At 41.9% G+C, this 72,089-nt stretch overlaps 4 protein-coding genes across 4 annotated transcripts; all 4 read left to right on the top strand.

The window, feature by feature from the left end:
* The first annotated feature begins 14,597 nt into the window (after positions 1–14,597).
* Positions 14,598–15,047, top strand: LOC128780055 (ubiquitin-conjugating enzyme E2 D3-like). Its single transcript, XM_053917709.2, has one exon. It carries the CDS (start codon positions 14,646–14,648, stop codon positions 15,045–15,047), a length of 402 nt encoding a protein of 133 aa, XP_053773684.1. The 5' UTR covers positions 14,598–14,645.
* A 23,270-nt stretch (positions 15,048–38,317) lies between these two features.
* LOC128780056 (ubiquitin-conjugating enzyme E2 D3-like) lies at positions 38,318–38,767 on the top strand. The gene has a single exon (XM_053917710.2). The coding sequence runs from the start codon at positions 38,366–38,368 to the stop codon at positions 38,765–38,767; it is 402 nt and encodes a 133-aa protein (XP_053773685.1). The 5' UTR covers positions 38,318–38,365.
* A 14,838-nt stretch (positions 38,768–53,605) lies between these two features.
* On the top strand, positions 53,606–54,055 carry LOC128780057 (ubiquitin-conjugating enzyme E2 D3-like). Its single transcript, XM_053917711.2, has one exon. The coding sequence runs from the start codon at positions 53,654–53,656 to the stop codon at positions 54,053–54,055; it is 402 nt and encodes a 133-aa protein (XP_053773686.1). The 5' UTR covers positions 53,606–53,653.
* Positions 54,056–68,899: 14,844 nt separating this feature from the next.
* Positions 68,900–69,349, top strand: LOC128780058 (ubiquitin-conjugating enzyme E2 D3-like). Its single transcript, XM_053917712.1, has one exon. The coding sequence runs from the start codon at positions 68,948–68,950 to the stop codon at positions 69,347–69,349; it is 402 nt and encodes a 133-aa protein (XP_053773687.1). The 5' UTR covers positions 68,900–68,947.
* Positions 69,350–72,089: the final 2,740 nt, after the last annotated feature.

The raw sequence follows: 72,089 nt of genomic DNA on the forward strand, positions 1-72,089 counted from the left end.
AGAACAACAGTGTGGTGGGCTTAGCAGGAGTACTTTAGAACTGACAATGGCGGGGACCACTGGATGAAGATTAGGAAGTTCATAAGGTATCTTTTTCATTCTGAGGCACCTGTGTGTTTAGGGGTTTGCTTTGGCAGAAGTGAACGGCAACCCATAGCCTCTACTACCAGGCCTGCATTTAACTGCAGAAACATTAAGTGGATGAGGAGTTGTCACAAAAAGAAAACTGTGTTTTGTTGCAAGAATTCTCCACCCTCAGTCATCAATGCCCACCTTTTTGACATATATGCCTCCCTGCACACTCTGGATTGCACCCCAATTTCCAGCACATGCCCACATGTTGACAATAGCTCACATGTACAAGCTGCCCTAGTGCCTGCCCATCAGTAGATGAGTGGTAAGTGCACACAATGGAATAAATAGTACATGCCAATCTGTCCCCTTGCGACAGTGTGCATGGACCTGAGGAACATTATGCTCAGTGAAATAAGCCAGTCAGAGGAAGACAGATACCAAACAATCTCACTAATTTGGAGAATGAAATGAACAAACTGAACTAACAAGGCTGATTGGGACAGGCACCTAGGAGAGCTGGCCAACAGGTGTCAGAGCAGGGAGGTTGTGCCTGCTGGGTGGGGAAGGGGAAGGGATTAAGAAAAAACATCCCAGATAACAGTAAGGGTTAGACCTGAGGGAAAGGAGGAGGGGCGATGCAAAAGAAGGGTGTGAAGTGGGACAGCTGCTTGTGCTGGACACCGTCTTGACATGGGGTGCTCTACACATAATTCAATATACACTACAGAGGAATCGTAGACTTGTATGCTTAAAACCTGCATAATTCCAATAAGCAGTGTCTCCCCCAGCACAGGCAATTAAAAAAATAACAAAATAAGAAAACTTTCTTTCTTTGTTTCATCCTTTTCTCTACGAAAGCGTGTATTCACACCCGTGTCCTTAGAGCTCTCCTGTGACTGAGCAGCTGTTGAGGTCCTTCTGATTGCCTCATGGGCTATATACTGGAGGCTAAGGTTTTGTGATTAAGGAAAGGAGCTATCCACACCAGGAAGACAGACAAGAGAGACGCAAATGCAAACGACAATGAGATATAACCTCACCAGTCAGAATGGCCATCATCAAGAAGTCAACACAAAACGCATACTGGTGAGATTGTAGAACGAAGGCAACCCTTTGGCCCTGTGGGTCGAAATGCAGACTGAGGCACTCACTGTTGGAAACGATATTGAATTTCTTCATTAATGGGATTGCCTTTTCATCCAGATATTCCACTGCTGGGATCCTACCTGAAGAATCCTCCAACATGCGCCATGCTGTTGGTCAACACTAGAAGTGAGGAAGAACAATTAAGCAATCGGAGCCAGCAAGCGAGAGGGTCGGAAATCAAAATGCAAGAGTGGCTAAACGCAGAGACCATTTGGGCAGGTTCTTTGTTGCTCCACGTGAAACATGAGATAGGGCTAAGGGAAAGGTGAAGATCCAGATGACTGGACCGACAGGAGAGATTTTTCAAATTGTGCTTTCATAACATTAGGGTGCAGGTTCCTGCCATGCTGGTTCCTGGGTGGCCTGAGAAAGAGGCATCTAACATCATTTTCAGGACCTTGGGAGCTTACAGGCAGCCTGCATAGTCTCTGTTTCTAACTGGATGTTTGAGTGAGGCCACATTTTCATCACGTGCTTCAACCGAAAAAAATATCTTATCAATAGCTTACAATTCATACCCCAAAGAGCACCTTCAGAGTTGCAGGATTTTGTCCCTTAACAACAGTGATCAGAAAGAGAAGGTCTGGACAAGGGAGTCTTAGCAAGTCCTCTGAACATGGTTGTTTGGCATGTTAAAGTGTGTACGCATGGGAGCATTCCTTTGGTTTACCATTCATCTCTGCAGAGCACTTCAGGCAGACACCATCAGGTGATCAGAGGTGAAAGGGACTTCCAATTTTCAGTCTACCAGCTTCAGCCAAGGAATTTGGAGTGCAGATATTTTGGCTCTGGTGTTCAATATCTTCCAGTGCCCTCCCTGGTTTCATGGCAGTGTAGCTGGTTTGCAGGTGTTTCCTTTCTAAGCGCCTTCTGCCAGCATGTCACAGAGTCCGATCTGTGCTGTTTGGGGGGTCTCTTGTACTATTAGTGAGTCACGTGTGTTAATGATTTGACTTCCTATGAACAGCAAATGAACAGATACAAGAACTGACCTAAGGGAAGTAAAGTAAAGGCTAAAAGCACGTGTTAATTGTACAAAGCAGATGCAGACATAGAACTGAGTCTCACATGTGCATTTGTTTCTGAGAGCGGGAAGTAGAGACTTGAGAACTGCAGAAAGGTTTATGAGGTTAAATCAACTGATTTAAGCCCTCAATTTATTAAATGTGTTTATTTATTTTATTTAACTACAATTGGCTGGATTTTCTCCCAATCCCTCCCTGCCCAGGCAAGTCCAACCTCCCTCCCCCCACCCTAACACCCCCTTTGATTTTGTCCTTGTGTCCTGTACAGTAGCTCCTATAGACCACTCTCCCCCCACTATCTCCACTCCACTTACCTGTGGCTATTGTTACCATGTTCTTAATTTCAATGTCTCCGGTTATATTTTCTTTGCTTTTTCTTTTCTTGTTATATTCCAGTTAAAAGTGAGAACCTGTGCACCTCCATGTTCGCAGCTGTACAATTTATAATAGCCAAGTACTAGAAGCAACATCAGTGCCAGTGGTAATAAGTTGATCCAAAACTATGGTACATTTACACAATGGAATGCTACACATCAGAGAGAATTCAGGAGCTGATACTCTTTGCAATGGCATGGATGGAAGTAGAGAGCAATTTGCGAAGTGAAATAAGCCAGGCTGTGAGGGAGAAATACCATTTAGGCCTTTTTTTTTTTTTTTTTTTTTGCTAATTTTATAGGATCAGTGCTGACAGCATAATGGAACAAGTCTGCTGTGTGGAATTAAAGGTTCAAGGAAGGACACTCTTACTACATGAATTATGTTTTGAATCATAATGTGTCTAATTATGTTTCCCTAGACATCCTCACTAATCCCTGTATTTTGAAACTATATCTACCACTTGGAAAGTGCATTAAAGACTATAAGATTGGCATATGTGGAATTCAATGAATACTATAAAATAACAAAGAAAGTATAAATGGATGAATTATAACTGAAACAGAATGAGGGCTGTCGGATGGGAAGGGGCTGGGGGAATGGAAGAAGAAGGTGAAGGGAGTGGTGGAAAAACACCTATGCGGGATCCTTGGACACAGATAAGAGTGTGGAGAAGGGCAGAGGGAAGGGGGGCTGGAGTTGGGAGCAGGAGTGGAAAGGAGGAAAGGTGTGAACGGCTGTAGTAGGAGAAAGAACACTCCAAATGTCCATGTAAAAAACTAGTCCCTTCAAACAACTTGGCCAATACTTGGGAGTGTTCCCTTCCCTCCTCACTGAATCTACCAGAGAACTCTATCCACAGGAAGAACACATTGTGTCCTGCCTCCCTACCCTATGTCAGGCTCTTAAGTAATCCAAGAAATTCTTGCTAGGAAGGTGTCCACACTGTTACTGGACCATCACTGAAAATTAGTTTCATTCAGGTAACACGTCCACAGTCATTTGGATAATGGTTCACTTCACTCAGGTCATCGTGGAGGCCAGTTCATGGAATCCAAGAACTTTGAAGAAAGCCTGTCACTTCTACTTTAGTGAATGAGATGCATATGTAGATACACATCATCCAGGGTAGTGAGAGAAGCAATTGTCAGAAGCAGCTATGGCTGCTGGGAACTATTCTATGAGTCCAACTGGGAGAAAAAGTTTAACCTTCCCTTTATTTTAATGACACGCTACTTAATGCTTTCATGAACTTTAACGGTATTGCACCAGAAAGGATAGATCAGTTTCTTGTAGTCTTAAGCATTGACAAAACTATAATTCAAATCTTAGCTACCAGGTAACCCAAATAGAATTTAATCACATAATGCTCTCTATTGGAGACCTTGATGAGTGATATATACACACAAGTATATAATCCTTACTTAGGTCTACACATACATTCTTTCAAAAATAAATTTATGGTGTTTTGAAAAGAATTTCATGGACTATCTGTATAGAAAACATTCAGAAAAATGTTTGTTTACACTATGTCTTGACTGGATATATTTTTCACATTTTGGAAATGTGTAGTTTTAAAGGAAGCAATAAGAGAAAATGAGAAAATATCAGTAGAAAATAACTTTGTTCTTCTGCAGTCCTATTTAATATTTCCATCTATTATTCATTATAAAACAATAAAGAGTGCTTGAAAATCACATGTCACTAAGAAATAACTTGCTCTGGACTAACACATATATAGACATTCAATGAAATATAAAACTTACCTGTGAGGAGAATTATCTAGGGAAATTAGAAGAAAGATATTTCTATGTACTGCTTTCCTTTCTCCCATTACACCAACACACAGCCATGCAATTTATTGCACCCTAGGAGTAAGCAAAACACTCAATACCCTGTGGGACTGATCCTATATTTCACCAATTCTGTGGGATATCTAAGACCTTATCATCACAATAATGGTTACAGTACGGCAGTGGTAAGTGTTATGTGTGTCATCCGAGTTGTGCTCATTCAGCCCATGTTAGATTTATTCCCAGTAAATGTCAGTGCTAGAAAGTGTACATTTTTCTTTTCCACTGACAAGTTCTTGACAATAAATTCTGTGGCTCGTACGATAGCAAACAAATCATGACAGGGTCTTCATTCTTGTAAAGCTATGAAGACTATCACATAGTTCAATTGACTTGTCACGCAGCATCACAATACTGCTTCTATATGTGTATTTCACGTGGCAACATCAAGATAATGCTTCAATCGAAGGATTTCGTGAAAATGAGAGACTTTTTAAAACATCTGAGGCCCTTGGTTTATGTATGATAATTTAATGTCATGCAATTTCTTGAATTGGTAAGAAAAGGACAGGCTGCTCTTTATGATCTAAGCATCATTTCAGGGTCATGTAGTAACGCGCCAAATCTGCAATTCCCATTGCTGCACTTCCAACTGGTATGTCCATTCTTGTGTGTAACCATCTCTTTCCTTCTTTCAGAGAGACTCTCGAGGCTACTGTTGGTCACTTCTGACAGAGAGTAGAAACCAGAGTAGGCGCGGTGTCATATAATGAGAGGATACAGAGAACTGATTGAAAGCCCCTGTCTTCCATACTTGGAAACCACTTATCTAGGGTCACTTAACAGGAAAAAAAAAAAAAAACATAGAGGGTTCACTGTTTATAAAATATTGAATACAATAATACACTTTTCCTTTATATCTCCCTCCAAACATATTAATAATATTACAAATCCTTTTTTAAAAAACATTTTGGTTTCTATAGAGAAAGAAACATCCATATGAAAGAGAAACATCTATCACTTGCCCCTCATTCCCATCCCACGTGGGCACCAAACGAGCAACCCAGGAATGTGCTCTATGGGAATCAAACCTGAAACGTCTTACTTTCTAGTGTGAGGCCCAGCCAACTGAGCCACACCTGTGAGAACCACACGTCTCTGACATCTACACTGTGGTGAAGAAGAATAGGGACCTTGGAGGCACTCAGGACTGGCTTTATCACTGTCTAGTATTCAGCTTTGAATAGTTTGTATCTCTTAGAATCCCGAGTTACTGATTTGTAAAATAAAATAAAGTATAGTTCCCCCAAGAAATGGTCCTGAAGTCTCAACAAGAACATGCTCTTTTAAAACTATAACTATCCACCCAAAAATGCTAGACTGTACAGAAATAATAATAAATATTTCCTCTCTGAAGAAATTTCAGTCCTGTTTGAAAGACACTCCAGTCACCTCTGGCCATGACACAGGCCTAGGTAGATGCACTTCTTCTCCTCACACAACCAGAACAAGGACAAGAACAAATTTAACAAGAACAAGGAACCACAACAGCCCGAATATGGAAGTGTAGGGAAGTCCAACAACAAGGAGTTCAAAAGAAACATTCAATCATACCTGAAGGATGAGTAGAAGCGGGAAGTATGACTGGAGAGGACTTGCTGCAAGGCAGCGGCTGAAGTTTGGTGTCCGCAAGGTGGCATATGCAGAGCCCGTGGACTCACATTCGCTTGCAAATAAACCAAGAGCAACGATGTGGGAAGGGAAACAGACCGTGGGAGAAAAGGTGCCAGGGCACGCAAATAAAGCCTAAAACATCTAACTGAAAACACCTGTGAGGGTTTTCTCGGTGGAAAGAACTCTCATCCTCACACAAGACTTCCCGCAGAGACCCACGTAGTCCTACAACTTATACACCAAGTACTGACCTTGCAATCATCACCAGAAGAGATTGGTTTGCTCGTGGATAGCAGGGCAAATGACTGAAAGTCACCAGAGATCTAGGTAAGCACCATTGTTCCCTCTCAGACCCGCCACAACACACAGCTCGCAGGACAGCAACGCCGGTTTCCCTGGTGAACCAGTAAGCCTCTCCCCATTTCCACATAAGAGGCACTCTGAAACAAATATAAAAATGGCCCAAATGAAGGAAGAGATCAAAGCTCCTGGAAAAATAGAGCTAAGTGATTAAGGGTTAGCCAACCTATCAGAGTCACAGTTCAAAACGCTGGTCATCGGCATGCTCACAGAATTGGCTGAGTAGGGTCACAAAATAGAGGAAGAAATGCAGGATAGGAAAAGAGAAATAGAGGAAAAATGTTCAGGGAACCAACACTGATGGGAAGGACAGCGGGACTCAGATGAACAAGTTTGGAGCACAAAGAAGAAATACTCCTTCAAGCAGAACAGCATGAAGAAACAACTATTCAACACAATGAGGAGAGGCTTAGGAACGTCCAGGAAAATCTTAAATGTTGCAACATTAGAATCCTAGCGGTGGCCGAAGGAAAGAAAGAAGAACAATATATTGAAAAATTCTTGGAAAAACGAATGATGGAGAACTTCCCCAATGTGGCACTAGGAAGAGCCTTGCAGGAAGCCCAGGAAGCCCAGAGAGTCCCAGACAGTTGTACCGAAATAGAAACAACCAGGAGAAATCACAATTGCATTACCCAAGATGAAAGATAAGGAGAGAATCTGAGAAGCTGCAAGACGTAAGGAGACAGTTACATGCAAAGGAATCCCCAAAAGACTGTCAGCTGATTTCTCCACAGAACCATTGCACGCAAGAAAGGGCTGGAAAGAAGTATCCCAAGTCATGAAATGCAAGGACCTCCATCCAAGATTGTTCTATCCAGCAAAGCTGTCCTTTAGAACGCTAGGGCAAATAAACTGTTGCCCAGACAAGCTCAAGTTAAAGGAGTTCATCATCACCAAGCCCTTATTATATGAAAAGCTACAGAAACTTCCCTAAGAAAAAAGAAGGTAAAAAATGTGAATAAAATGGCAGCAAATTCACATCTAAAGAGGACCTAACCTTAAAGGCAAAAATAAAACCACACTACGCAGACAATTCGAACAGGAACAGAATTGCAGAAACGGAGGTAATATGGAGGGTTATTAGCGGGAGCGGGTGGACCGACAAGGGGGGAAAAGGTACAGGGAATAAGAAACATTAATGATAGGCACAAAATAGACAGGGGGAGGTAAGGGTAGTACAGGAAGATGAATGGGAATGACCTTACTGATACAGGAAACCTTAGGCAGCGAGGACACAGTACCCCTGGTTATTTTTCTTCTATGACGGTTTTCTGTCTTCCTCACTGGTTTCCACTCTTTCTACCCCTAACTCTATGCTCTCATCAAAGTCAGTTTTTTCTTTATTTTAACTTCAAATCTTAATTTTTATTTTTTAGGCATAAAACATGATTTTCATAAAAATCTTCTATTAGGTTGAATTTTTAATATATATTTATTTAATTTTATGTTTATTCAGTTAAAATTGACTGCATTTTCTCCCCGTCTCTCCACCTCAGGCTAGGGAGTCCCACATCCCTAACCCACCTCAACCCTCCTCCTTGATTTTCTTCTTGTGTATTTTATAGTAGCTCCTATAGACCACTCTCCCCACCATCCGCACCCTCCTCCCCTCTCACTATTGCTACATTGTTCTTAATGTGAATGTCTCCGTTTTTATTTTGGTTCCTTTTTTCCTCAGTTGATTATGTTGTACTTAAAGGTGAGATCACTTGGCATTTCTCCCTCACAGCCTGGCTTATTTCACTTAGCATAATGCTGTCCAGTTCTATCCATACCATGGCAAAGTGTATGAGCTCCTTCTCTCTCCCTTCTGCGCTGAGTTCCATTGTGTAAATATACTAGAGCTTTTGGATACACTCATTGGCTGATGGGCACCTAGGTAGACCCCAGGACTGGGCTATTGTAAATCATGGTGCTAAGGACATGGTGGTGTATTTGAATAATGGAAAAAATCCTCTCTTCTGATCGTTACCTGACGTCCCAACTTCTGGTTTTCTCTAAAAGACCCACACCACATCATCACTAGGAGGAGCCCTGGGAATTATGTAGTCTAACAACTTTCTTTCACACATAACAGGTCTTGAAAGTTAATTGATTTGTGTGGGCTCTGTTACTCCGGCAGTATTGTCTCAGTTAGGTCTAACTACTTTTTATGAACATTGAGTCCTTGCAGTTTGGCTTTGTTTGCCAACTATTTTGATTGTATGAGCATGTACGTGCATGTATGCTTGTGTATTCCATTGGTTTGGGGTTTGCATTGAAATAAAACTTATTTGCTGATTATTACCTGATGAATTCACTGGGTCGGAATCAGGCTTATGCTTTAGACCACACTTACCATTTGGTTCATCCTAAGTTCTGTTGTCTGAATTAAACCTTGTAGTATAAGACAGACTTCTATAACTTCTCCTTAGTACCCCCTGCCTATTACTGTGTTTTGGAAACTTTTTCACTTACTTAAACAGGACCTAGGAGTATAAGGAGCAATGCTAGAAAAGTCCGCGTTTTCTCAAGGCTTGGAAAGTGAAATGTTATGCTTCTGTAGATTGTAAAGTTGAAATGTATATTTCCTAGGCTTTGGCCCTTTTCACATTCCATCTGTTAATATTCACATGGACTCTCTCCATGTATCTACAAGTTGTTGTAACAAGGAAGTGCTTCCGCTTCAAGACCCCCCACGTTTGAAGCACTCTAGCAAGCAAGTCATTAGGTCTTATGTATTTATATATATGAAGTATATTCAAATGATCTTTGACTAGGGCTTCCCATACATGACCAATGCAGTATGTTTTATAAGTCATATTATAAGGAGCTGGCCACAATAGTTATAAATTGTAGAAGAAAGACAACGATCCTATATAAATTTTGTGTTTTTCATTTTACTGTCTTGACGTGATTACTCTCCATATTTTTGACATATATTTTCCCCCTCTGTCATGAATGAGTATTATGCAAAAGCTGCATTTCTTCCCTGCAATAAAGCACTCTACTGTTCATTTTTTCCTGGAGTATTAACTGCTATCTAGGGATATTTCGCTGGCCTATTCTGAGTTCTTTTTTCCCCGTAATAACGCATACGATATGATCAGGAAATGTAAAAAGGAAGAACAACGCAATTTTCCACCAATGTTTATGGAAAGATGTGAAAACTCTGAGCAGGGTTAATGAGAGTACTTACTGAATGGAAAAACACTAGAATAATGATTTTCAAAATTTTGGTCTTTAATATTTATGGGCTGTTATTTAATTCATCAAAAATACTTAACCCTTTACTTTCGGAGGCCCTCATTCACCCATTTCCATTAAGTATGTGAACTTTTTATACACAAAACCACCTACACTTGGAAAAGGAACATACTCTAGTTGGTTCAAATGGTCATTTTAAAAATTTCTATTAATCTTAAGAGTACTTCACCATATGCTATGCCTGCTGTGTCTACTTATATTTCATTCTCATAGTTAACTAAAGGGGTGAATTAAGTTTTACTTCCCTAGAGTGTACAATTTATTTCATCCAATGATTTATTGATCCTAGAAGTTGGTTCTATGTGCATGCCACCTATGATTTATGATTCCTTACTGATAGGTTATCCCTTGACCTTAGAGTAGATGGGAGCTTTACTACTTGTCATTACTTTTTAGTCACTTTATAGTATGAAAGGCAGGTTTTATCCTTTCTGATATTAACCAAAGTCCATATTTCCAAGTTCGTCACAATAAATACATTATATTTCCATTACTGAGAACATGCTTGGAACTGTTATTGGTGCAAACTGCACATTGAGTTTGGTTTTTTCTGCCTAGAATACTCTTCAAGTTCTCAGGTTTCATAGGCAAATGCTTGCCGTTTTACAATTTCATGAAGCAGAATTAATTAGCGCCAGATTAACAGAGTTTTGAATATACTCGATTCATATAGCCGGAAAGAATGAGCAAAGGTAGTCGCAGCTATGTCTTCCATTTTAAGGAAAGACGTGAGTGTTTCTAATAAATAACACACGGGGTGAAGTGTTAAAACTAAGAAGATAGTTGTAAACATATTTCTCTACATCCCGAGTAGAGAGGAAACCAGCAGTTCCAGAAAGGAAGAAAAATACATAAAGAATACTCTTACGGAGTGTATTTTAACTAAAGCAAGAACAGATTGCAGGAGGAGACAATGTGACACACTTACATTTACATAGAAATACTGTTATGCAAAGGAAAAAGTTAAGGTAGTATGCAGAGCCTAGATGCGTGAAAATATTCTGGATTTCATGTAGCATGAGAAGGCCATGGTTCACATGGCCTTTTCAAGTGTGAAAGCCACGGACAGACCGTTGCAACACGGAGACTAAAAGATTTCCCCTGACAGGTTTGTTCACTGGTGTCTTAACCTTCCTGGGACATCTGAAAGTTGTATTGTAATATTCAGCAACTAATCTGGTAGGAGAATGTGAGCAACAAATCCCAAGGCTCATAAACTCTCTCAGGCTCTGTACCTGTGCTGCATTTTAATGTGATCTCACGCTACTTTCTGCATCAGTAAATCTGACGCTCCAGATTGTATTCTCTTTAGCCGTGCATTAGCATGACTGCCTTCTGAATATGAACTTGGAGTGAACATGACTTCACCTTGGCGTCATGCTTGCTTTGCTTCAATTAAATTCATTGCTCACCCAGTTTCAATTACCTGCGAAACATCTTTTAAGGCCGTATTATTAATGAATGGCATGTTTGAAGGCAGCAAAACCTATTTTTAAATAGAGTGTGTTATGCACATATATTTCCCTACTCTGGCTTGGCAGTAGATCGGAAGAGGAAAAGTTAAAGGATATAATAAATCATTCTAACAGGAGAAATCATTGTTACTTGCCTTTTCAATATTCACCATCACGACATCCCTTCCTTATTGTTGTCAGAAGGCATCTTTTGCATGGAGAAAACACTTTAAGGGTTTCAGAACCGAAGTGGAATTGATCTAGCCCAAATAGGGCAAAGTGTTTCTCAATTTCATGGTCCATATTATAGACATGAGGGGCCATGTGATTCCCGTCTGCAACTCAGGGCACAGAATGCAGTATGCCAGGGTCACCTTTAGAAAAACAGTTTCTTTACCCATGAAAAAGGAAAGCCAAGGTTTCTCCAGTTTCTTGTCTCCCGTTCAACTGCGTGCATTGCTATGCTGTGTCTGCATTTCTGCAGCCATATCGAGACCAATAGGGAAGCCAAGGGACACCAAGCTATGCAGTTAAGCCACGTCAGAAGCGTCAACAGCAATTATGTAGTTTCTTCCCTTTCTTGTCTGTCCAAAAGTAACACTATGCTACCGACTTCAGCATTTATTGTTTGCATTATATTGCTTCTTACTCACACAGAATGTATTGCAAGTTGAGCCATGCCGTATGTTCTTCAACATAACAACTTAGGTTTTCCCTCAATAATAAGCAAAGTATAAATCCCATGGATTAAAACAAACACATATCTCTTACTTCTGAGTCTTCCAGTTATCTACGATATTCTTTAGTCTCCTCATCTGATCTTGGCTTGACTTTTGGTGGAAGGTAGACCTGAGGATTGAGTGAGGTGTTTTCCCATATGGAAGCCAAGAATGAATGTGTATCCATTACATACAACATACTTTTGTAGGCAGCTGTTCCAACCTAATGAGGACTGCCAGTAATTAGCATAGCTTCAGGGTTTGGACATCACAACTGATGTCTTGCCATTGATGGAGAAAGTCACATGCCCAAGATAATCAATAGAGTAGGGAAATAGGTTCTCGAAGCAGTAAGGGGTAAAGGGGAGAGTAGCGTATTCTCTGCATATAATTTACCACAAGTAATATTAACTATGGATTATTAGGTTGCATAATTAGTTGTATTCATTTTTATTGCTACTAAATGTAATATTATTAAATAATAAGACATTTATTTTCCTTTTTGTCTTTAAAGATTTTTGTAATTCCACTTTAGAGAGAGGAAATGAGGGACAGAAACAGGCAAGCATGGTTGTCTCTCAGGCGCCTCCCATGACGACATAGCCCACAGACCAGGCATGTGCCCTGCCTAGGAGTTGAACACCCAACCCATTGGTGTACAGGACGGCACTACCACCAACAGAGCTACACGCTCTTGGGCTCCCTTCCCTTTAGGCTTAGTAAATTTTTTGCACACCAGGCGCTAGAGAAGTCTTTTCCGAAACAGAAAATATTCACATCATATTTACTTAAAGTTCTTCCAGGTTACTTACAGTGTATGGAATAAAATCAAAACTTCATCAGTTCATCTGAAAGTCTGTTCACAACCTCAACATTGCCTTCTTGGCTTTAGGCATTCTTCAAACCACACATTTTTCAATGCACCAAAGTGCATTTAATTCCTGGAAATAGTCATGCTTTCTGTCACAGCAGGCCTTTCACATCTGCTTGTTCTCCTGGCTCAGTTATAATCTTTCCATTTTTGCTTCCTGCCCTTTTCTCTTACCTAATTTCTTCTCACCCCTCCTACCTAACTGCCAGTGATCATGCCTGACTCAGATCAGATAGAACTCCCTCCAGAGTCTCCTTTGATCCTTGGCCTTCTTATAGCCATGGATTCTAAATATGTTTTTTAGGATTGTAGCATGCCATTTTAATGACGTAAATACATGTCAACGTGTTTTCCTCTTCCTCCATCAGACCATGAATGCCTTTAATTCGGAGATCATATCATATTTATCTTTGCACCTAACATAGATCCTCCACACCCTGTTCAGTAAATTAGTGGTGATCATTATAGATATCAATTGCATCTAAATCTCATGCTCCTGTGAGGGGTGGGACCAAGAGTGAAATAAATCGTGCCCTCCACCCCTTCGCAACGATTTCTATAGGTTGAACAAAATGCAAGCTTTGAAATTGAATTGAAAGAAAAGCCCCAAACAGTACAATGAAATCCAAAGTGTGTGTAGAAAAGCAGCCATGCCTGGACAGTGGGTAACTAAGTAGATTAATGGTGTGCACAGAAGCTCCTGGTCATTTTACATATCTACTGGTGGAGCTAACCTACTCTTCTCTGCCCCTGGCATTTCACACTGTAATCCGAAGCAAAGATTGGCAATCAATGGGGTGAGAATCTTGAGAGTGTGGCCGCAATACATTGTCCTTCAATAGACTCTGAAACTTGTTGTTTTCTCCTGACATATCAAACCTATGCACATGTCATGTGTGAGAAACAGCATTTGATTTTGATGACAAACTCCTAAAGTATCCCCTGGGAGCTGGCGTTAGCTCCTGCACCTCCTCGATAAATTGTGATGTACATAGGAGAACACCCATCAGCAGTGTGACCAGGAGCAGAAAAGGCAGCCAATATTGTAGTGCTTTTTCCAGTGTATTCCTCTTTTCGTTGTAAAATATCACAGGGGACTCCCTTGCCTGACATGCTTCCTTATTCTTTACAGAGGACTAGAACCATTTTTTTTTTTGATACAAGTTCACTTTTTACTTATTTGTTTGTTTGTTTATATCTTTATTTTATAGACAGCTCCAATAAGTTGCTATAACATTATGACTATAGAATTATTGTTATAACAATGACTCCCTCTCATTCAGGCCCTCTGTCTTTCCTGACCTTGCTACCACTGACTTGCTGATGTCTTCAGCTGGCCCTTGTGATGTCACAGAGCATGTTCCATACTGCCAGGGAAACGCAGGACCGTTTGGGGCAGGCCTGAAGAAAGAGTAGTGGCAGGCCGGTAGGAGCGGTTGGCACTGTAGAAGGGAGGCCTTGCGTCCTGGCAGCTCAGTTTGGGCTTTAGACACTGAGCAGCCGACAGTAGCAGAGGAGGAAGTGATGGAAGAAGCATGGATGGAGGAGCCAGAGGTGCAGCAGGAGGAGGTACAGGAGCCAAGGATTGAGGATCCAGGGACGAGCGGAGCACAGGTGAGCAGGAGCCCCTCAGGTCTTGCTGGTCCAGGTGAGTCCGCAACTCGCCTTCAACCCGCCGCCATTACACAGCCCACAGCCCGGCTCCAGCTCTTACCCACCGACCTTGGGGGGTTGGCTGTGCCTCTAAACATGGTCTTCGTAAATCACGCCCCACTAACCCATCGTCTCCCCTGACCCTTTGTCCCTGTCAGGATATCCGGACCATCCCTGCTCCGTTTGACATATCCACCGCTCTGAGGCGACTGCACAAGGAACTGACAGACATCACAAACGACCCCCTGCCCATGTGCTTCGCGGGGCCGGTGGACGACAGCATGTTCACATGGAAGGGGACCATTATGGGTCCCGCCGACAGCCCCTACGAGGGTGGGCTGTTCCGCCTGAACATACAATTCCCACCCAATTACCCCTTCAGGCCGCCGCTTATTTACTTCACAACCCCGATCTACCACCCCAATATCAACCGAAGGGGATATATCTGTGTAGATATTCTCAGGTCCCAGTGGTCTCCTATACTGACCATATCCAAACTCTTGCTATCCATCACCTCCATGCTATGTGACCCCAACCCCAACGACCCCTTTGTTCCGTCCATTGGGAGAATGTACTTACAGGACAGGGATGCCTTTGATACCATGGCCCGAGCTTGGACCAAGAAGTATGCTAGGAGAATGAGGGACAAATGATAACCCCTCACCACAATAAAACACCTGGCTTTTGAATGGGCTGTTCTTTGACTACTTTCTGGGAGGCATCCTTTCCAATATCACATGTGACACATTAGAGTGTGTGGAGGCTGGAGGGAAGCCGTGGGTGGCGTGGGTGTGAGAGGTGAGGGGGAAGGGGGCATGCTTGGGAAATGGGGTAGCGGGAAAGAGGCCAGTTCCAATAAACATTTTACTGAAGGCCTTCTTTCCTCCTTAGGGATAGGAAATGTAGAACAACAGTGTGGTGGGCTTAGCAGGAGTACTTTAGAACTGACAATGGCGGGGACCACTGGATGAAGATTAGGAAGTTCATAAGGTATCTTTTTCATTCTGAGGCACCTGTGTGTTTAGGGGTTTGCTTTGGCAGAAGTGAACGGCAACCCATAGCCTCTACTACCAGCCCTGCATTTAACTGCAGAAACATTAAGTGGATGAGGAGTTGTCACAAAAAGAAAACTGTGTTTTGTTGCAAGAATTCTCCACCCTCAGTCATCAATGCCCACCTTTTTGACATATATGCCTCCCTGCACACTCTGGATTGCACCCCAATTTCCAGCACATGCCCACATGTTGACAATAGCTCACATGTACAAGCTGCCCTAGTGCCTGCCCATCAGTAGATGAGTGGTAAGTGCACACAATGCAATAAATAGTACATGAAAATCTGTCCCCTTGCGACAGTGTGCATGGACCTGAGGAACATTATGCTCAGTGAAATAAGCCAGTCAGAGGAAGACAGATACCAAACAATCTCACTAATTTGGAGAATGAAATGAACAAACTGAACTAACAAGGCTGATTGGGACAGGCACCTAGGAGAGCTGGCCAACAGGTGTCAGAGCAGGGAGGTTGTGCCTGCTGGGTGGGGAAGGGGAAGGGATTAAGAAAAACCATCCCAGATAACAGTAAGGGTTAGACCTGAGGGAAAGGAGGAGGGGCGATGCAAAAGAAGGGTGTGAAGTGGGACAGCTGCTTGTGCTGGACACCGTCTTGACATGGGGTGCTCTACACATAATTCAATATACACTACAGAGGAATCGTAGACTTGTATGCTTAAAACCTGCATAATTCCAATAAGCAGTGTCTCCCCCAGCACAGGCAATTAAAAAAATAACAAAATAAGAAAACTTTCTTTCTTTGTTTCATCCTTTTCTCTACGAAAGCGTGTATTCACACCCGTGTCCTTAGAGCTCTCCTGTGACTGAGCAGCTGTTGAGGTCCTTCTGATTGCCTCATGGGCTATATACTGGAGGCTAAGGTTTTGTGATTAAGGAAAGGAGCTATCCACACCAGGAAGACAGACAAGAGAGACGCAAATGCAAACGACAATGAGATATAACCTCACCAGTCAGAATGGCCATCATCAAGAAGTCAACACAAAACGCATACTGGTGAGATTGTAGAACGAAGGCAACCCTTTGGCCCTGTGGGTCGAAATGCAGACTGGGGCACTCACTGTTGGAAACGATATTGAATTTCTTCATTAATGGGATTGCCTTTTCATCCAGATATTCCACTGCTGGGATCCTACCTGAAGAATCCTCCAACATGCGCCATGCTGTTGGTCAACACTAGAAGTGAGGAAGAACAATTAAGCAATCGGAGCCAGCAAGCGAGAGGGTCGGAAATCAAAATGCAAGAGTGGCTAAACGCAGAGACCATTTGGGCAGGTTCTTTGTTGCTCCACGTGAAACATGAGATAGGGCTAAGGGAAAGGTGAAGATCCAGATGACTGGACCGACAGGAGAGATTTTTCAAATTGTGCTTTCATAACATTAGGGTGCAGGTTCCTGCCATGCTGGTTCCTGGGTGGCCTGAGAAAGAGGCATCTAACATCATTTTCAGGACCTTGGGAGCTTACAGGCAGCCTGCATAGTCTCTGTTTCTAACTGGATGTTTGAGTGAGGCCACATTTTCATCACGTGCTTCAACCGAAAAAATATCTTATCAATAGCTTACAATTCATACCCCAAAGAGCACCTTCAGAGTTGCAGGATTTTGTCCCTTAACAACAGTGATCAGGAAGAGAAGGTCTGGACAAGGGAGTCTTAGCAAGTCCTCTGAACATGGTTGTTTGGCATGTTAAAGTGTGTACGCATGGGAGCATTCCTTTGGTTTACCATTCATCTCTGCAGAGCACTTCAGGCAGACACCATCAGGTGATCAGAGGTGAAATGGACTTCCAATTTTCAGTCTACCAGCTTCAGCCAAGGAATTTGGAGTGCAGATATTTTGGCTCTGGTGTTCAATATCTTCCAGTGCCCTCCCTGGTTTCATGGCAGTGTAGCTGGTTTGCAGGTGTTTCCTTTCTAAGCGCCTTCTGCCAGCATGTCACAGAGTCCGATCTGTGCTGTTTGGGGGGTCTCTTGTACTATTAGTGAGTCACGTGTGTTAATGATTTGACTTCCTATGAACAGCAAATGAACAGATACAAGAACTGACCTAAGGGAAGTAAAGTAAAGGCTAAAAGCACGTGTTAATTGTACAAAGCAGATGCAGACATAGAACTGAGTCTCACATGTGCATTTGTTTCTGAGAGCGGGAAGTAGAGACTTGAGAACTGCAGAAAGGTTTATGAGGTTAAATCAACTGATTTAAGCCCTCAATTTATTAAATGTGTTTATTTATTTTATTTAACTACAATTGGCTGGATTTTCTCCCAATCCCTCCCTGCCCAGGCAAGTCCAACCTCCCTCCCCCCACCCTAACATCCCCTTTGATTTTGTCCTTGTGTCCTGTACAGTAGCTCCTATAGACCACTCTCCCCCCACTATCTCCACTCCACTTACCTGTGGCTATTGTTACCATGTCCTTAATTTCAATGTCTCCGGTTATATTTTCTTTGCTTTTTCTTTTCTTGTTATATTCCAGTTAAAAGTGAGAACCTGTGCACCTCCATGTTCGCAGCTGTACAATTTATAATAGCCAAGTACTAGAAGCAACATCAGTGCCAGTGGTAATAAGTTGATCCAAAACTATGGTACATTTACACAATGGAATGCTACACATCAGAGAGAATTCAGGAGCTGATACTCTTTGCAATGGCATGGATGGAAGTAGAGAGCAATTTGCGAAGTGAAATAAGCCAGGCTGTGAGGGAGAAATACCATTTAGGCCTTTTTTTTTTTTTCTTCCTAATTTTATAGTATCAGTGCTGACAGCATAATGGAACAAGTCTGCTGTGTGGAATTAAAGGTTCAAGGAAGGACACTCTTACTACATGAATTATGTTTTGAATCATAATGTGTCTAATTATGTTTCCCTAGACATCCTCACTAATCCCTGTATTTTGAAACTATATCTACCACTTGTAAAGTGCATTAAAGACTATAAGATTGGCATATGTGGAATTCAATGAATACTATAAAATAACAAAGAAAGTATAAATGGATGAATTATAACGGAAACAGAATGAGGGCTGTCGGATGGGAAGGGGCTGGGGGAATGGAAGAAGAAGGTGAAGGGAGTGGTGGAAAAACACCTATGCGGGATCCTTGGACACAGATAAGAGTGTGGAGAAGGGCAGAGGGAAGGGGGGCTGGAGTTGGGAGCAGGAGTGGAAAGGAGGAAAGGTGTGAACGGCTGTAGTAGGAGAAAGAACACTCCAAATGTCCATTTAAAAAACTAGTCCCTTCAAACAACTTGGCCAATACTTGGGAGTGTTCCCTTCCCTCCTCACTGAATCTACCAGAGAACTCTATCCACAGGAAGAACACATTGTGTCCTGCCTCCCTACCCTATGTCAGGCTCTTAAGTAATCCAAGAAATTATTGCTAGGAAGGTGTCCACACTGTTACTGGACCATCACTGAAAATTAGTTTCATTCAGGTAACACGTCCACAGTCATTTGGATAATGGTTCACTTCACTCAGGTCATCGTGGAGGCCAGTTCATGGAATCCAAGAAATTTGAAGAAAGCCTGTCACTTCTACTTTAGTGAATGAGATGCATATGTAGATACACATCATCCAGGGTAGTGAGAGAAGCAATTGTCAGAAGCAGCTATGGCTGCTGGGAACTATTCTGTGAGTCCAACTGGGAGAAAAAGTTTAACCTTCCCTTTATTTTAATGACACGCTACTTAATGCTTTCATGAACTTTAACGGTATTGCACCAGAAAGGATAGATCAGTTTCTTGTAGTCTTAAGCATTGACAAAACTATAATTCAAATCTTAGCTACCAGGTAACCCAAATAGAATTTAATCACATAATGCTCTCTATTGGAGACCTTGATGAGTGATATATACACACAAGTATATAATCCTTACTTATGTCTACACATACATTCTTTCAAGAATAAATTTATGGTGTTTTGAAAAGAATTTCATGGACTATCTGTATAGAAAACATTCAGAAAAATGTTTGTTTACACTATGTCTTGACTGGATATATTTTTCACATTTTGGAAATGTGTAGTTTTAAAGGAAGCAATAAGAGAAAATGAGAAAACATCAGTAGAAAATAACTTTGTTCTTCTGCAGTCCTATTTAATATTTCCATCTATTATTCATTATAAAACAATAAAGAGTGCTTGAAAATCACATGTCACTAAGAAATAACTTGCTCTGGACTAACACATATATAGACATTCAATGAAATATAAACTTACCTGTGAGGAGAAATATCTAGGGAAATTAGAAGAAAGATATTTCTATGTACTGCTTTCCTTTCTCCCATTACACCAACACACAGCCATGCAATTTATTGCACCCTAGGAGTAAGCAAAACACTCAATACCCTGTGGGACTGATCCTATATTTCACCAATTCTGTGGGATATCTAAGACCTTATCATCACAATAATGGTTACAGTACGGCAGTGGTAAGTGTTATGTGTGTCATCCGAGTTGTGCTCATTCAGCCCATGTTAGATTTATTCCCAGTAAATGTCAGTGCTAGAAAGTGTACATTTTTCTTTTCCACTGACAAGTTCTTGACAATAAATTCTGTGGCTCGTACGATAGCAAACAAATCATGACAGGGTCTTCATTCTTGTAAAGCTATGAAGACTATCACATAGTTCAATTGACTTGTCACGCAGCATCACAATACTGCTTCTATATGTGTATTTCACGTGGCAACATCAAGATAATGCTTCAATCGAAGGATTTCGTGAAAATGAGAGACTTTTTAAAACATCTGAGGCCCTTGGCTTATGTATGATAATTTAATGTCATGCAATTTCTTGAATTGGTAAGAAAAGGACAGGCTGCTCTTTATGATCTAAGCATCATTTCAGGGTCATGTAGTAACGCGCCAAATCTGCAATTCCCATTGCTGCACTTCCAACTGGTATGTCCATTCTTGTGTGTAACCATCTCTTTCCTTCTTTCAGAGAGACTCTCGAGGCTACTGTTGGTCACTTCTGACAGAGAGTAGAAACCAGAGTAGGCGCGGTGTCATATAATGAGAGGATACAGAGAATTGATTGAAAGCCCCTGTCTTCCATACTTGGAAACGACTTATCTAGGGTCACTTAACAGGAAAAAAAAAAAAAAACCATAGAGGGTTCACTGTTTATAAAATATTGAATACAATAATACACTTTTCCTTTATATCTCCCTCCAAACATATTAATAATATTACAAATCCTTTTTTAAAAAACATTTTGGTTTTTTTAGAGAAAGAAACATCCATATGAAAGAGAAACATCTATCACTTGCCCCTCATTCCTATCCCACGTGGGCACCAAACGAGCAACCCAGGAATGTGCTCTATGGGAATCAAACCTGAAACGTCTTACTTTCTAGTGTGAGGCCCAGCCAACTGAGCCACACCTGTGAGAACCACACGACTCTGACATCTACACTGTGGTGAAGAAGAATAGGGACCTTGGAGGCACTCAGGACTGGCTTTATCACTGTCTAGTATTCAGCTTTGAATAGTTTGTATCTCTTAGAATTCCGAGTTACTGATTTGTAAAATAAAATAAAGTATAGTTCCCCGAAGAAATGGTCCTGAAGTCTCAACAAGACCATGCTCTTTTAAAACTATAAGTATCCACCCAAAAATGCTAGACTGTACAGAAGTAATAATAAATATTTCCTCTCTGAAGAAATTTCAGTCCTGTTTGAAAGACACTCCAGTCACCTCTGGCCATGACACAGGCCTAGGTAGATGCACTTCTTCTCCTCACACAACCAGAACAAGGACAAGAACAAATTTAACAAGAACAAGGAACCACAACAGCCCGAATATGGAAGTGTAGGGAAGTCCAACAACAAGGAGTTCAAAAGAAACATTCAATCATACCTGAAGGATGAGTAGAAGCGGGAAGTATGACTGGAGAGGACTTGCTGCAAGGCAGCGGCTGAAGTTTGGTGTCCGCAAGGTGGCATATGCAGAGCCCGTGGACTCACATTCGCTTGCAAATAAACCAAGAGCAACGATGTGGGAAGGGAAACAGACCGTGGGAGAAAAGGTGCCAGGGCACGCAAATAAAGCCTCAAACATCTAACTGAAAACACCTGTGAGGGTTTTCTCGGTGGAAAGAACTCTCATCCTCACACAAGACTTCCCGCAGAGACCCACGTAGTCCTACAACTTATACACCAAGTACTGACCTTGCAATCATCACCAGAAGAGATTGGTTTGCTCGTGGATAGCAGGGCAAATGACTGAAAGTCACCAGAGATCTAGGTAAGCACCATTGTTCCCTCTCAGACCCGCCACAACACACAGCTCACAGGACAGCAACGCGGGTTTCCCTGGTGAACCAGTAAGCCTCTCCCCATTTCCACATAAGAGGCACTCTGAAACAAATATAAAAATGGCCCAAATGAAGGAAGAGATCAAAGCTCCTGGAAAAATAGAGCTAAGTGATTAAGGGTTAGCCAACCTATCAGAGTCACAGTTCAAAACGCTGGTCATCGGCATGCTCACAGAATTGGCTGAGTAGGGTCACAAAATAGAGGAAGAAATGCAGGATAGGAAAAGAGAAATAGAGGAAAAATGTTCAGGGAACCAACACTGATGGGAAGGACAGCGGGACTCAGATGAACAAGTTTGGAGCACAAAGAAGAAATACTCCTTCAAGCAAAACAGAATGAAGAAACAACTATTCAACACAATGAGGAGAGGCTTAGGAACGTCCAGGAAAATCTTAAATGTTGCAACATTAGAATCCTAGCGGTGGCCGAAGGAAAGAAAGAAGAACAATATATTGAAAAATTCTTGGAAAAACAAATGATGGAGAACTTCCCCAATGTCGCACTAGGAAGAGCCTTGCAGGAAGCCCAGGAAGCCCAGAGAGTCCCAGACAGTTGTACCGAAATAGAAACAACCAGGAGAAATCACAATTGCATTACCCAAGATGAAAGATAAGGAGAGAATCTGAGAAGCTGCAAGACGTAAGGAGACAGTTACATGCAAAGGAATCCCCAAAAGACTGTCAGCTGATTTCTCCACAGAACCATTGCACGCAAGAAAGGGCTGGAAAGAAGTATCCCAAGTCATGAAATGCAAGGACCTCCATCCAAGATTGTTCTATCCAGCAAAGCTGTCCTTTAGAACGCTAGGGCAAATAAACTGTTGCCCAGACAAGCTCAAGTTAAAGGAGTTCATCATCACCAAGCCCTTATTATATGAAAAGCTACAGAAACTTCCCTAAGAAAAAAGAAGGTAAAAAATGTGAATAAAATGGCAGCAAATTCACATCTAAAGAGGACCTAACCTTAAAGGCAAAAATAAAACCACACTACGCAGACAATTCGAACAGGAACAGAATTGCAGAAACGGAGGTAATATGGAGGGTTATTAGCGGGAGCGGGTGGACCGACAAGGGGGGGAAAGGTACAGGGAATAAGAAACATTAATGATAGGCACAAAATAGACCGGGGGAGGTAAGGGTAGTACAGGAAGATGAATGGGAATGACCTTACTGATACAGGAAACCTTAGGCAGCGAGGACACAGTACCCCTGGATATTTTTCTTCTATGACGGTTTTCTGTCTTCCTCACTGGTTTCCACTCTTTCTACCCCTAACTCTATGCTCTCATCAAAGTCAGTTTTTTCTTTATTTTAACTTCAAATCTTAATTTTTATTTTTTAGGCATAAAACATGATTTTCATAAAAATCTTCTATTAGGTTGAATTTTTAATATATATTTATTTAATTTTATGTTTATTCAGTTAAAATTGACTGCATTTTCTCCCCGTCTCTCCACCTCAGGCTAGGGAGTCCCACATCCCTAACCCACCTCAACCCTCCTCCTTGATTTTCTTCTTGTGTATTTTATAGTAGCTCCTATAGACCACTCTCCCCACCATCCGCACCCTCCTCCCCTCTCACTATTGCTACATTGTTCTTAATGTGAATGTCTCCGTTTTTATTTTGGTTCCTTTTTTCCTCAGTTGATTATGTTGTACTTAAAGGTGAGATCACTTGGCATTTCTCCCTCACAGCCTGGCTTATTTCACTTAGCATAATGCTGTCCAGTTCTATCCATACCATGGCAAAGTGTATGAGCTCCTTCTCTCTCCCTTCTGCGCTGAGTTCCATTGTGTAAATATACTAGAGCTTTTGGATACACTCATTGGCTGATGGGCACCTAGGTAGCCTCCAGGACTGGGCTATTGTAAATCATGGTGCTAAGGACATGGTGGTGTATTTCAATAATGGAAAAAATCCTCTCTTCTGATCGTTACCTGACGTCCCAACTTCTGGTTTCCTCTAAAAGACCCACACCACATCATCACTAGGAGGAGCCCTGGGAATTATGTAGTCTAACAACTGTCTTTCACACATAACAGGTCTTGAAAGTTAATTGATTTGTGTGGGCTCTGTTACTCCAGCAGTATTGTCTCAGTTAGGTCTAACTACTTTTTATGAACATTGAGTCCTTGCAGTTTGGCTTTGTTTGCCAACTATTTTGATTGTATGAGCATGTACGTGCATGTATGCTTGTGTATTCCATTGGTTTGGGGTTTGCATTGAAATAAAACTCATTTGCTGATTATTACCTGATGAATTCACTGGGTCGGAATCAGGCTTATGCTTTAGACCACACTTACCATTTGGTTCATCCTAAGATCTGTTGTCTGAATTAAACCTTGTAGTATAAGACAGACTTCTATAACTTCTCCTTAGTACCCCCTGCCTATTACTGTGTTTTGGAAACTTTTTCACTTACTTAAACAGGACCTAGGAGTATAAGGAGCAATGCTAGAAAAGTCCGCGTTTTCTCAAGGCTTGGAAAGTGAAATGTTATGCTTCTGTAGATTATAAAGTTGAAATGTATATTTCCTAGGCTTTGGCCCTTTTCACATTCCATCTGTTAATATTCACGACTCTCTCCATGTATCTACAAGTTGTTGTAACAAGGAAGTGCTTACGCTTCAAGACCTCCCACGTTTGAAGCACTCTAGCAAGCAAGTCATTAGGTCTTATGTATTTATATATATGAAGTATATTCAAATGATCTTTGACTAGGGCTTCCCATACATTACCAATGCAGTATGTTTTATAAGTCATATTATAAGGAGCTGGCCACAATAGTTATAAATTGTAGAAGAAAGACAACGATCCTATATAAATTTTGTGTTTTTCATTTTACTGTCTTGACGTGATTACTCTCCATATTTTTGACATATATTTTCCCCCTCTGTCATGAATGAGTATTATGCAAAAGCTGCATTTCTTCCCTGCAATAAAGCACTCTACTGTTCATTTTTTCCTGGAGTATTAACTGCTATCTAGGGATATTTCGCTGGCCTATTCTGAGTTCTTTTTTCCCCGTAATAACGCATACGATATGATCAGGAAATGTAAAAAGGAAGAACAACGCAATTTTCCACCAATGTTTATGGAAAGATGTGAAAACTCTGAGCAGGGTTAATGAGAGTACTTACTGAATGGAAAAACACTAGAATAATGATTTTCAAAATTTTGGTCTTTAATATTTATGGGCTGTTATTTAATTCATCAAAAATACTTAACCCTTTGTAATTTGGTGCTGTTTTCTTTAGCCATGCAGAAGCTTTTTATTTTGATGAGGTCCCATTTGTTTATTCTTTCCTTTATGTCCCTTGCTTTAGGGGATGTGTCTGTGAGGATGTTGCTGCGTGGAATGTCTGAGATTTTCCTGCCAATGTTTTCCTCAAGGACTTTTATGGTGTTACGGCTTATATTTAAGTCTTTTATCCATCTTGAGTTTATTTTCGTGTATGGCGTAAGTTGGTGATCGAGTTTCATTTTTTTGCACGTAGCTGTCCAGATCTCCCAACACCATCTGTTGAAGAGGCTGTTTTTGCTCCATTTTATGCTCCTGCCTCCTTTGTCAAATATTAATTGATCGTATAGACTTGAGTTTATTTCTGGGCTCTCTATTCTGTTCCATTGGTCTATGTGCCTGTTTTTATGCCAGTACCAGGCTGTTTTGATTACAGTGGCCTTGTAATACAGTTTGATATCAGGTATTGTGATCCCTCCTGCTTTGTTTTTCTTTCTCAAAATTGCTGCAGCTATTCGAGGTCGTTTATGGTTCCATATGAATTTCTGCAATGTTTGTTCTATATCTGTGAAATATGTCATGGGTACTCTAATAGGGATTGCATTGAATCTATAAATTGCTTTGGGTAGTAACAGTATGGGAAAACATATTTGCCAACGATACCTCAGACAAGGGCCTGATCTCCAAAATATATAAAGAACTCACTCGACTCCACTCCAGGAAGACAAACAACCCAATTAAAAAATGGGCAAAGGACTTGAACAGACACTTCTCCAAGGAAGACATACAGAGGGCCCAGAGACATATGAAAAGATGCTCAGCATCACTAGCCATCAGAGAGATGCAAATTAAAACCACAATGAGGTATCATCTCACACCAGTCAGAATGGCCAACATAAACAAATCCACAAACAAATGTTGGAGAGGATGTGGAGAAAAGGGAACCCTTGTGCACTGTTGGTGGGAATGCAGACTGGTGAGGCCACTGTGGAAAACAATATGGAATTTCCTCAGAAAACTAAAAATGGAACTGCCCTTTGACCCAGTAATTCCGCTGCTGGGATTATACCCTAAGAACACTGAAACACCAATCCAAAAGAATCTGTGCACCCCAATGTTCATAGCAGCACAATTTACAATAGCCAAGTACTGGAAGCAACCGAAGTGCCCATCAGCAAACGAGTGGATCCAAAAACTATGGTATATTTACACAATGGAATTCTACACAGCAGAGAGAAAGAAGGAGCTTATACCCTTTGCAACAGCATGGATGAAACTGGAGAACATTATGCTAAGTGAAATAAGCCAGGAAGTGAGGGACAAGTACCATATGATCTCACCTTTAACTGGAACATAAGCAATAGAAGAAAAAAGCAAACAAAATATAACCAGAGACATTGAAGTTAAGTACAATCTAACAATAGCCAGGGCGGGGGTGGGGGGTGGGGGCGGGGATAGTGGGAAGAGGGTATTACAGGAACTACTATAAAGGACACATGGACAAAACCAAGGGGGAGGGTGGAGAGGGGGGAGGGAGGTGGGTTCACCTGGGGTGGGGTAGAGGGATGGGGAGAAAAGGCATACAACTGTAATTGCATAACAATAAAAAAAAAAAAAAATACTTAACCCTTGGGGAAGATGGCGGCAACATAGGTGGGAGCAGAATCCACTTGCCCTCAGTGCCAGGGAAATACCTAGCTGATCTGAGGAGCAGAGCGAACAGCCAACAGTACTCCAGCATATACGAAGATTAGAGACCAAAGATAGAGGACATTGAAAGATCTGACGGTAAGAAGAGTGCTCAAGGACAATAAGGTCCCCGGGACCCGGGACCGCGCGGTACAAGGGCTGCAGAGGCGCCAGCCCTGGCGCAGGGGCTGCTGCAGGAGTCCTGAGAGAGGGCCAGGCTGCGCTGTGAGCAGCCAGGTGCTTGATTGGACCAGGGGGGCTTGAAAAGGAGGAATTTCTCAAAAAGAAAAAGAAAATAGAGACACTCAGGGGCTAGTTAGAGAACTCTCGGTGGTGGCCGAGGCCCCTGGCGCCCCTCCCCCCTCCGCCCCTGGACTGCGAACGGGGAACGCGGGATAAGCAGCACCGGCGCTCACCTGAGGTCCGGTTGCGCGCGGTAGCGCGCGCGCAGATTAGCGAACGGGGCCGTACGTGAAACCCCGGAGGGGCGCCCACACCTGAAACCTCCGAGATCTTTTGGAGCAGAGACTCGCTGCTCCACCCACAGACCCAAAACCTCGGAATCGAGGACCGCGTGATTCGGTCCCAGGGCGGCCCCGCCCACCCGAGAGTCTCAAGCCCCGGGCAGCTGGATCGGGCCCCCAAGCATAGAGCCTCTGGCTTGGCGGCGGGCTGCGCGCTCACCAAGCGTAGGGCCGGCTGGATGCGCACTTCCCAAGCACAAAGGGGCTGGCGAGAGTCGTAACACCAAGGCGGCTGAACCAGCAGTTTGCGGCGCGCCAGCCTCCCTAGCCTGGGCAGCTCGATCGGTCGGCCGGCTGCGCGCTCAGAGCCCAAATAACGTCACAAACCCGAAGCGGCTGGATTCCCCTGCTGCGCGCGCACGCGTCCGGAGCCAAAGCGGCTGGAGCGGCCACTCGAGAGTCCCAAGAACAAAGCTGCTGGATTGGCTGATCAACGGCCTGATTGCCTGCCAGGGACCACACCTACAAAACAGTGAAGAGTGTGACCCAGGAAGGAAGAAAAGTGAAACCAATCCTTCCAACCACCCCCTCCCGTTGCACAGACAGGACAACAGCAGAAATAACCTGAACGGTTTAAAGCCAACAGAAGATTTTTTTTTTCCCTTTTTTTTTTTTTTCCCTTTTCCTTTCCCCCTGAACTCCTTCTTCCTCTCTCTCTCTTTTTTTTCTTTCATTCCTTCTTCCTCCCATCCTTTACCATTTTTATGTCTTCTTCCTCCCTTCTTTTATCTATTTCTATGTTTTAATTTTTGTTAAAATTCCTTCTTATCTTGCCTCCGATCTTTCTTTAATCCTTCTTCCCTCCTTCCTCCCTTTCCTCCTTTCCTATTTCCTTTTTCCCTCCTTCCCATCTTTGGTTTTTTTTGTTTGTTTGTTTGTTTGTTTGTTTTTTCCTTTTCTTTCTCCCCCCCTTTCTATTTTTCCCACAGGTGCGACAACAAAACCTGGAGTGCTGAAAAGACTAGAGTTAGACCGTGTTAAACACATAAACATCAGCTCAAGACCAGTGAGCACAGGAGAGTAAGGAGACAGCACCACCGAATCCCATTGGCATTCTACCATAGAAGTTCATATCATAAACCCAGGGATTCAGAACAAAGCAATTTAAGAAGCAGAGGCCAACAAGAAGAGCCTCACAAACAATGGGAAGACAAAGAAACAATTCCCAAATGAAAGGAAAGGAGGAAGTCTCAGAAAGAATACTAACCGAAAAAGAGGCAAGTCAACTATCAGATACTGAGTTCAAAGCAATGGTCATCAGGAAGCTCACTGAGCTCTCTGAGCTCAAAGAGAACTACCAGAAACTACAAGGAAACTACAATGAACTCACTGCAAACTATATCAACATGAAAAAGGAAATAGAAAATATCAACAAGAGCCAAGAGGAAATGAAGAATACAATTTCTGAATTGAAGAACACAGTAGAAGGAATGAAAAGCAGACTTGACGAAGCAGAGGATCGGATCAGCGAGCTGGAGGATAAAGTAGAAAAAAACACCCAGAAGGAGCAAGAAAAGGAAAAGAGGCTCAGAAAGAATGAAGAGGCAATAAGGGAAATGCAGGACAACATGAAACGTAACAATATCCGTATAATAGGAATACCAGAAGGAGAAGAAGAAGAGCAAGGGATAGAAAACCTGTTTGAAAAAGTAATGATGGAAAATTTCCCTAATCTGAGGAGAGAAAAAGTCACCCAAATCCAGGAATCACAGAGAGTCCCAAACAAGAGGAACCCAAAGAGACCCACTGCAAGACACATCATAATTAAAATGGCAAATTTCCAAGACAAAGAGAGGATCTTAAAGGCAGCAAGGGAGAAAAAGGAAGTAACATACAAGGGAGCCCCAATAAGGTTAGCAACTGACTTCTCAATGGAAACGCTCCAAGCCAGAAGAGAATGGCAAAAAATATTCCAAGTAATGAGAACCAGAGGCCTCCAACCAAGACTACTTTACCCAGCAAGGCTCTCAATCAAGATAGAAGACCAAATAAAGAGCTTCCCAGACAAAAGAAGTCTAAAAGAATACAGCTCCACCAAACCAGCTCTGCAAGAGATGCTAAAGGGACTGCTTTAAGGAAAGGAAGGAAAAGAGAAAGACAGAGGAACACAGGTAGGAAATAATGGCAATGAATAAATACCTATCGATAATAACCTTAAATGTAAATGGATTAAATGCTCCAATCAAAAGACATAGAACAGCTGAATGGATAAGAAAACATGACCCACACATATGCTGCCTACAAGAAACCCATCTCAGGACAAAAGACTTACACAGACTGAAAGTGAAGGGCTGGAAACAAATTTTCCAAGCAAACGGACAGAAAAAAAAAGCAGGGGTAGCAATACTCATATCAGACAAAATAGACTTCCAAAGAAGGGCCATAAAGAGAGACCCAGAAGGTCACTTCATAATACTCAAAGGAAGAATCCACCAAGAAGACATAAACATTATAAATATATATGCACCCAACATAGGAGCACCCAAATACATAAAGAAAATCTTGGAGGATTTCAAGAAAGATATTGACAGCAACACAATTATAGTAGGGGATTTTAACACCCCACTATCAAAAATGGACAGGTCTTCCAAACAAAAGATTAACAAAGATATTGTGTCACTTAACAATACCCTAGAGGAAATGGACTTAACTGATATATACAGAGCTTTTCATCCCAAAGAAGCAAAATACACATTCTTTTCAAGTGTCCATGGATCTTTTTCAAAGATAGACCACATGATAGGACACAAAGCAACCCTCAACAAATTCAAGAAAATTGAAATCATATCAAGCATCTTCTCTGACCACAAGGGTCTGAAACTAGAAACCAACCCCAAGGGTAAAAACCCAAAACACTCAAAATCATGGAGACTGAATAGCATGCTATTAAACAATGAATGGGTCAAGAACGAGATTAGGGAAGAAATCAAAAACTTCCTGGAAACAAATGAAAACGAACTCACAACAACCCAAAACCTATGGGACACAGCTAAGGCAGTCCTGAGAGGGAAGTTCATAGCAATACAGGCCTACCTTAAGAAGTTAGAAACAGTTCACACAAACAACCTAACCCTACGCCTACAAGAACTGGAGGAACAACAACAAAGACAGCCCAGAGCAAGCAGAAGGAAGGAAATAACCAAGATCAGAGCAGAACTAAATGACATAGAGACTAAAAGCACAATTGTAAGGATCAATGAATCCAGAAGCTGGTTCTTTGAAAAGATAAACAAAATCGACAAGCCTTTAAGTAGGCTTATCAAGAAGAAAAGAGAGAGGATCCAAATAAACAGAATTAGAAATGAAAGTGGAGAGATTACAACTGATACCACAGAAATACAAAGGATCGTAAGAAATTACTATGAAGACCTATATGCTAAGAAATTTGAAAACCTAGATGAAATGGACACATTTCTAGAAAAATATAATCTTCCAAAACTGACTGAAGAAGAAGCAGAAAACCTGAACAGACCAATATCAGCAAAGGAAATTGAAGCAGTCATCAAGAAACTCCCATCACACAAAAGCCCTGGACCAGATGGTTTCACAGGAGATTTCTACAAAGCATTTAAGGAAGAACTAACCCCTATCCTTCACAGACTATTCGAAAAAATCCAAACTGATGGAAGACTCCCAAACTCTTTTTATGAAGCCAACATCATCCTAATCCCAAAACCAGATAAAGACACAACGAAGAAAGAAAACTTCAGGCCAATATCGCTGATGAACATAGACGCTAAAATTCTCAACAAAATATTAGCAAACCGCATCCAGCAATATATTAAAAAGATCATCCACCATGACCAAGTGGGATTCATCCCAGGGATGCAAGGATGGTACAATATTCGCAAATCAATAAACATAATACATCACATCAACAACAGCAAAGACAAAAATCACATGATCATATCAATAGATGCGGAAAAAGCATTCGATAAGATACAGCACCCATTTCTGATAAAAACACTCAGCCAAGTGGGAAGTCCTCAACATAATTAAGGCCATATATGAGAGACCTACAGCCAGCATCACATTCAATGGACAAAAACTTAGAGCTTTCCCACTAAGATCAGGAACAAGACAAGGATGCCCTCTCTCACCACTCCTATTCAACATAGTATTGGAAGTCCTAGCCACAGCAATCAGACAAGAAAAAGCAATAAAAGGCATCCAAATTGGAAAGGAGGAAATGAAACTGTCACTGTTTGCAGACGACATGATAGTGTACATGGAAAACCCTATAGACTCCACTCAAAAACTACTCGACCTAATAAATGAATTTGGCAAAATAGCTGGATACAGAGTCAATACCCAGAAATCAAAGGCATTCCTGTACACAAACAACGAAACTGCAGAAACACAAATCAGGAAAAAAATCCCATTCGATATAGCAACAAGAAAAATAAAGTACCTAGGAATAAACCTAACCAAAGAGGTAAAAGACCTGTACTCAGAAAACTACACAACACTGAAGAAAGAAATTAAGGAAGATACAAACAAATGGAAGCATGTACCATGTTCATGGATTGGAAGAATTAACATCATCAAAATGGCCATACTACCCAAAGCAATTTATAGATTCAATGCAATCCCTATTAGAGTACCCATGACATATTTCACAGATATAGAACAAACATTGCAGAAATTCATATGGAACCATAAACGACCTCGAATAGCAGCAGCAATTTTGAGAAAGAAGGAAAAAGCAGGAGGTATCACAATACCTGATATCAAACTGTATTACAAGGCAACGGTAATCAAAACAGCCTGGTACTGGCATAAAAACAGGCTCATAGACCAATGGAACAGAATAGAGAGCCCAGAAATAAACTCAAATCTATACGATCAATTAATATTTGACAAAGGAGGCAGGAGCATAAAATGGAGCAAAAACAGTCTCTTCAACAGATGGTGTTGGGAGATCTGGACAGCTACGTGCAAAAAAATGAAACTCGATCACCAACTTACGCCATACACGAAAATAAACTCAAGATGGATAAAAGACTTAAATATAAGCCGTAACACCATAAAAGTCCTTGAAGAAAACATTGGCAGGAAAATCTCAGACATTCCACGCAGCAACATCCTCACAGACACATCCCCTAAAGCAAGGGACATAAAGGAAAGAATAAACAAATGGGACCTCATCAAAATAAAAAGCTTCTGCATGGCTAAAGAAAACAGCACCAAATTACAAAGAGAACCAAAAATATGGGAAAGCATATTTGCCAATGATACCTCAGACAAGGGCCTGATCTCCAAAATATATAAAGAACTCACACGACTCCACTCCAGGAAGACAAACAACCCAATTAAAAAATGGGCAAAGGACTTGAACAGACACTTCTCCAAGGAAGACATACAGAAGGCCCAGAGACATATGAAAAGATGCTCAGCATCACTAGCCATCAGAGAGATGCAAATTAAAACCACAATGAGGTATCATCTCACACCAGTCAGAATGGCCAACATAAACAAATCCACAAACAAATATTGGAGAGGATTCGGAGAAAAGGGAACCCTAGTGCACTGTTGGTGGGAATGCAGACTGGTGAGGCCACTGTGGAAAACAATATGGAATTTCCTCAGAAAACTAAAAATGGAACTGCCCTTTGACCCAGCAATTCCGCTGCTGGGATTATACCCTAAGAACACTGAAACACCAATCCAAAAGAATCTGTGCACCCCAATGTTCATAGCAGCACAATTTACAATAGCCAAATACTGGAAGCAACCGAAGTGCCCATCAGCAAACGAGTGGATCCAAAAACTATGGTATATTTACACAATGGAATTCTACGCAGCAGAGAGAAAGAAGGAGCTTATACCCTTTGCAACAGCATGGATGAAACTGGAGAGCATTATGCTAAGTGAAATAAGCCAGGAAGTGAGGGACAAATACCATATGATCTCACCTTTAACTGGAACATAAGCAATAGAAGGAAAAAGCAAACAAAATATAACCAGAGACATTGAAGTTAAGAACAATGTAACAATAGCAAGGGCGGGGGTGGGGGGTGGGGGCGGGGACAGTGGGTAGAGGGGATTACAGGAACTACTATAAAGGACACATGAACAAATCCAAGGGGGAGGGTGGAGAGGGGGGAGGGAAGTGGGTTCACCTGGGGTGGGGTGAAGGGATGGGGGAAAAGGCATACAACTGTAATTAAATAACAATAAATAAATTTAAAAAAAAAATACTTAACCCTTTACTTTCGGAGGCCCTCATTCACCCATTTCCATTAAGTATGTGAACTTTTTATACACAAAACCACCTACACTTGGAAAAGGAACATACTCTAGTTGGTTCAAATGGTCATTTAAAAAATTTCTATTAATCTTAAGAGTACTTCACCATATGCTATGCCTGCTGTGTCTACTTATATTTCATTCTCATAGTTAACTAAAGGGGTGAATTAAGTTTTACTTCCCTAGAGTGTACAATTTATTTCATCCAATGATTTATTGATCCTAGAAGTTGGTTCTATGTGCATGCCACCTATGATTTATGATTCCTTACTGATAGGTTATCCCTTGACCTTAGAGTAGATGGGAGCTTTACTACTTGTCATTACTTTTTAGTCACTTTATAGTATGAAAGGCAGGTTTTATCCTTTCTGATATTAACCAAAGTCCATATTTCCAAGTTCGTCACAAAAAATACATTATATTTCCATTACTGAGAACATGCTTGGAACTGTTATTGGTGCAAACTGCACATTGAGTTTGGTTTTTTCTGCCTAGAATACTCTTCAAGTTCTCAGGTTTCATAGGCAAATGCTTGCCGTTTTACAATTTCATGAAGCAGAATTAATTAGCGCCAGATTAACAGAGTTTTGAATATACTCGATTCATATAGCCGGAAAGAATGAGCAAAGGTAGTCGCAGCTATGTCTTCCATTTTAAGGAAAGACGTGAGTGTTTCTAATAAATAACACACGGGGTGAAGTGTTAAAACTAAGAAGATAGTTGTAAACATATTTCTCTACATCCCGAGTAGAGAGGAAACCAGCAGTTCCAGAAAGGAAGAAAAATACATAAAGAATACTCTTACGGAGTGTATTTTAACTAAAGCAAGAACAGATTGCAGGAGGAGACAATGTGACACACTTACATTTACATAGAAATACTGTTATGCAAAGGAAAAAGTTAAGGTAGTATGCAGAGCCTAGATGCGTGAAAATATTCTGGATTTCATGTAGCATGAGAAGGCCATGGTTCACATGGCCTTTTCAAGTGGGAAAGCCACGGACAGACCGTTGCAACACGGAGACTAAAAGATTTCCCCTGACAGGTTTGTTCACTGGTGTCTTAACCTTCCTGGGACATCTGAAAGTTGTATTGTAATATTCAGCAACTAATCTGGTAGGAGAATGTGAGCAACAAATCCCAAGGCTCATAAACTCTCTCAGGCTCTGTACCTGTGCTGCATTTTAATGTGATCTCACGCTACTTTCTGCATCAGTAAATCTGACGCACCAGATTGTATTCTCTTTAGCCGTGCATTAGCATGACTGCCTTCTGAATATGAACTTGGAGTGAACATGACTTCACCTTGGCGTCATGCTTGCTTTGCTTCAATTAAATTCATTGCTCACCCAGTTTCAATTACCTGCGAAACATCTTTTAAGGCCGTATTATTAATGAATGGCATGTTTGAAGGCAGCAAAACCTATTTTTAAATAGAGTGTGTTATGCACATATATTTCCCTACTCTGGCTTGGCAGTAGATCGGAAGAGGAAAAGTTAAAGGATATAATAAATCATTCTAACAGGAGAAATCATTGTTACTTGCCTTTTCAATATTCACCATCACGACATCCCTTCCTTATTGTTGTCAGAAGGCATCTTTTGCATGGAGAAAACACTTTAAGGGTTTCAGAACCGAAGTGGAATTGATCTAGCCCAAATAGGGCAAAGTGTTTCTCAATTTCATGGTCCATATTATAGACATGAGGGGCCATGTGATTCCCGTCTGCAACTCAGGGCACAGAATGCAGTATGCCCGGGTCACCTTTAGAAAAACGGTTTCTTTACCCATGAAAAAGGAAAGCCAAGGATTCTCCAGTTTCTTGTCTCCCGTTCAACTGCGTGCAATGCTATGCTGTGTCTGGATTTCTGCAGCCATATCGAGACCAATAGGGAAGCCAAGGGACACCAAGCTATACAGTTAAGCCACGTCAGAAGCGTCAACAGCAATTATGTAGTTTCTTCCCTTTCTTGTCTGTCCAAAAGTAACACTATGCTACCAACTTCAGCATTTATTGTTTGCATTATATTGCTTCTTACTCACACAGAATGTATTGCAAGTTGAGCCATGCCGTATGTTCTTCAACATAACAACTTAGGTTTTCCCTCAATAATAAGCAAAGTATAAATCCCATGGATTAAAACAAACACATATCTCTTACTTCTGAGTCTTCCAGTTATCTACGATATTCTTTAGTCTCCTCATCTGATCTTGGCTTGACTTTTGGTGGAAGGTAGACCTGAGGATTGAGTGAGGTATTTTCCCATATGGAAGCCAAGAATGAATGTGTATCCATTACATACAACATACTTTTGTAGGCAGCTGTTCCAACCTAATGACGACTGCCAGTAATTAGCATAGCTTCAGGATTTGGACATCACAACTGATGTCTTGCCATTGATGGAGAAAGTCACATGCCCAAGATAATCAATAGAGTAGGGAAATAGGTTCTCGAAGCAGTAAGGGGTAAAGGGGAGAGTAGCGTATTCTCTGCATATAATTTACCACAAGTAATATTAACTATGGATTATTAGGTTGCATAATAAGTTGTATTCATTTTTATTGCTACTAAATGTAATATTATTAAATAATAAGACATTTATTTTGCTTTTTGTCTTTAAAGATTTTTGTAATTCCACTTTAGAGAGAGGAAATGAGGGACAGAAACAGGCAAGCATGGTTGTCTCTCAGGCGCCTCCCATGACGACATAGCCCACAGACCAGGCATGTGCCCTGCCTAGGAGTTGAACACCCAACCCATTGGTGTACAGGACGGCACTACCACCAACAGAGCTACACACTCTTGGGCTCCCTTCCCTTTAGGCTTAGTAAATTTTTTGCACACCAGGCGCTAGAGAAGTCTTTTCCGAAACAGAAAATATTCACATCATATTTACTTAAAGTTCTTCCAGGTTACTTACAGTGTATGGAATAAAATCAAAACTTCATCAGTTCATCTGAAAGTCTGTTCACAACCTCAACATTGCCTTCTTGGCTTTAGGCATTCTTCAAACCACACATTTTTCAATGCACCAAAGTGCATTTAATTCCTGGAAATAGTCATGCTTTCTGTCACAGCAGGCCTTTCACATCTGCTTGTTCTCCTGGCTCAGTTATAATCTTTCCATTTTTGCTTCCTGCCCTTTTCTCTTGCCTAATTTCTTCTCACCCCTCCTACCTAACTGCCAGTGATCATGCCTGACTCAGATCAGATAGAACTCCCTCCAGAGTCTCCTTTGATCCTTGGCCTTCTTATAGCCATGGATACTAAATATGTTTTTTAGGATTGTAGCATGCCATTTTAATGATGTAAATACATGTCACCGTGTTTTAATCTTCCTCCATCAGACCATGAATGCCTTTAATTCGGAGATCATATCATATTTATCTTTGCACCTAACATAGATGCTCCACACCCTGTTCAGTAAATTAGTGGTGATCATTATAGATATCAATTGCATCTAAATCTCATGCTCCTGTGAGGGGTGGGACCAAGAGTGAAATAAATCGAGCCCTCCACCCCTTCGCAACGATTTCAATAGGTTGAACAAAATGCAAGCTTTGAAATTGAATTGAAAGAAAAGCCCCAAACAGTACAATGAAATCCAAAGTGTGTGTAGAAAAGCAGCCATGCCTGGACAGTGGGTAACTAAGTAGATTAATGGTGTGCACAGAAGCTCCTGGTCATTTTACATATCTACTGGTGGAGCTAACCTACTCTTCTCTGCCCCTGGCATTTCACACTGTAATCCGAAGCAAAGATTGTCAATCAATGGGGTGAGAATCTTGAGAGTGTGGCCGCAATACATTGTCCTTCAATAGACTCTGAAACTTGTTGTTTTCTCCTGACATATCAAACCTATGCACATGTCATGTGTGAGAAACAGCATTTGATTTTGATGACAAACTCCTAAAGTATCCCCTGGGAGCTGGCGTTAGGTCCTGCACCTCCTCGATAAATTGTGATGTACATAGGACAACACCCATCAGCAGTGTGACCAGGAGCAGAAAAGGCAGCCGATATTGTAGTGCTTTTTCCAGTGTATTCCTCTTTTCGTTGTAAAATATCACAGGGGACTCCCTTGCCTGACATGCTTCCTTATTCTATACAGAGGACTAGAACCATTTTTTTTTTTGATACAAGTTCCCTTTTTACTTATTTGTTTGTTTGTTTATGTCTTTATTTTATAGACAGCTCCAATAAGTTGCTATAACATTATGACTATAGAATTATTGTTATAACAATGACTCCCTCTCATTCAGGCCCTCTGTCTTTCCTGACCTTGCTACCACTGACTTGCTGATGTCTTCAGCTGACCCTTGTGATGTCACAGAGCATGTTCCATACTGCCAGGGAAACGCAGGACCGTTTGGGGCAGGCCTGAAGAAAGAGTAGTGGCAGGCCGGTAGGAGCGGTTGGCACTGTAGAAGGGAGGCCTTGCGTCCTGGCAGCTCAGTTTGGGCTTTAGACACTGAGCAGCCGACAGTAGCAGAGGAGGAAGTGATGGAAGAAGCATGGATGGAGGAGCCAGAGGTGCAGCAGGAGGAGGTACAGGAGCCAAGGATTGAGGATCCAGGGACGAGCGGAGCACAGGTGAGCAGGAGCCCCTCAGGTCTTGCTGGTCCAGGTGAGTCCGCAACTCGCCTTCAACCCGCCGCCATTACACAGCCCACAGCCCGGCTCCAGCTCTTACCCACCGACCTGGGGGGTTGGCTGTGCCTCTAAACATGGTCTTCGTAAATCACGCCCCACTAACCCATCGTCTCCCCTGACCCTTTGTCCCTGTCAGGATATCCGGACCATCCCTGCTCCGTTTGACATATCCACCGCTCTGAGGCGACTGCACAAGGAACTGACAGACATCACAAACGACCCCCCGCCCATGTGCTTCGCGGGGCCGGTGGACGACAGCATGTTCACATGGAAGGGGACCATTATGGGTCCCGCCGACAGCCCCTACGAGGGTGGGCTGTTCCGCCTGAACATACAATTCCCACCCAATTACCCCTTCAGGCCGCCGCTTATTTACTTCACAACCCCGATCTACCACCCCAATATCAACCGAAGGGGATATATCTGTGTAGATATTCTCAGGTCCCAGTGGTCTCCTATACTGACCATATCCAAACTCTTGCTATCCATCACCTCCATGCTATGTGACCCCAACCCCAACGACCCCTTTGTTCCGTCCATTGGGAGAATGTACTTACAGGACAGGGATGCCTTTGATACCATGGCCCGAGCTTGGACCAAGAAGTATGCTAGGAGAATGAGGGACAAATGATAACCCCTCACCTCAATAAAACACCTGGCTTTTGAATGGGCTGTTCTTTGACTACTTTCTGGGAGGCATCCTTTCCAATATCACATGTGACACATTAGAGTGTGTGGAGGCTGGAGGGAAGCCGTGGGTGGCGTGGGTGTGAGAGGTGAGGGGGAAGGGGGCATGCTTGGGAAATGGGGTAGCGGGAAAGAGGCCAGTTCCAATAAACATTTTACTGAAGGCCTTCTTTCCTCCTTAGGGATAGGAAATGTAGAACAACAGTGTGGTGGGCTTAGCAGGAGTACTTTAGAACTGACAATGGCGGGGACCACTGGATGAAGATTAGGAAGTTCATAAGGTATCTTTTTCATTCTGAGGCACCTGTGTGTTTAGGGGTTTGCTTTGGCAGAAGTGAACGGCAACCCATAGCCTCTACTACCAGCCCTGCATTTAACTGCAGAAACATTAAGTGGATGAGGAGTTGTCACAAAAAGAAAACTGTGTTTTGTTGCAAGAATTCTCCACCCTCAGTCATCAATGCCCACCTTTTTGACATATATGCCTCCCTGCACACTCTGGATTGCACCCCAATTTCCAGGACATGCCCACATGTTGACAATAGCTCACATGAACAAGCTGCCCTAGTGCCTGCCCATCAGTAGATGAGTGGTAAGTGCACACAATGCAATAAATAGTACATGAAAATCTGTCCCCTTGCGACAGTGTGCATGGACCTGAGGAACATTATGCTCAGTGAAATAAGCCAGTCAGAGGAAGACAGATACCAAACAATCTCACTAATTTGGAGAATGAAATGAACAAACTGAACTAACAAGGCTGATTGGGACAGGCACCTAGGAGAGCTGGCCAACAGGTGTCAGAGCAGGGAGGTTGTGCATGCTGGGTGGGGAAGGGGAAGGGATTAAGAAAAAACATCCCAGATAACAGTAAGGGTTAGACCTGAGGGAAAGGAGGAGGGGCGATGCAAAAGAAGGGTGTGAAGTGGGACAGCTGCTTGTGCTGGACACCGTCTTGACATGGGGTGCTCTACACATAATTCAATATACACTACAGAGGAATCATAGACTTGTATGCTTAAAACCTGCATAATTCCAATAAGCAGTGTCTCCCCCAGCACAGGCAATTAAAAAAATAACAAAATAAGAAAACTTTCTTTCTTTGTTTCATCCTTTTCTCTACGAAAGCGTGTATTCACACCCGTGTCCTTAGAGCTCTCCTGTGACTGAGCAGCTGTTGAGGTCCTTCTGATTGCCTCATGGGCTATATACTGGAGGCTAAGGTTTTGTGATTAAGGAAAGGAGCTATCCACACCAGGAAGACAGACAAGAGAGACGCAAATGCAAACGACAATGAGATATAACCTCACCAGTCAGAATGGCCATCATCAAGAAGTCAACACAAAACGCATACTGGTGAGATTGTAGAACGAAGGCAACCCTTTGGCCCTGTGGGTCGAAATGCAGACTGGGGCACTCACTGTTGGAAACGATATTGAATTTCTTCATTAATGGGATTGCCTTTTCATCCAGATATTCCACTGCTGGGATCCTACCTGAAGAATCCTCCAACATGCGCCATGCTGTTGGTCAACACTAGAAGTGAGGAAGAACAATTAAGCAATCGGAGCCAGCAAGCGAGAGGGTCGGAAATCAAAATGCAAGAGTGGCTAAACGCAGAGACCATTTGGGCAGGTTCTTTGTTGCTCCACGTGAAACATGAGATAGGGCTAAGGGAAAGGTGAAGATCCAGATGACTGGACCGACAGGAGAGATTTTTCAAATTGTGCTTTCATAACATTAGGGTGCAGGTTCCTGCCATGCTGGTTCCTGGGTGGCCTGAGAAAGAGGCATCTAACATCATTTTCAGGACCTTGGGAGCTTACAGGCAGCCTGCATAGTCTCTGTTTCTAACTGGATGTTTGAGTGAGGCCACATTTTCATCACGTGTTTCAACCGAAAAAATATCTTATCAATAGCTTACAATTCATACCCCAAAGAGCACCTTCAGAGTTGCAGGATTTTGTCCCTTAACAACAGTGATCAGAAAGAGAAGGTCTGGACAAGGGAGTCTTAGCAAGTCCTCTGAACATGGTTGTTTGGCATGTTAAAGTGTGTACGCATGGGAGCATTCCTTTGGTTTACCATTCATCTCTGCAGAGCACTTCAGGCAGACACCATCAGGTGATCAGAGGTGAAAGGGACTTCCAATTTTCAGTCTACCAGCTTCAGCCAAGGAATTTGGAGTGCAGATATTTTGGCTCTGGTGTTCAATATCTTCCAGTGCCCTCCCTGGTTTCATGGCAGTGTAGCTGGTTTGCAGGTGTTTCCTTTCTAAGCGCCTTCTGCCAGCATGTCACAGAGTCCAATCTGTGCTGTTTGGGGGGTCTCTTGTACTATTAGTGAGTCACGTGTGTTAATGATTTGACTTCCTATGAACAGCAAATGAACAGATACAAGAACTGACCTAAGGGAAGTAAAGTAAAGGCTAAAAGCACGTGTTAATTGTACAAAGCAGATGCAGACATAGAACTGAGTCTCACATGTGCATTTGTTTCTGAGAGCGGGAAGTAGAGACTTGAGAACTGCAGAAAGGTTTATGAGGTTAAATCAACTGATTTAAGCCCTCAATTTATTAAATGTGTTTATTTATTTTATTTAACTACAATTGGCTGGATTTTCTCCCAATCCCTCCCTCCCCAGGCAAGTCCAACCTCCCTCCCCCCACCCTAACATCCCCTTTGATTTTGTCCTTGTGTCCTGTACAGTAGCTCCTATAGACCACTCTCCCCCCACTATCTCCACTCCACTTACCTGTGGCTATTGTTACCATGTTCTTAATTTCAATGTCTCCGGTTATATTTTCTTTGCTTTTTCTTTTCTTGTTATATTCCAGTTAAAAGTGAGAACCTGTGCACCTCCATGTTCGCAGCTGTACAATTTATAATAGCCAAGTACTAGAAGCAACATCAGTGCCAGTGGTAATAAGTTGATCCAAAACTATGGTACATTTACACAATGGAATGCTACACATCAGAGAGAATTCAGGAGCTGATACTCTTTGCAATGGCATGGATGGAAGTAGAGAGCAATTTGCGAAGTGAAATAAGCCAGGCTGTGAGGGAGAAATACCATTTAGGACTTTTTTTTTTTTTTTTTTTTTGCTAATTTTATAGTATCAGTGCTGACAGCATAATGGAACAAGTCTGCTGTGTGGAATTAAAGGTTCAAGGAAAAACACTCTTACTACATGAATTATGTTTTGAATCATAATGTGTCTAATTATGTTTCCCTAGACATCCTCACTAATCCCTGTATTTTGAAACTATATCTACCACTTGGAAAGTGCATTAAAGACTATAAGATTGGCATATGTGGAATTCAATGAATACTATAAAATAACAAAGAAAGTATAAATGGATGAATTATAACTGAAACAGAATGAGGGCTGTCGGATGGGAAGGGGCTGGGGGAATGGAAGAAGAAGGTGAAGGAAGTGGTGGAAAAACACCTATGCGGGATCCTTGGACACAGATAAGAGTGTGGAGAAGGGCAGAGGGAAGGGGGGCTGGAGTTGGGAGCAGGAGTGGAAAGGAGGAAAGGTGTGAACGGCTGTAGTAGGAGAAAGAACACTCCAAATGTCCATTTAAAAAACTAGTCCCTTCAAACAACTTGGCCAATACTTGGGAGTGTTCCCTTCCCTCCTCACTGAATCTACCAGAGAACTCTATCCACAGGAAGAACACATTGTGTCCTGCCTCCCTACCCTATGTCAGGCTCTTAAGTAATCCAAGAAATTATTGCTAGGAAGGTGTCCACACTGTTACTGGACCATCACTGAAAATTAGTTTCATTCAGGTAACACGTCCACAGTCATTTGGATAATGGTTCACTTCACTCAGGTCATCGTGGAGGCCAGTTCATGGAATCCAAGAACTTTGAAGAAAGCCTGTCACTTCTACTTTAGTGAATGAGATGCATATGTAGATACACATCATCCAGGGTAGTGAGAGAAGCAATTGTCAGAAGCAGCTATGGCTGCTGGGAACTATTCTGTGAGTCCAACTGGGAGAAAAAGTTTAACCTTCCCTTTATTTTAATGACACGCTACTTAATGCTTTCATGAACTTTAACGGTATTGCACCAGAAAGGATAGATCAGTTTCTTGTAGTCTTAAGCATTGACAAAACTATAATTCAAATCTTAGCTACCAGGTAACCCAAATAGAATTTAATCACATAATGCTCTCTATTGGAGACCTTGATGAGTGATATATACACACAAGTATATAATCCTTACTTAGGTCTACACATACATTCTTTCAAAAATAAATTTATGGTGTTTTGAAAAGAATTTCATGGACTATCTGTATAGAAAACATTCAGAAAAATGTTTGTTTACACTATGTCTTGACTGGATATATTTTTCACATTTTGGAAATGTGTAGTTTTAAAGGAAGCAATAAGAGAAAATGAGAAAACATCAGTAGAAAATAACTTTGTTCTTCTGCAGTCCTATTTAATATTTCCATCTATTATTCATTATAAAACAATAAAGAGTGCTTGAAAATCACATGTCACTAAGAAATAACTTGGTCTGGACTAACACATATATAGACATTCAATGAAATATAAACTTACCTGTGAGGAGAAATATCTAGGGAAATTAGAAGAAAGATATTTCTATGTACTGCTTTCCTTTCTCCCATTACACCAACACACAGCCATGCAATTTATTGCACCCTAGGAGTAAGCAAAACAGTCAATACCCTGTGGGACTGATCCTATATTTCACCAATTCTGTGGGATATCTAAGACCTTATCATCACAATAATGGTTACAGTACGGCAGTGGTAAGTGTTATGTGTGTCATCCGAGTTGTGCTCATTCAGCCCATGTTAGATTTATTCACAGTAAATGTCAGTGCTAGAAAGTGTACATTTTTCTTTTCCACTGACAAGTTCTTGACAATAAATTCTGTGGCTCGTACGATAGCAAACAAATCATGACAGGGTCTTCATTCTTGTAAAGCTATGAAGACTATCACATAGTTCAATTGACTTGTCACGCAGCATCACAATACTGCTTCTATGTGTGTATTTCACGTGGCAACATCAAGATAATGCTTCAATCGAAGGATTTCGTGAAAATGAGAGACTTTTTAAAACATCTGAGGCCCTTGGCTTACGTATGATAATTTAATGTCATGCAATTTCTTGAATTGGTAAGAAAAGGACAGGCTGCTCTTTATGATCTAAGCATCATTTCAGGGTCATGTAGTAACGCGCCAAATCTGCAATTCCCATTGCTGCACTTCCAACTGGTATGTCCATTCTTGTGTGTAACCATCTCTTTCCTTCTTTCAGAGAGACTCTCGAGGGTACTGTTGATCACTTCTGACAGAGAGTAGAAACCAGAGTAGGCGCGGTGTCATATAATGAGAGGATACAGAGAACTGATTGGAAGCCCCTGTCTTCCATACTTGGAAACCACTTATCTAGGGTCACTTAACAGGAAAAAAAAAAAAGCATAGAGGGTTCACTGTTTATAAAATATTGAATAGAATAATACACTTTTCCTTTATATCTCCCTCCAAACATATTAATAATATTACAAATCCTTTATTAAAAAACATTTTGGTTTTTTTAGAGAAAGAAACGTCCATATGAAAGAGAAACATTTATCACTTGCCCCTCATTCCCATCCCACGTGGGCACCAAACGAGCAACCCAGGAATGCGCTCTATGGGAATCAAACCTGAAACGTCTTACTTTCTAGTGTGAGGCCCAGCCAACTGAGGCACACCTGTGAGAACCACACGTCTCTGACATCTACACTGTGGCGAAGAAGAATAGGGACTTTGGAGGCACTCAAGACTGGCTTTATCACTGTCTAGTATTCAGCTTTGAATAGTTTGTATCTCTTAGAATCCCGAGTTACTGATTTGTAAAATAAAATAAAGCATAGTTCCCCCAAGAAATGGTCCTGAAGTCTCAACAAGAACATGCTCTTTTAAAACTATAAGTATCCACCCAAAAATGCTAGACTGTACAGAAGTAATAATAAATATTTCCTCTCTGAAGAAATTTCAGTCCTGTTTGAAAGACACTCCAGTCACCTCTGGCCATGACACAGGCCTAGGTAGATGCACTTCTTCTCCTCACGCATCCCGAACAAGGACAAGAACAAATTTAACAAGAACAAGGATCCACAACAGCCCGAATATGGAAGTGTAGGGAAGTCCAACAACAAGGAGTTCAAAAGAAACATTCAATCATACCTGAAGGATGAGTAGAAGCGGGAAGTATGACTGGAGAGGACTTGCTGCAAGGCAGCGGCTGAAGTTTGGTGTCCGCAAGGTGGCATATGCAGAGCCCGTGGACTCACATTCGCTTGCAAATAAACCAAGAGCAACGATGTGGGAAGGGAAACAGACCGTGGGAGAAAAGGTGCCAGGGCACGCAAATAAAGCCTCAAACATCTAACTGAAAACACCTGTGAGGGTTTTCTCGGTGGAAAGAACTCTCATCCTCACACAAGACTTCCCGCAGAGACCCACGTAGTCCTACAACTTATACACCAAGTACTGACCTTGCAATCATCACCAGAAGAGATTGGTTTGCTCGTGGATAGCAGGGCAAATGACTGAAAGTCACCAGAGATCTAGGTAAGCACCATTGTTCCCTCTCAGACCCGCCACAACACACAGCTCACAGGACAGCAACGCGGGTTTCCCTGGTGAACCAGTAAGCCTCTCCCCATTTCCACATAAGAGGCACTCTGAAACAAATATAAAAATGGCCCAAATGAAGGAAGAGATCAAAGCTCCTGGAAAAATAGAGCTAAGTGATTAAGGGTTAGCCAACCTATCAGAGTCACAGTTCAAAACGCTGGTCATCGGCATGCTCACAGAATTGGCTGAGTAGGGTCACAAAATAGAGGAAGAAATGCAGGATAGGAAAAGAGAAATAGAGGAAAAATGTTCAGGGAACCAACACTGATGGGAAGGACAGCGGGACTCAGATGAACAAGTTTGGAGCAGAAAGAAGAAATACTCCTTCAAGCAGAACAGAATGAAGAAACAACTATTAAACACAATGAGGAGAGGCTTAGGAACGTCCAGGAAAATCTTAAATGTTGCAACATTAGAATCCTAGCGGTGGCCGAAGGAAAGAAAGAAGAACAATATATTGAAAAATTCTTGGAAAAACGAATGATGGAGAACTTCCCCAATGTCGCACTAGGAAGAGCCTTGCAGGAAGCCCAGGAAGCCCAGAGAGTCCCAGACAGTTGTACCGAAATAGAAACAACCAGGAGAAATCACAATTGCATTACCCAAGATGAAAGATAAGGAGAGAATCTGAGAAGCTGCAAGACGTAAGGAGACAGTTACATGCAAAGGAATCCCCAAAAGACTGTCAGCTGATTTCTCCACAGAACCATTGCACGCAAGAAAGGGCTGGAAAGAAGTATCCCAAGTCATGAAATGCAAGGACCTCCATCCAAGATTGTTCTATCCAGCAAAGCTGTCCTTTAGAACGCTAGGGCAAATAAACTGTTGCCCAGACAAGCTCAAGTTAAAGGAGTTCATCATCACCAAGCCCTTATTATATGAAAAGCTACAGAAACTTCCCTAAGAAAAAAGAAGGTAAAAAATGTGAATAAAATGGCAGCAAATTCACATCTAAAGAGGACCTAACCTTAAAGGCAAAAATAAAACCACACTACGCAGACAATTCGAACAGGAACAGAATTGCAGAAACGGAGGTAATATGGAGGGTTATTAGCGGGAGCGGGTGGACCGACAAGGGGGGAAAAGGTACATGGAATAAGAAACATTAATGATAGGCACAAAATAGACCGGGGGAGGTAAGGGTAGTACAGGAAGATGAATGGGAATGACCTTACTGATACAGGAAACCTTAGGCAGCGAGGACACAGTACCCCTGGTTATTTTTCTTCTATGACGGTTTTCTGTCTTCCTCACTGGTTTCCACTCTTTCTACCCCTAACTCTATGCTCTCATCAAAGTCAGTTTTTTCTTGATTTTAACTTCAAATCTTAATTTTTATTTTTTAGGCATAAAACATGATTTTCATAAAAATCTACTATTAGGTTGAATTTTTAATATATATTTATTTAATTTTATGTTTATTCAGTTAAAATTGACTGCATTTTCTCCCCGTCTCTCCACCTCAGGCTAGGGAGTCCCACATCCCTAACCCACCTCAACCCTCCTCCTTGATTTTCTTCTTGTGTATTTTATAGTAGCTCCTATAGACCACTCTCCCCATCATCCGCACCCTCCTCCCCTCTCACTATTGCTACATTGTTCTTAATGTGAATGTCTCCGTTTTTATTTTGGTTCCATTTTTCCTCAGTTGATTATGTTGTACTTAAACGTGAGATCACTTGGCATTTCTCCCTCACAGCCTGGCTTATTTCACTTAGCATAATGCTGTCCAGTTCTATCCATACCATGGCAAAGTGTATCAGCTCCTTCTTTCTCCCTTCTGCGCTGAGTTCCATTGTGTAAATATACTAGAGCTTTTGGATACACTCATTGGCTGATGGGCACCTAGGTAGCCTCCAGGACTGGGCTATTGTAAATCATGGTGCTAAGGACATGGTGGTGTATTTGAATAATGGAAAAAATCCTCTCTTCTGATCGTTACCTGACGTCCCAACTTCTGGTTTCCTCTAAAAGACCCACACCACATCATCACTAGGAGGAGCCCTGGGAATTATGTAGTCTAACAACTGTCTTTCACACATAACAGGTCTTGAAAGTTAATTGATTTGTGTGGGCTCTGTTACTCCGGCAGTATTGTCTCAGTTAGGTCTAACTACTTTTTATGAACATTGAGTCCTTGCAGTTTGGCTTTGTTTGCCAACTATTTTGATTGTATGAGCATGTACGTGCATGTCTGCTTGTGTATTCCATTGGTTTGGGGTTTGCATTGAAATAAAACTTATTTGCTGATTATTACCTGATGAATTCACTGGGTCGGAATCAGGCTTATGCTTTAGACCACACTTACCATTTGGTTCATCCTAAGTTCTGTTGTCTGAATTAAACCTTGTAGTATAAGACAGACTTCTATAACTTCTCCTTAGTACCCCCTGCCTTTTACTGTGTTTTGGAAACTTTTTCACTTACTTAAACAGGACCTAGGAGTATAAGGAGCAATGCTAGAAAAGTCCGCATTTTCTCAAGGCTTGGAAAGTGAAATGTTATGCTTCTGTAGATTATAAAGTTGAAATGTATATTTCCTAGGCTTTGGCCCTTTTCACATTCCATCTGTTAATATTCACGACTCTCTCCATGTATCTACAAGTTGTTGTAACAAGGAAGTGCTTACGCTTCAAGACCTCCCACGTTTGAAGCACTCTAGCAAGCAAGTCATTAGGTCTTATGTATTTATATATATGAAGTATATTCAAATGATCTTTGACTAGGGCTTCCCATACATTACCAATGCAGTATGTTTTATAAGTCATATTATAAGGAGCTGGCCACAATAGTTATAAATTGTAGAAGAAAGACAACGATCCTATATAAATTTTGTGTTTTTCATTTTACTGTCTTGACGTGATTACTCTCCATATTTTTGACATATATTTTCCCCCTCTGTCATGAATGAGTATTATGCAAAAGCTGCATTTCTTCCCTGCAATAAAGCACTCTACTGTTCATTTTTTCCTGGAGTATTAACTGCTATCTAGGGATATTTCGCTGGCCTATTCTGAGTTCTTTTTTCCCCGTAATAACGCATACGATATGATCAGGAAATGTAAAAAGGAAGAACAACGCAATTTTCCACCAATGTTTATGGAAAGATGTGAAAACTCTGAGCAGGGTTAATGAGAGTACTTACTGAATGGAAAAACACTAGAATAATGATTTTCAAAATTTTGGTCTTTAATATTTATGGGCTGTTATTTAATTCATCAAAAATACTTAACCCTTTACTTTCGGAGGCCCTCATTCACCCATTTCCATTAAGTATGTGAACTTTTTATACACAAAACCACCTACACTTGGAAAAGGAACATACTCTAGTTGGTTCAAATGGTCATTTTAAAAATTTCTATTAATCTTAAGAGTACTTCACCATATGTTATGCCTGCTGTGTCTACTTATATTTCATTCTCATAGTTAACTAAAGGGGTGAATTAAGTTTTACTTCCCTAGAGTGTACAATTTATTTCATCCAATGATTTATTGATCCTAGAAGTTGGTTCTATGTGCATGCCACCTATGATTTATGATTCCTTACTGATAGGTTATCCCTTGACCTTAGAGTAGATGGGAGCTTTACTACTTGTCATTACTTTTTAGTCACTTTATAGTATGAAAGGCAGGTTTTATCCTTTCTGATATTAACCAAAGTCCATATTTCCAAGTTCGTCACAATAAATACATTATATTTCCATTACTGAGAACATGCTTGGAACTGTTATTGGTGCAAACTGCACATTGAATTTGGTTTTTTCTGCCTAGAATACTCTTCAAGTTCTCAGGTTTCATAGGCAAATGCTTGCCGTTTTACAATTTCATGAAGCAGAATTAATTAGCGCCAGATTAACAGAGTTTTGAATATACTCGATTTATATAGCCGGAAAGAATGAGCAAAGGTAGTCGCAGCTATGTCTTCCATTTTAAGGAAAGACGTGAGTGTTTCTAATAAATAACACACGGGGTGAAGTGTTAAAACTAAGAAGATAGTTGTAAACATATTTCTCTACATCCCGAGTAGAGAGGAAACCAGCAGTTCCAGAAAGGAAGAAAAATACATAAAGAATACTCTTACGGAGTGTATTTTAACTAAAGCAAGAACAGATTGCAGGAGGAGACAATGTGACACACTTACATTTACATAGAAATACTGTTATGCAAAGGAAAAAGTTAAGGTAGTATGCAGAGCCTAGATGCGTGAAAATATTCTGGATTTCATGTAGCATGAGAAGGCCATGGTTCACATGGCCTTTTCAAGTGTGAAAGCCACGGACAGACCGTTGCAACACGGAGACTAAAAGATTTCCCCTGACAGGTTTGTTCACTGGTGTCTTAACCTTCCTGGGACATCTGAAAGTTGTATTGTAATATTCAGCAACTAATCTGGTAGGAGAATGTGAGCAACAAATCCCAAGGCTCATAAACTCTCTCAGGCTCTGTACCTGTGCTGCATTTTAATGTGATCTCACGCTACTTTCTGCATCAGTAAATCTGACGCACCAGATTGTATTCTCTTTAGCCGTGCATTAGCATGACTGCCTTCTGAATATGAACTTGGAGTGAACATGACTTCACCTTGGCGTCATGCTTGCTTTGCTTCAATTAAATTCATTGCTCACCCAGTTTCAATTACCTGCGAAACATCTTTTAAGGCCGTATTATTAATGAATGGCATGTTTGAAGGCAGCAAAACCTATTTTTAAATAGAGTGTGTTATGCACATATATTTCCCTACTCTGGCTTGGCAGTAGATCGGAAGAGGAAAAGTTAAAGGATATAATAAATCATTCTAACAGGAGAAATCATTGTTACTTGCCTTTTCAATATTCACCATCACGACATCCCTTCCTTATTGGTGTCAGAAGGCATCTTTTGCATGGAGAAAACACTTTAAGGGTTTCAGAACCGAAGTGGAATTGATCTAGCCCAAATAGGGCAAAGTGTTTCTCAATTTCATGGTCCATATTATAGACATGAGGGGCCATGTGATTCCCGTCTGCAACTCAGGGCACAGAATGCAGTATGCCCGGGTCACCTTTAGAAAAACGGTTTCTTTACCCATGAAAAAGGAAAGCCAAGGTTTCTCCAGTTTCTTGTCTCCCGTTCAACTGCGTGCAATGCTATGCTGTGTCTGGATTTCTGCAGCCATATCGAGACCAATAGGGAAGCCAAGGGACACCAAGCTATACAGTTAAGCCACGTCAGAAGCGTCAACAGCAATTATGTAGTTTCTTCCCTTTCTTGTCTGTCCAAAAGTAACACTATGCTACCAACTTCAGCATTTATTGTTTGCATTATATTGCTTCTCACTCACACAGAATGTATTGCAAGTTGAGCCATGCAGTATGTTCTTCAACATAACAACTTAGGTTTTCCCTCAATAATAAGCAAAGTATAAATCCCATGGATTAAAACAAACACATATCTCTTACTTCTGAGTCTTCCAGTTATCTACGATATTCTTTAGTCTCCTCATCTGATCTTGGCTTGACTTTTGGTGGAAGGTAGACCTGAGGATTGAGTGAGGTGTTTTCCCATATGGAAGCCAAGAATGAATGTGTATCCATTACATACAACATACTTTTGTAGGCAGCTGTTCCAACCTAATGAGGACTGCCAGTAATTAGCATAGCTTCAGGATTTGGACATCACAACTGATGTCTTGCCATTGATGGAGAAAGTCACATGCCCAAGATAATCAATAGAGTAGGGAAATAGGTTCTCGAAGCAGTAATGGGTAAAGGGGAGACTAGCGTATTCTCTGCATATAATTTACCACAAGTAATATTAACTATGGATTATTAGGTTGCATAATTAGTTGTATTCATTTTTATTGCTACTAAATGTAATATTATTAAATAATAAGACATTTATTTTGCTTTTTGTCTTTAAAGATTTTTGTAATTCCACTTTAGAGAGAGGAAATGAGGGACAGAAACAGGCAAGCATGGTTGTCTCTCAGGCGCCTCCCATGACGACATAGCCCACAGACCAGGCATGTGCCCTGCCTAGGAGTTGAACACCCAACCCATTGGTGTACAGGACGGCACTACCACCAACAGAGCTACACACTCTTGGGCTCCCTTCCCTTTAGGCTTAGTAAATTTGTTGCACACCAGGCGCTAGAGAAGTCTTTTCCGAAACAGAAAATATTCACATCATATTTACTTAAAGTTCTTCCAGGTTACTTACAGTGTATGGAATAAAATCAAAACTTCATCAGTTCATCTGAAAGTCTGTTCACAACCTCAACATTGCCTTCTTGGCTTTAGGCATTCTTCAAACCACACATTTTTCAATGCACCAAAGTGCATTTAATTCCTGGAAATAGTCATGCTTTCTGTCACAGCAGGCCTTTCACATCTGCTTGTTCTCCTGGCTCAGTTATAATCTTTCCATTTTTGCTTCCTCCCCTTTTCTCTTGCCTAATTTCTTCTCACCCCTCCTACCTAACTGTCAGTGATCATGCCTGACTCAGATCATATAGAACTGCCTCAAGAGACTCCTATGATCCTTGGCCTTCTTATAGCCATGGATTCTAAATATGTTTTTTAGGATTGTAGCATGCCATTTTAATGACGTAAATACATGTCAACGTGTTTTCCTCTTCCTCCATCAGACCATGAATGCCTTTAATTCGGAGATCATATCATATTTATCTTTGCACCTAACATAGATCCTCCACACCCTGTTCAGTAAATTAGTGGTGATCATTATAGATATCAATTGCATCTAAATCTCATGCTCCTGTGAGGGGTGGGACCAAGAGTGAAATAAATCGAGCCCTCCACCCCTTCGCAACGATTTCAATAGGTTGAACAAAATGCAAGCTTTGAAATTGAATTGAAAGAAAAGCCCCAAACAGTACAATGAAATCCAAAGTGTGTGTAGAAAAGCAGCCATGCCTGGACAGTGGGTAACTAAGTAGATTAATGGTGTGCACAGAAGCTCCTGGTCATTTTACATATCTACTGGTGGAGCTAACCTACTCTTCTCTGCCCCTGGCATTTCACACTGTAATCCGAAGGAAAGATTGGCAATCAATGGGGTGAGAATCTTGAGAGTGTGGCCGCAATACATTGTCCTTCAATAGACTCTGAAACTTGTTGTTCTCTCCTGACATATCAAACCTATGCACATGTCATGTGTGAGAAACAGCATTTGATTTTGATGACAAACTCCTAAAGTATCCCCTGGGAGCTGGCGTTAGGTCCTGCACCTCCTCGATAAATTGTGATGTACATAGGAGAACACCCATCAGCAGTGTGACCAGGAGCAGAAAAGGCAGCCAATATTGTAGTGCTTTTTCCAGTGTATTCCTCTTTTCGTTGTAAAATATCACAGGGGACTCCCTTGCCTGACATGCTTCCTTATTCTATACAGAGGACTAGAACCATTTTTTTTTTGATAAAAGTTCCCTTTTTACTTATTTGTTTGTTTGTTTTTGTCTTTATTTTATAGACAGCTCCAATAAGTTGCTATAACATTATGACTATAGAATTATTGTTATAACAATGACTCCCTCTCATTCAGGCCCTCTGTCTTTCCTGACCTTGCTACCACTGACTTGCTGATGTCTTCAGCTGGCCCTTGTGATGTCACAGAGCATGTTCCATACTGCCAGGGAAACGCAGGACCGTTTGGGGCAGGCCTGAAGAAAGAGTAGTGGCAGGCCGGTAGGAGCGGTTGGCACTGTAGAAGGGAGGCCTTGCGTCCTGGCAGCTCAGTTTGGGCTTTAGACACTGAGCAGCCGACAGTAGCAGAGGAGGAAGTGATGGAAGAAGCATGGATGGAGGAGCCAGAGGTGCAGCAGGAGGAGGTACAGGAGCCAAGGATTGAGGATCCAGGGACGAGCGGAGCACAGGTGAGCAGGAGCCCCTCAGGTCTTGCTGGTCCAGGTGAGTCCGCAACTCGCCTTCAACCCGCCGCCATTACACAGCCCACAGCCCGGCTCCAGCTCTTACCCACCGACCTGGGGGGTGGCTGTGCCTCTAAACATGGTCTTCGTAAATCACGCCCCACTAACCCATCGTCTCCCCTGACCCTTTGTCCCTGTCAGGATATCCGGACCATCCCTGCTCCGTTTGACATATCCACCGCTCTGAGGCGACTGCACAAGGAACTGACAGACATCACAAACGACCCCCCGCCCATGTGCTTCGCGGAGCCGGTGGACGACAGCATGTTCACATGGAAGGGGACCATTATGGGTCCCGCCGACAGCCCCTACGAGGGTGGGCTGTTCCGCCTGAACATACAATTCCCACCCAATTACCCCTTCAGGCCGCCGCTTATTTACTTCACAACCCCGATCTACCACCCCAATATCAACCGAAGGGGATATATCTGTGTAGATATTCTCAGGTCCCAGTGGTCTCCTATACTGACCATATCCAAACTCTTGCTATCCATCACCTCCATGCTATGTGACCCCAACCCCAACGACCCCTTTGTTCCGTCCATTGGGAGACTGTACTTACAGGACAGGGATGCCTTTGATACCATGGCCCGAGCTTGGACCAAGAAGTATGCTAGGAGAATGAGGGACAAATGATAACCCCTCACCTCAATAAAACACCTGGCTTTTGAATGGGCTGTTCTTTGACTACTTTCTGGGAGGCATCCTTTCCAATATCACATGTGACACATTAGAGTGTGTGGAGGCTGGAGGGAAGCCGTGGGTGGCGTGGGTGTGAGAGGTGAGGGGGAAGGGGGCATGCTTGGGAAATGGGGTAGCGGGAAAGAGGCCAGTTCCAATAAACATTTTACTGAAGGCCTTCTTTCCTCCTTAGGGATAGGAAATGTAGAACAACAGTGTGGTGGGCTTAGCAGGAGTACTTTAGAACTGACAATGGCGGGGACCACTGGATGAAGATTAGGAAGTTCATAAGGTATCTTTTTCATTCTGAGGCACCTGTGTGTTTAGGGGTTTGCTTTGGCAGAAGTGAACGGCAACCCATAGCCTCTACTACCAGGCCTGCATTTAACTGCAGAAACATTAAGTGGATGAGGAGTTGTCACAAAAAGAAAACTGTGTTTTGTTGCAAGAATTCTCCACCCTCAGTCATCAATGCCCACCTTTTTGACATATATGCCTCCCTGCACACTCTGGATTGCACCCCAATTTCCAGCACATGCCCACATGTTGACAATAGCTCACATGTACAAGCTGCCCTAGTGCCTGCCCATCAGTAGATGAGTGGTAAGTGCACACAATGCAATAAATAGTACATGCAAATCTGTCCCCTTGCGACAGTGTGCATGGACCTGAGGAACATTATGCTCAGTGAAATAAGCCAGTCAGAGGAAGACAGATACCAAACAATCTCACTAATTTGGAGAATGAAATGAACAAACTGAACTAACAAGGCTGATTTGGAAAGGCACCTAGGAGAGCTGGCCAACAGGTGTCAGAGCAGGGAGGTTGTGCCTGCTGGGTGGGGAAGGGGAAGGGATTAAGAAAAAACATCCCAGATAACAGTAAGGGTTAGACCTGAGGGAAAGGAGGAGGGGCAATGCAAAAGAAGGGTGTGAACTGGGACAGCTGCTTGTGCTGGACACCGTCTTGACATGGGGTGCTCTACACATAATTCAATATACACTACAGAGGAATCGTAGACTTGTATGCTTAAAACCTGCATAATTCCAATAAGCAGTGTCTCCCCCAGCACAGGCAATTAAAAAAATAACAAAATAAGAAAACTTTCTTTCTTTGTTTCATCCTTTTCTCTACGAAAGCGTGTATTCACACCCGTGTCCTTAGAGCTCTCCTGTGACTGAGCAGCTGTTGAGGTCCTTCTGATTGCCTCATGCGCTATATACTGGAGCCTAAGGTTTTGTGATTAAGGAAAGGAGCTATCCACACCAGGAAGACAGACAAGAGAGACGCAAATGCAAACGACAATGAGATATAACCTCACCAGTCAGAATGGCCATCATCAAGAAGTCAACACAAAACGCATACTGGTGAGATTATAGAACGAAGGCAACCCTTTGGCCCTGTGGGTCGAAATGCAGACTGGGGCACTCACTGTTGGAAACGATATTGAATTTCTTCATTAATGGGATTGCCTTTTCATCCAGATATTCCACTGCTGGGATCCTACCTGAAGAATCCTCCAACATGCGCCATGCTGTTGGTCAACACTAGAAGTGAGGAAGAACAATTAAGCAATTGGAGCCAGCAAGCGAGAAGGTCGGAAATCAAAATGCAAGAGTGGCTAAACGCAGAGACCATTTGGGCAGGTTGTTTGTTGCTCCACGTGAAACATGAGATAGGGCTAAGGGAAAGGTGAAGATCCAGATGACTGGACCGACAGGAGAGATTTTTCAAATTGTGCTTTCATAACATTAGGGTGCAGGTTCCTGCCATGCTGGTTCCTGGGTGGCCTGAGAAAGAGGCATCTAACATCATTTTCAGGACCTTGGGAGCTTACAGGCAGCCTGCATAGTCTCTGTTTCTAACTGGATGTTTGAGTGAGGCCACATTTTCATCACGTGCTTCAACCGAAAAAATATCTTATCAATAGCTTACAATTCATACCCCAAAGAGCACCTTCAGAGTTGCAGGATTTTGTCCCTTAACAACAGTGATCAGAAAGAGAAGGTCTGGACAAGGGAGTCTTAGCAAGTCCTCTGAACATGGTTGTTTGGCATGTTAAAGTGTGTACGCATGGGAGCATTCCTTTGGTTTACCATTCATCTCTGCAGAGCACTTCAGGCAGACACCATCAGGTGATCAGAGGTGAAATGGACTTCCAATTTTCAGTCTACCAGCTTCAGCCAAGGAATTTGGAGTGCAGATATTTTGGCTCTGGTGTTCAATATCTTCCAGTGCCCTCCCTGGTTTCATGGCAGTGTAGCTGGTTTGCAGGTGTTTCCTTTCTAAGCGCCTTCTGCCAGCATGTCACAGAGTCTGATCTGTGCTGTTTGGGGGGTCTCTTGTACTATTAGTGAGTCACGTGTGTTAATGATTTGACTTCCTATGAACAGCAAATGAACAGATACAAGAACTGACCTAAGGGAAGTAAAGTAAAGGCTAAAAACACGTGTTAATTGTACAAAGCAGATGCAGACATAGAACTGAGTCTCACATGTGCATTTGTTTCTGAGAGCGGGAAGTAGAGACTTGAGAACTGCAGAAAGGTTTATGAGGTTAAATCAACTGATTTAAGCCCTCAATTTATTAAATGTGTTTATTTATTTTATTTAACTACAATTGGCTGGATTTTCTCCCAATCCCTCCCTGCCCAGGCAAGTCCAACCTCCCTCCCCCCACCCTAACATCCCCTTTGATTTTGTCCTTGTGTCCTGTACAGTAGCGCCTATAGACCACTCTCCCCCCACTATTTCCACTCCACTTACCTGTGGCTATTGTTACCATGTTCTTAATTTCAATGTCACCGGTTATATTTTCTTTGCTTTTTCTTTTCTTGTTATATTCCAGTTAAAAGTGAGAACCTGTGCACCTCCATGTTCACAGCTGTACAATTTATAATAGCCAAGTACTAGAAGCAACATCAGTGCCAGTGGTAATAAGTTGATCCCAAACTATGGTACATTTACACAATGGAATGCTACACATCAGAGAGAATTCAGGAGCTGATACTCTTTGCAATGGCATGCATGGAAGTAGAGAGCAATTTGCGAAGTGAAATAAGCCAGGCTGTGAGGGAGAAATACTATTTAGGACTTTTTTTTTTTTTTTTTTTTTTTGCTAATTTTATAGGATCAGTGCTGACAGCATAATGGAACAAGTCTGCTGTGTGGAGTTAAAGGTTCAAGGAAGGACACTCTTACTACATGAATTATGTTTTGAATCATAATGTGTCTAATTATGTTTCCCTAGACATCCTCACTAATCCCTGTATTTTGAAACTATATCTACCACTTGGAAAGTGCATTAAAGACTATAAGATTGGCATATGTGGAATTCAATGAATACTATAAAATAACAAAGAAAGTATAAATGGATGAATTATAACCGAAACAGAATGAGGGCTGTCGGATGGGAAGGGGTTGGGGGAATGGAAGAAGAAGGTGAAGGGAGTGGTGGAAAAACACCTATGCGGGATCCTTGGACACAGATAAGAGTGTGGAGAAGGGCAGAGGGAAGGGGGGCTGGAGTTGGGAGCAGGAGTGGAAAGGGGGAAAGGTGTGAATGGCTGTAGTAGGAGAAAGAACACTCCAAATGTCCATTTAAAAAACTAGTCCCTTCAAAACAACTTGGCCAATACTTGGGAGTGTTCCCTTCCCTCCTCACTGAATCTACCAAAGAACTCTATCCACAGGAAGAACACATTGTGTCCTGCCTCCCTACCCTATGTCAGGCTCTTAAGTAATCCAAGAAATTATTGCTAGGAAGGTGTCCACACTGTTACTGGACCATCACTGAAAATTAGTTTCATTCAGGTAACACGTCCACAGTCATTTGGATAATGGTTCACTTCACTCAGGTCATCGTGGAGGCCAGTTCATGGAATCCAAGAACTGAAGAAAGCCTGTCACTTCTACTTTAGTGAATGAGATGCATATGTAGATACACATCATCCAGGGTAGTGAGAGAAGCAATTGTCAGAAGCAGCTATGGCTGCTGGGAACTATTCTGTGAGTCCAACTGGGAGAAAAAGTTTAACCTTCCCTTTATTATAATGACACGCTACTTAATGCTTTCATGAACTTTAACGGTATTGCACCAGAAAGGATAGACCAGTTTCTTGTAGTCTTAAGCATTGACAAAACTATAATTCAAATCTTAGCTACCAGGTAACCCAAATAGAATTTAATCACATAATGCTCTCTATTGGAGACCTTGCTGAGTAATATATACACACAAGTATATAATCCTTACTTAGGTCTACACATACATTCTTTCAAAAATAAATTTATGGTGTTTTGAAAAGAATTTCATGGACTATCTGTATAGAAAATATTCAGAAAAACGTTTGTTTACACTATGTCTTGACTGGATATATTTTTCACATTTCGGAAATGTGTAGTTTTAAAGCAAGCAATAAGAGAAAATGAGAAAACATCAGTAGAAAATAACTTTGTTCTTCTGCAGTCCTATTTAATATTTCCATCTATTATTCATTATAAAACAATAAAGAGTGCTTGAAAATCACATGTCACTAAGAAATAACTTGCTCTGGACTAACAGATATATAGACATTCAATGAAATATGAACTTACCTGCGAGGAGAAATATCTAGGGAAATTAGAAGAAAGATATTTCTATGTACTGCTTTCCTTTCTCCCATTACACCAACACACAGCCATGCAATTTATTGCACCCTAGGAGTAAGCAAAACAGTCAATACCCTGTGGGACTGATCCTATATTTCACCAATTCTGTGGGATATCTAAGACCTTATCATCACAATAATGGTTACAGTACGGCAGTGGTAAGTGTTATGTGTGTCATCCGAGTTGTGCTCATTCAGCCCATGTTAGATTTATTCCCAGTAAATGTCTGTGCTAGAAAGTGTACATTTTTCTTTTCCACTGACAAGTTCTTGACAATAAATTCTGTGGCTCGTACGATAGCAAACAAATCATGACAGGGTCTTCATTCTTGTAAAGCTATGAAGACTATCACATAGTTCAATTGACTTGTCACGCAGCATCACAATACTGCTTCTATATGTGTATTTCACGTGGCAACATCAAGATAATGCTTCAATCGAAGGATTTCGTGAAAATGAGAGACTTTTTAAATCATCTGAGGCCCTTGGCTTACGTATGATAATTTAATGTCATGTAATTTCTTGAATTGGTAAGAAAAGGACAGGCTGCTCTTTATGATCTAAGCATCATTTCAGGGTCATGTAGTAACGCGCCAAATCTGCAATTCCCATTGGTGCACTTCCAACTGGTATGTCCATTCTTGTGTGTAACCATCTCTTTCCTTCTTTCAGAGAGACTCTCGAGGCTACTGTTGATCACTTCTGACAGAGAGTAGAAACCAGAGTAGGCGCGGTGTCATATAATGAGAGGATACAGAGAACTGATTGAAAGCCCCTGTCTTCCATACTTGGAAACCACTTATCTAGGGTCACTTAACAGGAAAAAAAAAAAAAAAGCATAGAGGGTTCACTGTTTATAAAATATTGAATAGAATAATACACTTTTCCTTTATATCTCCCTCCAAACATATTAATAATATTACAAATCCTTTTTTAAAAAACATTTTGGTTTTTTTAGAGAAAGAAACGTCCATATGAAAGAGAAACATTTATCACTTGCCCCTCATTGCCATCCCACGTGAGCACCAAACGAGCAACCCAGGAATGTGCTCTATGGGAATCAAACCTGAAACGTCTTACTTTCTAGTGTGAGGCCCAGCCAACTGAGCCACACCTGTGAGAACCACACGTCTCTGACATCTACACTGTGGTGAAGAAGAATAGGGACTTTGGAGGCACTCAGGACTGGCTTTATCACTGTCTAGTATTCAGCTTTGAATAGTTTGTATCTCTTAGAATCCCGAGTTACTGATTTGTAAAATAAAATAAAGCATAGTTCCCCCAAGAAATGGTCCTGAAGTCTCAACAAGAACATGCTCTTTTAAAACTATAAGTATCCACCCAACAATGCTAGACTGTACAGAAGTAATAATAAATATTTCCTCTCTGAAGAAATTTCAGTCCTGTTTGAAAGACACTCCAGTCACCTCTGGCCATGACACAGGCCTAGGTAGATGCACTTCTTCTCCTCACGCATCCAGAACAAGGACAAGAACAAATTTAACAAGAACAAGGAACCACAACAGCCCGAATATGGAAGTGTAGGGAAGTCCAACAACAAGGAGTTCAAAAGAAACATTCAATCATACCTGAAGGATGAGTAGAAGCGGGAAGTATGACTGGAGAGGACTTGCTGCAAGGCAGCGGCTGAAGTTTGGTGTCCGCAAGGTGGCAAATGCAGAGCCCGTGGACTCACATTCGCTTGCAAATAAACCAAGAGCAACGATGTGGGAAGGGAAACAGACCGTGGGAGAAAAGGTGCCAGGGCACGCAAATAAAGCCTCAAACATCTAACTGAAAACACCTGTGAGGGTTTTCTCGGTGGAAAGAACTCTCATCCTCACACAAGACTTCCCGCAGAGACCCACGTAGTCCTACAACTTATACACCAAGTACTGACCTTGCAATCATCACCAGAAGAGATTGGTTTGCTCGTGGATAGCAGGGCAAATGACTGAAAGTCACCAGAGATCTGGGTAAGCACCATTGTTCCCTCTCAGACCCGCCACAACACACAGCTCACAGGACAGCAACGCGGGTTTCCCTGGTGAACCAGTAAGCCTCTCCCCATTTCCACATAAGAGGCACTCTGAAACAAATATAAAAATGGCCCAAATGAAGGAAGAGATCAAAGCTCCTGGAAAAATAGAGCTAAGTGATTAAGGGTTAGCCAACCTATCAGAGTCACAGTTCAAAACGCTGGTCATCGGCATGCTCACAGAACTGGCTGAGTAGGGTCACAAAATAGAGGAAGAAATGCAGGATAGGAAAAGAGAAATAGAGGAAAAATGTTCAGGGAACCAACACTGATGGGAAGGACAGCGGGACTCAGATGAACAAGTTTGGAGCAGAAAGAAGAAATACTCCTTCAAGCAGAACAGAATGAAGAAACAACTATTCAACACAATGAGGAGAGGCTTAGGAACGTCCAGGAAAATCTTAAATGTTGCAACATTAGAATCCTAGCGGTGGCCGAAGGAAAGAAAGAAGAACAATATATTGAAAAATTCTTGGAAAAACGAATGATGGAGAACTTCCCCAATGTGGCACTAGGAAGAGCCTTGCAGGAAGCCCAGGAAGCCCAGAGAGTCCCAGACAGTTGTACCGAAATAGAAACAACCAGGAGAAATCACAATTGCATTACCCAAGATGAAAGATAAGGAGAGAATCTGAGAAGCTGCAAGACGTAAGGAGACAGTTACATGCAAAGGAATCCCCAAAAGACTGTCAGCTGATTTCTCCACAGAACCATTGCACGCAAGAAAGGGCTGGAAAGAAGTATCCCAAGTCATGAAATGCAAGGACCTCCATCCAAGATTGTTCTATCCAGCAAAGCTGTCCTTTAGAACGCTAGGGCAAATAAACTGTTGCCCAGACAAGCTCAAGTTAAAGGAGTTCATCATCACCAAGCCCTTATTATATGAAAAGCTACAGAAACTTCCCTAAGAAAAAAGAAGGTAAAAAATGTGAATAAAATGGCAGCAAATTCACATCTAAAGAGGACCTAACCTTAAAGGCAAAAATAAAACCACACTACGCAGACAATTCGAACAGGAACAGAATTGCAGAAACGGAGGTAATATGGAGGGTTATTAGCGGGAGCGGGTGGACCGACAAGGGGGGAAAAGGTACATGGAATAAGAAACATTAATGATAGGCACAAAATAGACCGGGGGAGGTAAGGGTAGTACAGGAAGATGAATGGGAATGACCTTACTGATACAGGAAACCTTAGGCAGCGAGGACACAGTATCCCTGGTTATTTTTCTTCTATGACGGTTTTCTGTCTTCCTCACTGGTTTCCACTCTTTCTACCCCTAACTCTATGCTCTCATCAAAGTCAGTTTTTTCTTTATTTTAACTTCACATCTTAATTTTTATTTTTTAGGCATAAAACATGATTTTCATAAAAATCTTCTATTAGGTTGAATTTTTAATATATATTTATTTAATTTTATGTTTATTCAGTTAAAATTGACTGCATTTTCTCCCCGTCTCTCCACCTCAGGCTAGGGAGTCCCACATCCCTAACCCACCTCAACCCTCCTCCTTGATTTTCTTCTTGTGTATTTTATAGTAGCTCCTATAGACCACTCTCCCCACCATCCGCACCCTCCTCCCCTCTCACTATTGCTACATTGTTCTTAATGTGAATGTCTCCGTTTTTATTTTGGTTCCTTTTTTCCTCAGTTGATTATGTTGTACTTAAAGGTGAGATCACTTGGCATTTCTCCCTCACAGCCTGGCTTATTTCACTTAGCATAATGCTGTCCAGTTCTATCCATACCATGGCAAAGTGTATGAGCTCCTTATCTCTCCCTTCTGCGCTGAGTTCCATTGTGTAAATATACTAGAGCTTTTGGATACACTCATTGGCTGATGGGCACCTAGGTAGCCTCCAGGACTGGGCTATTGTAAATCATGGTGCTAAGGACATGGTGGTGTATTTCAATAATGGAAAAAATCCTCTCTTCTGATCGTTACCTGACGTCCCAACTTCTGGTTTCCTCTAAAAGACCCACACCACATCATCACTAGGAGGAGCCCTGGGAATTATGTAGTCTAACAACTGTCTTTCACACATAACAGGTCTTGAAAGTTAATTGATTTGTGTGGGCTCTGTTACTCCGGCAGTATTGTCTCAGTTAGGTCTAACTACTTTTTATGAACATTGAGTCCTTGCAGTTTGGCTTTGTTTGCCAACTATTTTGATTGTATGAGCATGTACGTGCATGTCTGCTTGTGTATTCCATTGGTTTGGGGTTTGCATTGAAATAAAACTCATTTGCTGATTATTACCTGATGAATTCACTGGGTCGGAATCAGGCTTATGCTTTAGACCACACTTACCATTTGGTTCATCCTAAGTTCTGTTGTCTGAATTAAACCTTGTAGTATAAGACAGACTTCTATAACTTCTCCTTAGTACCCCCTGCCTATTACTGTGTTTTGGAAACTTTTTCACTTACTTAAACAGGACCTAGGAGTATAAGGAGCAATGCTAGAAAAGTCCGCGTTTTCTCAAGGCTTGGAAAGTGAAATGTTATGCTTCTGTAGATTATAAAGTTGAAATGTATATTTCCTAGGCTTTGGCCCTTTTCACATTCCATCTGTTAATATTCACGACTCTCTCCATGTATCTACAAGTTGTTGTAACAAGGAAGTGCTTACGCTTCAAGACCTCCCACGTTTGAAGCACTCTAGCAAGCAAGTCATTAGGTCTTATGTATTTATATATATGAAGTATATTCAAATGATCTTTGACTAGGGCTTCCCATACATTACCAATGCAGTATGTTTTATAAGTCATATTATAAGGAGCTGGCCACAATAGTTATAAATTGTAGAAGAAAGACAACGATCCTATATAAATTTTGTGTTTTTCATTTTACTGTCTTGACGTGATTACTCTCCATATTTTTGACATATATTTTCCCCCTCTGTCATGAATGAGTATTATGCAAAAGCTGCATTTCTTCCCTGCAATAAAGCACTCTACTGTTCATTTTTTCCTGGAGTATTAACTGCTATCTAGGGATATTTCGCTGGCCTATTCTGAGTTCTTTTTTCCCCGTAATAACGCATACGATATGATCAGGAAATGTAAAAAGGAAGAACAACGCAATTTTCCACCAATGTTTATGGAAAGATGTGAAAACTCTGAGCAGGGTTAATGAGAGTACTTACTGAATGGAAAAACACTAGAATAATGATTTTCAAAATTTTGGTCTTTAATATTTATGGGCTGTTATTTAATTCATCAAAAATACTTAACCCTTTACTTTCGGAGGCCCTCATTCACCCATTTCCATTAAGTATGTGAACTTTTTATACACAAAACCACCTACACTTGGAAAAGGAACATACTCTAGTTGGTTCAAATGGTCATTTTAAAAATTTCTATTAATCTTAAGAGTACTTCACCATATGCTATGCCTGCTGTGTCTACTTATATTTCATTCTCATAGTTAACTAAAGGGGTGAATTAAGTTTTACTTCCCTAGAGTGTACAATTTATTTCATCCAATGATTTATTGATCCTAGAAGTTGGTTCTATGTGCATGCCACCTATGATTTATGATTCCTTACTGATAGGTTATCCCTTGACCTTAGAGTAGATGGGAGCTTTACTACTTGTCATTACTTTTTAGTCACTTTATAGTATGAAAGGCAGGTTTTATCCTTTCTGATATTAACCAAAGTCCATATTTCCAAGTTCGTCACAATAAATACATTATATTTCCATTACTGAGAACATGCTTGGAACTGTTATTGGTGCAAACTGCACATTGAGTTTGGTTTTTTCTGCCTAGAATACTCTTCAAGTTCTCAGGTTTCATAGGCAAATGCTTGCCGTTTTACAATTTCATGAAGCAGAATTAATTAGCGCCAGATTAACAGAGTTTTGAATATACTCGATTCATATAGCCGGAAAGAATGAGCAAAGGTAGTCGCAGCTATGTCTTCCATTTTAAGGAAAGACGTGAGTGTTTCTAATAAATAACACACGGGGTGAAGTGTTAAAACTAAGAAGATAGTTGTAAACATATTTCTCTACATCCCGAGTAGAGAGGAAACCAGCAGTTCCAGAAAGGAAGAAAAATACATAAAGAATACTCTTACGGAGTGTATTTTAACTAAAGCAAGAACAGATTGCAGGAGGAGACAATGTGACACACTTACATTTACATAGAAATACTGTTATGCAAAGGAAAAAGTTAAGGTAGTATGCAGAGCCTAGATGCGTGAAAATATTCTGGATTTCATGTAGCATGAGAAGGCCATGGTTCACATGGCCTTTTCAAGTGTGAAAGCCACGGACAGACCGTTGCAACACGGAGACTAAAAGATTTCCCCTGACAGGTTTGTTCACTGGTGTCTTAACCTTCCTGGGACATCTGAAAGTTGTATTGTAATATTCAGCAACTAATCTGGTAGGAGAATGTGAGCAACAAATCCCAAGGCTCATAAACTCTCTCAGGCTCTGTACCTGTGCTGCATTTTAATGTGATCTCACGCTACTTTCTGCATCAGTAAATCTGACGCACCAGATTGTATTCTCTTTAGCCGTGCATTAGCATGACTGCCTTCTGAATATGAACTTGGAGTGAACATGACTTCACCTTGGCGTCATGCTTGCTTTGCTTCAATTAAATTCATTGCTCACCCAGTTTCAATTACCTGCGAAACATCTTTTAAGGCCGTATTATTAATGAATGGCATGTTTGAAGGCAGCAAAACCTATTTTTAAATAGAGTGTGTTATGCACATATATTTCCCTACTCTGGCTTGGCAGTAGATCGGAAGAGGAAAAGTTAAAGGATATAATAAATCATTCTAACAGGAGAAATCATTGTTACTTGCCTTTTCAATATTCACCATCACGACATCCCTTCCTTATTGTTGTCAGAAGGCATCTTTTGCATGGAGAAAACACTTTAAGGGTTTCAGAACCGAAGTGGAATTGATCTAGCCCAAATAGGGCAAAGTGTTTCTCAATTTCATGGTCCATATTATAGACATGAGGGGCCATGTGATTCCCGTCTGCAACTCAGGGCACAGAATGCAGTATGCCCGGGTCACCTTTAGAAAAACGGTTTCTTTACCCATGAAAAAGGAAAGCCAAGGTTTCTCCAGTTTCTTGTCTCCCGTTCAACTGCGTGCAATGCTATGCTGTGTCTGGATTTCTGCAGCCATATCGAGACCAATAGGGAAGCCAAGGGACACCAAGCTATACAGTTAAGCCACGTCAGAAGCGTCAATAGCAATTATGTAGTTTCTTCCCTTTCTTGTCTGTCCAAAAGTAACACTATGCTACCAACTTCAGCATTTATTGTTTGCATTATATTGCTTCTTACTCACACAGAATGTATTGCAAGTTGAGCCATGCAGTACGTTCTTCAACATAACAACTTAGGTTTTCCCTCAATAATAAGCAAAGTATAAATCCCATGGATTAAAACAAACACATATCTCTTACTTCTGAGTCTTCCAGTTATCTACGATATTCTTTAGTCTCCTCATCTGATCTTGGCTTGACTTTTGGTGGAAGGTAGACCTGAGGATTGAGTGAGGTGTTTTCCCGTATGGAAGCCAAGAATGAATGTGTATCCATTACATACAACATACTTTTGTAGGCAGCTGTTCCAACCTAATGAGGACTGCCAGTAATTAGCATAGCTTCAGGATTTGGACATCACAACTGATGTCTTGCCATTGATGGAGAAAGTCACATGCCCAAGATAATCAATAGAGTAGGGAAATAGGTTCTCGAAGCAGTAAGGGGTAAAGGGGAGAGTAGCGTATTCTCTGCATATAATTTACCACAAGTAATATTAACTATGGATTATTAGGTTGCATAATTAGTTGTATTCATTTTTATTGCTACTAAATGTAATATTATTAAATAATAAGACATTTATTTTGCTTTTTGTCTTTAAAGATTTTTGTAATTCCACTTTAGAGAGAGGAAATGAGGGACAGAAACAGGCAAGCATGGTTGTCTCTCAGGCGCCTCCCATGACGACATAGCCCACAGACCAGGCATGTGCCCTGCCTAGGAGTTGAACACCCAACCCATTGGTGTACAGGACGGCACTACCACCAACAGAGCTACACACTCTTGGGCTCCCTTCCCTTTAGGCTTAGTAAATTTGTTGCACACCAGGCGCTAGAGAAGTCTTTTCCGAAACAGAAAATATTCACATCATATTTACTTAAAGTTCTTCCAGGTTACTTACAGTGTATGGCATAAAATCAAAACTTCATCAGTTCATCTGAAAGTCTGTTCACAACCTCAACATTGCCTTCTTGGCTTTAGGCATTCTTCAAACCACACATTTTTCAATGCACCAAAGTGCATTTAATTCCTGGAAATAGTCATGCTTTCTGTCACAGCAGGCCTTTCACATCTGCTTGTTCTCCTGGCTCAGTTATAATCTTTCCATTTTTGCTTCCTCCCCTTTTCTCTTGCCTAATTTCTTCTCACCCCTCCTACCTAACTGCCAGTGATCATGCCTGACTCAGATCAGATAGAACTCCCTCAAGAGTCTCCTTTGATCCTTGGCCTTCTTATAGCCATGGATTCTAAATATGTTTTTTAGGATTGTAGCATGCCATTTTAATGACGTAAATACATGTCAACGTGTTTTCCTCTTCCTCCATCAGACCATGAATGCCTTTAATTCGGAGATCATATCATATTTATCTTTGCACCTAACATAGATGCTCCACACCCTGTTCAGTAAATTAGTGGTGATCATTATAGATATCAATTGCATCTAAATCTCATGCTCCTGTGAGGGGTGGGACCAAGAGTGAAATAAATCGAGCCCTCCACCCCTTCGCAACGATTTCAATAGGTTGAACAAAATGCAAGCTTTGAAATTGAATTGAAAGAAAAGCCCCAAACAGTACAATGAAATCCAAAGTGTGTGTAGAAAAGCAGCCATGCCTGGACAGTGGGTAACTAAGTAGATTAATGGTGTGCACAGAAGCTCCTGGTCATTTTACATATCTACTGGTGGAGCTAACCTACTCTTCTCTGCCCCTGGCATTTCACACTGTAATCCGAAGCAAAGATTGGCAATCAATGGGGTGAGAATCTTGAGAGTGTGGCCGCAATACATTGTCCTTCAATAGACTCTGAAACTTGTTGTTCTCTCCTGACATATCAACCCTATGCACATGTCATGTGTGAGAAACAGCATTTGATTTTGATGACAAACTCCTAAAGTATCCCCTGGGAGCTGGCGTTAGGTCCTGCACCTCCTCGATAAATTGTGATGTACATAGGAGAACACCCATCAGCAGTGTGACCAGGAGCAGAAAAGGCAGCCAATATTGTAGTGCTTTTTCCAGTGTATTCCTCTTTTCGTTGTAAAATATCACAGGGGACTCCCTTGCCTGACATGCTTCCTTATTCTTTACAGAGGACTAGCACCATTTTTTTTTTTGATACAAGTTCACTTTTTACTTATTTGTTTGTTTGTTTATGTCTTTATTTTATAGACAGCTCCAATAAGTTGCTATAACATTATGACTATAGAATTATTGTTATAACAATGACACCCTCTCATTCAGGCCCTCTGTCTTTCCTGACCTTGCTACCACTGACTTGCTGATGTCTTCAGCTGGCCCTTGTGATGTCACAGAGCATGTTCCATACTGCCAGGGAAACGCAGGACCGTTTGGGGCAGGCCTGAAGAAAGAGTAGTGGCAGGCCGGTAGGAGCGGTTGGCACTGTAGAAGGGAGGCCTTGCGTCCTGGCAGCTCAGTTTGGGCTTTAGACACTGAGCAGCCGACAGTAGCAGAGGAGGAAGTGATGGAAGAAGCATGGATGGAGGAGCCAGAGGTGCAGCAGGAGGAGGTACAGGAGCCAAGGATTGAGGATCCAGGGACGAGCGGAGCACAGGTGAGCAGGAGCCCCTCAGGTCTTGCTGGTCCAGGTGAGTCCGCAACTCGCCTTCAACCCGCCGCCATTACACAGCCCACAGCCCGGCTCCAGCTCTTACCCACCGACCTGGGGGGTTGGCTGTGCCTCTAAACATGGTCTTCGTAAATCACGCCCCACTAACCCATCGTCTCCCCTGACCCTTTGTCCCTGTCAGGATATCCGGACCATCCCTGCTCCGTTTGACATATCCACCGCTCTGACGCGACTGCACAAGGAACTGACAGACATCACAAACGACCCCCCGCCCATGTGCTTCACGGGGCCGGTGGACGACAGCATGTTCACATGGAAGGGTACCATTATGGGTCCCGCCGACAGCCCCTACGAGGGTGGGCTGTTCCGCCTGAACATACAATTCCCACCCAATTACCCCTTCAGGCCGCCGCTTATTTACTTCACAACCCCGATCTACCACCCCAATATCAACCGAAGGGGATATAACTGTGTAGATATTCTCAGGTCCCAGTGGTCTCCTATACTGACCATATCCAAACTCTTGCTATCCATCACCTCCATGCTATGTGACCCCAACCCCAACGACCCCTTTGTTCCGTCCATTGGGAGACTGTACTTACAGGACAGGGATGCCTTTGATACCATGGCCCGAGCTTGGACCAAGAAGTATGCTAGGAGAATGAGGGACAAATGATAACCCCTCACCTCAATAAAACACCTGGCTTTTGAATGGGCTGTTCTTTGACTACTTTCTGGGAGGCATCCTTTCCAATATCACATGTGACACATTAGAGTGTGTGGAGGCTGGAGGGAAGCTGTGGGTGGCGTGGGTGTGAGAGGTGAGGGGGAAGGGGGCATGCTTGGGAAATGGGGTAGCGGGAAAGAGGCCAGTTCCAATAAACATTTTACTGAAGGCCTTCTTTCCTCCTTAGGGATAGGAAATGTAGAACAACAGTGTGGTGGGCTTAGCAGGAGTACTTTAGAACTGACAATGGCGGGGACCACTGGATGAAGATTAGGAAGTTCATAAGGTATCTTTTTCATTCTGAGGCACCTGTGTGTTTAGGGGTTTGCTTTGGCAGAAGTGAACGGCAACCCATAGCCTCTACTACCAGGCCTGCATTTAACTGCAGAAACATTAAGTGGATGAGGAGTTGTCACAAAAAGAAAACTGTGTTTTGTTGCAAGAATTCTCCACCCTCAGTCATCAATGCCCACCTTTTTGACATATATGCCTCCCTGCACACTCTGGATTGCACCCCAATTTCCAGCACATGCCCACATGTTGACAATAGCTCACATGTACAAGCTGCCCTAGTGCCTGCCCATCAGTAGATGAGTGGTAAGTGCACACAATGGAATAAATAGTACATGCCAATCTGTCCCCTTGCGACAGTGTGCATGGACCTGAGGAACATTATGCTCAGTGAAATAAGCTAGTCAGAGGAAGACAGATACCAAACAATCTCACTAATTTGGAGAATGAAATGAACAAACTGAACTAACAAGGCTGATTGGGACAGGCACCTAGGAGAGCTGGCCAACAGGTGTCAGAGCAGGGAGGTTGTGCCTGCTGGGTGGGGAAGGGGAAGGGATTAAGAAAAAACATCCCAGATAACAGTAAGGGTTAGACCTGAGGGAAAGGAGGAGGGGCGATGCAAAGAAGGGTGTGAAGTGGGACAGCTGCTTGTGCTGGACACCGTCTTGACATGGGGTGCTCTACACATAATTCAATATACACTACAGAGGAATCGTAGACTTGTATGCTTAAAACCTGCATAATTCCAATAAGCAGTGTCTCCCCCAGCACAGGCAATTAAAAAAATAACAAAATAAGAAAACTTTCTTTCTTTGTTTCATCCTTTTCTCTACGAAAGCGTGTATTCACACCCGTGTCCTTAGAGCTCTCCTGTGACTGAGCAGCTGTTGAGGTCCTTCTGATTGCCTCATGGGCTATATACTGGAGGCTAAGGTTTTGTGATTAAGGAAAGGAGCTATCCACACCAGGAAGACAGACAAGAGAGACGCAAATGCAAACGACAATGAGATATAACCTCACCAGTCAGAATGGCCATCATCAAGAAGTCAACACAAAACGCATACTGGTGAGATTGTAGAACGAAGGCAACCCTTTGGCCCTGTGGGTCGAAATGCAGACTGGGGCACTCACTGTTGGAAACGATATTGAATTTCTTCATTAATGGGATTGCCTTTTCATCCAGATATTCCACTGCTGGGATCCTACCTGAAGAATCCTCCAACATGCGCCATGCTGTTGGTCAACACTAGAAGTGAGGAAGAACAATTAAGCAATCGGAGCCAGCAAGCGAGAGGGTCGGAAATCAAAATGCAAGAGTGGCTAAAGGCAGAGACCATTGGGACAGGTTCTTTGTTGCTCCACGTGAAACATGAGATAGGGCTAAGGGAAAGGTGAAGATCCAGATGACTGGACCGACAGGAGAGATTTTTCAAATTGTGCTTTCATAACATTAGGGTGCAGGTTCCTGCCATGCTGGTTCCTGGGTGGCCTGAGAAAGAGGCATCTAACATCATTTTCAGGACCTTGGGAGCTTACAGGCAGCCTGCATAGTCTCTGTTTCTAACTGGATGTTTGAGTGAGGCCACATTTTCATCACGTGCTTCAACCGAAAAAATATCTTATCAATAGCTTACAATTCATACCCCAAAGAGCACCTTCAGAGTTGCAGGATTTTGTCCCTTAACAACAGTGATCAGAAAGAGAAGGTCTGGACAAGGGAGTCTTAGCAAGTCCTCTGAACATGGTTGTTTGGCATGTTAAAGTGTGTACGCATGGGAGCATTCCTTTGGTTTACCATTCATCTCTGCAGAGCACTTCAGGCAGACACCATCAGGTGATCAGAGGTGAAATGGACTTCCAATTTTCAGTCTACCAGCTTCAGCCAAGGAATTTGGAGTGCAGATATTTTGGCTCTGGTGTTCAATATCTTCCAGTGCCCTCCCTGGTTTCATGGCAGTGTAGCTGGTTTGCAGGTGTTTCCTTTCTAAGCGCCTTCTGCCAGCATGTCACAGAGTCCGATCTGTGCTGTTTGGGGGGTCTCTTGTACTATTAGTGAGTCACGTGTGTTAATGATTTGACTTCCTATGAACAGCAAATGAACAGATACAAGAACTGACCTAAGGGAAGTAAAGTAAAGGCTAAAAGCACGTGTTAATTGTACAAAGCAGATGCAGACATAGAACTGAGTCTCACATGTGCATTTGTTTCTGAGAGCGGGAAGTAGAGACTTGAGAACTGCAGAAAGGTTTATGAGGTTAAATCAACTGATTTAAGCCCTCAATTTATTAAATGTGTTTATTTATTTTATTTAACTACAATTGGCTGGATTTTCTCCCAATCCCTCCCTGCCCAGGCAAGTCCAACCTCCCTCCCCCCACCCTAACATCCCCTTTGA

This window comes from Desmodus rotundus, unplaced genomic scaffold (assembly GCF_022682495.2).
Source record: "Desmodus rotundus isolate HL8 unplaced genomic scaffold, HLdesRot8A.1 manual_scaffold_15, whole genome shotgun sequence".
Lineage (NCBI taxonomy): Eukaryota > Metazoa > Chordata > Mammalia > Chiroptera > Phyllostomidae > Desmodus > Desmodus rotundus.

What these genes read in the sequence shown, in the direction of transcription:
- LOC128780057 (XM_053917711.2), top strand. Translation starts at nt 53,654, where the DNA reads ATGTGCTTCGCGGAGCCGGTGGACGACAGCATGTTCACATGGAAGGGG.
- LOC128780056 (XM_053917710.2), top strand. Translation starts at nt 38,366, where the DNA reads ATGTGCTTCGCGGGGCCGGTGGACGACAGCATGTTCACATGGAAGGGG.
- LOC128780058 (XM_053917712.1), top strand. Translation starts at nt 68,948, where the DNA reads ATGTGCTTCACGGGGCCGGTGGACGACAGCATGTTCACATGGAAGGGT.
- LOC128780055 (XM_053917709.2), top strand. Translation starts at nt 14,646, where the DNA reads ATGTGCTTCGCGGGGCCGGTGGACGACAGCATGTTCACATGGAAGGGG.